The sequence below is a fragment of the Procambarus clarkii genome, chromosome 8 (genome assembly GCF_040958095.1).
Source record: "Procambarus clarkii isolate CNS0578487 chromosome 8, FALCON_Pclarkii_2.0, whole genome shotgun sequence".
NCBI lineage: Eukaryota > Metazoa > Arthropoda > Malacostraca > Decapoda > Cambaridae > Procambarus > Procambarus clarkii.
In genome coordinates, this window is record NC_091157.1 from 15,749,427 (window position 1) to 15,821,515 (window position 72,089).

General features: G+C 44.0%; 1 protein-coding gene across 1 annotated transcript; it reads left to right on the forward strand.

Annotated features, from left to right (window-relative positions):
* Window positions 1-1,269: 1,269 nt before the first annotated feature.
* LOC138359747 (uncharacterized) lies at window positions 1,270-25,306 on the forward strand. Its single transcript, XM_069319402.1, has 4 exons — window positions 1,270-1,312; window positions 1,513-1,758; window positions 19,406-19,492; window positions 24,174-25,306. Exons 1-4 carry the CDS (start codon window positions 1,270-1,272, stop codon window positions 25,304-25,306), a joined length of 1,509 nt encoding a protein of 502 aa, XP_069175503.1.
* The last annotated feature ends 46,783 nt before the right edge of the window (window positions 25,307-72,089 follow it).

Here is a 72,089-nt window from a genome sequence, read left to right on the forward strand (position 1 = left end):
ATCCTCCCTCTCTCTTTTACCTTCTGCCCTACCCCCTCCCCTTTCTCCCTTCCCCTTCCTGCCCAGCCCCAAACTCTTTTAACCTCAGCCAAGCGCCCTCCACTAAACCCTCCCCCTCCCCGTCATGTCCCCAACCCGCCACCTCCCCTCCACCGCCCTGTTCCCCCTCCCCCCTTCACAGTGTTGGCTCCCGTGAAGTAGCTCGTAAAGTGGCAAGTGTGCTTCTGGATGACGCAACATTCGTAATGAGATATGCTGGAATTGTCATGGCAACGGTCATTTCAGGAATGTCTGCACAAGTGCATAGGTTAGTGTTGAACCAGGACAGGTCAGCGTTCATGATGACAGACCTACTTTTGAGGTGTAGACTGATGGTTTGAGAATCGTGGACACCAGAAGTCAAGCCACACTAATTAAAAATTCAGCCTTCAGCAAATTGAAACATTCTCGCCTTAAGCGTTGTGAGAAAATCAACAGTAGTTAATGACATCTTAGCACATTGACATCTTGGGTCAAGACACCATTGATTTTGAAATAAGTAATGGTGAGTCACATCCTCGTACATATACGGATGTCCATAATCTTGCATTCCCCTGGTGATACCTGGTGATAATTGCATTCCAGGTGCATTCCCCTGGTGATAATTGGAACGGATTTCTTGAACCAATTTTCTTACTCTGTCTGCTCAAAAGGGTGCAAGACACTGCAGGTTGTGGTTGGGCAACGTGTTAAATTTGCTGACCATTCCCCGTTAAATTTGCTGACCATTCCCCGTTAAATTTGCTCACCATTCACCAATTGTTGCTTCAATTAAGAAGCAGAAATACAACATTAATTACCCAAGTTGTTATTTAAGTCTCTTCCAGTCACCAATAAAAAGTGATGTGCGTTGCATACCTCGCCTAAGCAGACTTGTCCATCACGGTCAGTCAGGTTCATTAAAGTGGCATCACATCCCACCAGGTACTACCCTTCAGGTAGTTGGTAGATTACTGACTGTCCTTATCCACCGGTGGTGAATAAGGACAGAGAAAATACAGCTTTCTCTGATGTGTGCACACTTACCAGTTAAAGCACATGCTTATTAGACTAAAGACTGCCCCCTTCATTTCAGAGGGCTAATTTACTTCCTCAGTCTAGTCTTGGGTAGGCACTCGTTAACGTACCTGGATGACGTAGTGGTTTACTCCAGGTCGTTTGATGAGCACGTACGGGTCTTGACCGAGACACATAATTAGATAAGGCTGGGTTTAAGTTAAATGTTCAGGAATGCAATCGGGCATCTCACAAATTCAAGTTTCTGAAGTTCCGGGTGAGCACAGACGGGATCCTTACTGACCCGGATTCATGCCAGGCCTTTGCTGATATGCCTACCCCAAGGACAGCAGAGGGCGTTTGCAGGATTCTTGGGGCAGCTGGGTACTACAGTCACCACAGTGTGGGGAGTGCTTGTATATCAGCACCTTTGACTGACCTTACAAAGAATTTTTTTTTAATTTGTTTGGAAACCAGAACATGATGTGGCATATTTAAAAATCAAAGGACAACTTATCACCACCTCAGTATTAGCCGTGCCTGACTTTGATAAAGAGTGGGAAGTACTCACTGACACCAGTGACATTGCCATAGGCAGCTGTTTAATGCAGCGAGATTCTGAGATCCATCCTCATCCGGTGGTGTATTTCATTAGGAAAGTGAAGGGCCCTGAAGTGCGATACTCTGCTACGGATAAGAAAGCGTTTGCAATCGTGGAGAGCGGTAGATACTGTGAACCGTATCTATTCCAGCATCGTTTTGTAATCTATACTGATCACAGAGCTCTCACACATATACTTATTTCAGAAAAAAAATAGGTGCCCGCAGATGTCACGCTGGTCCCATGAACTGTTGGCATACACTCATTTCAATTGCTATACAAGCCTGGTCCATCATATGTTGTGCCAGATACTTTGTGTAGGAACATCGCCTTTATTAAGGTGAAGGCTAATATCGAGTCTATTCTTATTGACAAAATAAGAGAATTCCAGATGAACGAACCTGGGTGGAAATAAATTATGGAACACTTGGAAGGAGGTAAATATCCACCAAGGAAACATAATGTCAATAAATAATTTTGAACTCAAAGAAAGTGTACTGTATTTTGTAAATGCCCAGAAAGATCTTGCAGTATTTCAGCTCGTTATTCCAGATGCATTAAGATCATCAGCGTTGAAACTTGCGCATGTGTCTAAAATTGCGGGTCATCTGAGTATTTATAAAACATATATGAAACCAAATTCGTTGCTCTATGTTCCAGGAATGTTGTCAAATGTAATTAAATATGTTAAGTCATGTCAGATTTGTCAAAAAAGGAAAGATACCCCCTAAGATACAAGCCCCACTGCAAGAATTCCCAGAAACTTCTGAACCTTTAGATTGGGTAGAAGCTGATTTGATTGATCTACATAGCAGTCACTCAGTCAATAGATACGCTTTGTTATTAATGGACCATCTGTCCAGGTACACTATATTGATTGCTATACATCAGAAGGATCCTCGTACTGTTGCAGACACTTTTTTGTGTAGGTTTGTAACTGTATTTGGTCCCCCTAAAGTATTAGATTCTGACCGAGGTCAGGAATTTGTTGGTAACTTTTTTAAAGAGGTTTGTAACATTTTAGAGACCACTACAGCCTTGACAACAGGTTACCACCCTCAGGCGAATTGAATGACGAAATGAACCAATCGTTCAGATAAGGAGCCGGGTCGATAATTTCTCAACCTTCCTCAAACACTCTCATATTGTTTGTGCATAATTTACATGGCAAATGCTCCATTTTTTCATATTGGATTAATATCATAACATGAACAGGAAAAAAATATTTTAAACCTTGAAAATCTCACAATTTCAGATTAAGCTGACGAATTTAATACTTCACCAATTTTTATTTTACTCGTTATGGGCTCAGAATGCCATACAACGTTCATTTTCTATTATAGAAAATTTAGTTTGAGAGTATAGTTTATTGTAAAAAAAAATAGTCAATGTGGCCTTCAAAATATGTGCAAAATATAGATGCAAAAACGTATAACTCCCAAAGTTATGGGTTTATGAATAAACGCACCTATGGAAACCATAGAACTAAGAATTATGTACATAATATGTAAAGATGGTGAGAAACGGTCAGAAACTGGATTATTGAAGTCGTTTCAAAGTTGAAATTCCAGTTTAAGAGATAATTGAATTTGAAATTATCGACATCGAATATGGTATTTCTAATTTGTGAATGTTCTTGAATGTGTTTAACATTCAAATGCCAAAAAGTGTTGAACAACACTCCTTGGCATTTGTACTCGAATATGTGAAAGTTGTAGGTCAATATGTGTTGAAATAAAGTAAAAGTAAAACCAAAAAAAAACTAAATATAGGGATAATTATAATGATTTAGGGGATATATTGCAATCTATATATAAATAATTAAGCCCTAATCTGGTCCCTCAATCATCAATACACCCAAACAAAGAAAATAGAGTTTTAAAATCTGTAAATAACTCGGCCCCCCCAAAAATGTCATAAGTTCTGCCACCTGTGGCAGATTTACACCTTAACCAATTCCGTTCTATCTTCGCGTCCTCAGTGACGGGTATGTATTCTCCAAGTCGTAGAATACACAACAAAATCACAACAAAGACGAAAAAAACTAAAAAAAAAAATCCCCATAAAAAATTAAATTGTTGGACATTGGTCGAAATAACAGATATTGGCATAGCGCAATGTATATATATATATATATATATATATATATATATATATATATATATATATATATATATATATATATATATATATATGTCGTACCTAGTAGCCAGAACTCACTTCTCAGCCTACTATTCAAGGCCCGATTTGCCTAATAAGCCAAGTTTTCCTGAATTAATATATTTACTATAATTTTTTTCTTATGAAATGATAAAGCTACCCTTTTCACTATGTATGAGGTCAATTTTTTTTTATTGGAGTTAAAATTAACGTAGATATATGACCGAACCTAACCAACCCTACCTAACCTAACCTAACCTATATATATAGGTAAGATTAGGTTAGGTAGCCAAAAAAGCTAGGTTAGGTTAGGTTAGGTAGGTTAGGTAGACGAAAAAACATTAATTCATGAAAACTTGGCTTATTAGGCAAATCGGGCCTTGCATAGTAGGCTGAGAAGTGAGTTCTGGCTACTAGGTACGACATATATATATATATATGTCGTACCTAGTAGCCAGAACGCACTTCTCAGCCTACTATGCAAGGCCCGATTTACCTAATAAGCCAAGTTTTCATGAATTATTATATTTTCTCAAATTTTTTTCTTATGAAATAATAAAGCTACCCATTTCATTATGTATGAGGTCAATTTTTTTTTATTGAAGTTAAAATTAACGTAGATATATGACCGAACCTAACCAACCCTACCTAACCTAACCTAACCTATCTTTATAGGTTAGGTTGGGTTAGGTAGCCGAGAAAGTTAGGTTAGGTTAGGTTAGGTAGGTTAGGTAGTCGAAAAAACATTAATTCATGAAAACTTGGCTTATTAGGCAAATTGGGCCTTGCATAGTAGGCTGAGAAGTGCGTTCTGGCTACTAGGTACGACATATATATATATATATATATATATATATATATATATATATATATATATATATATATATATATATATATATATATATATATATATATATATATATTTATATATATATGAGAGTGTTAGACCACGGAGGAAAATTGAAACAGGAATTTCCTTAAGTACTTTCGTATATTAATACATCTTCAGAAGGAGTGGTTTTACAGGTCGACTACTGGACATAAATAGGCAGGAGAGAATGGTGGAGTGAGGTGAGGAACAATAAGTGGACACAAATTTCAGCCGCACAAAAACTGCAGAGGGCCTATTGGCCCATCCGATGCAGCTCCCATACATAACCACACACAGGCCCACACATGGATAATCATAGCATAAGATAGTAAATATTTACACTGAATTAGTGAGACAAATGTATTCCAATGATCCTACTTAAATCGCTCTTTAATTGATCTATTAAAAATGGATCTAAGTTATATAAACCACTGCTAATGTTCAAATTACCTTGTAAAGACTGTAATAAGTTCTATGTTGGGGAAACATCTAAAGATTTGTAATGTAAAATTTCGCAACATAAATACTCTGTAAGACATGGCCAATTGTCTAATGCTTTGTTTGTTCATCTGTCAGAAGATGCTCACCAAATTGATTGGGAGATGGCTTCTTCAATAACGAATTGTAAAAGCACCTATAACAGAAACATAATTGAATCTGCTTTGATACAGATCACAAAAGAAAGTAATTTGAACATTAGCAGTGGTTTATATAACTTAGATCCATTTCTTAACATATTGGAATGAAACTTTTACGACGCTAATGCCAAATAATGGGAGTTTTGTATAACATTTTTATGAAATTTTCATATAATTCGAATATGTTTTTGTCTTCCAGACCCTTAAAGATATGATTGCAATTCTTGCAGAGCATGGTGCGGCTATTTGGAATGAACAACTACCTCATGTGCAGCTAGCTTTGAATACTGTTATCCATCAGTCAATTAACACCCATTCCCTTTTGTTTTTCACGGGACATTCATGTAACTTCCCATCAGGTCTGCTTAACAGACATAATGTTGTGTACAGAGAGGATTATCCTTCAGAAGGCTGCATTAAAAGTAAAAATGCTTGGAAAATCTCAGCCGAAGCTTCCAAAAACTGCACTGGATCGTTATGCTCAGTATTTTGACAGGAAAGTATTACCTCTCGGGTTGACAGAGGGCAGCCTCGTGTTGAGAGTAAATGACGTGGCACCTGCCAATTAGAGTTGGAAGCTTACACCTAGATTGCAGTAAAATAGGTACCTGGGTGTTAGTCAGCTGTCACGGGCTGCTTCCTTGGGGTGGAGGCCTGGTCGAGGACCGGGCCGCGGGGACACTAAAGCCCCGAAATCATCTCAAGATAACCTCAAGATAGATGGCGGGGCCCTTATAGAGTAATTAAGAGAACAGGCCCTGTTAATTTTGTTATTAAAGGTGTATTTGAAGACCAAGTGAAAGGACTATACATATTAACAAATGAAAGCCATATCCGGCTAGGGAGGAACTAGAACTGGCTTCAGCAATTCTGATTCCTGACCCAACTGAGCTAACTAATAGTTCAAGTATTGAGTCAGACGCAGAGGATGACCTGTCAACTCTCATCAGTAGTCAAGTTCAGTCGTGTTACTCCATTGTAACAAGATCTCGGGCTATGCAGTAGAGGTTAATTAACTTCCTTAGTTAAGTTAATAGAGTTCATAAATTCCTGAAGAAGTAATGGGTTGGATTTACTAATTGTGCATGACTCAGGTAGCAGACTTTACCTTGCTCTGGGGGGTTTTCTGCCTTTAAAAACCCAGAGCATAATCCTTGCTTCCGCCAGTTGTTTGTTGTCTGCCTTTCCCAGGTCTGATTGCACACCCGGTCCAGCCGGTCCAGTCACATGTGAAACCATGATTGAGGTCAGTGGGGATTAGCTTGGCTGTCCCTTCCGATAAGATCGGAAAGGTCCGTTACAGAAAATCCTCCTCCACCCCCGACCCAGTAACTCGTCAATTGGTTATCTGGGTGGGTGATAATTACTCCAATCACCCGGCCAACACCTCACGTCACTAACGAGGCTGTCCAGACCCGAATATGCTATCTACACAGAGCAGACATCAGATGTCAACCATTAAAATCACAGTGGGTCAGGCTACTCACCAAGCCCCCTGTCATTATCTATGGATACGTAATCTGATGCAACTGGAAGGGTAACGTACCAAAGGTATGGTCTCCCTACAGAGCGCGGTTGACTCGCCATCAGAGTGCACACGTGTACTATCACCAGGGTATGCACGAAACGTGTTTCGGCCCAGTAGTACTGTGACAAACACCGGAAAGTGACGTCACCCAGGAGCGGAATTCGGGACCCACCTATCCTGCCAATCAACTTCAACGCCGCTCGATGTCCACTCCTGTAGCGAGACACCATTGTACATCGAAGCTCTGTTCTGCTGTTGGACACACGTTTCTAACAGTCTCATTCATCATGGCTGCTTGCGAGCTACGAGATGAGTTATGAGCTACGTGTCTGTCGTGGGGTTCACCCAGAAGCGACAGGCCGTAAACAGCTGTCACCTGTCACTCAGAGCTCGGCTCTACGCGGAGGTATCTGTCGGGTGGTAGTTTCATTCCCACCAGCGGAAGCCAGAAAGATGTTCAAAGGGAAGAAGATCATCTAAAAGAATCAACAGGTAGTCACTGGATCAACGCTTCAACTACAGTTAGCCAGTTAAGAAGATCAACGTGAAGACGTTAATATAGAAAATACTTAGTAAGATTTAGATAAATAAACAAGAACAGTGAAAGTACAGAAATATATGAGAGTGTTAACAATAAGTAAAACTGATATGTACAAGGGGGTTTTATAACGATTCCTTCCATGTAAGAAAATCTAAATATTTACAAATGTGACTCTAGAAATCTGAAAATTCGGAAATCTATAAAATCAGAAATCTAGAAAATCAGAAATCTAGAAAATCAGAAATCTGGAAAATTGGAAATTTACAAAATTGGAAATCTAGAAAATTGGAAATCTAGAAAATTGGAAATCTAGAAAATTGGGGACTAGAAAATAATAATTGTCCAAATCTAGAAAATGTAAGACAATCTCTAGAAAAGCTGTTTAGAAGGAATGCAATGAAGAGTGTCTAGTAAAGTTCTCTAGAAAACGTTGACTCAGTTGTGGAACTATGTAGTAAACATTGGTTCGGACGCTGTGGGAGAAAATTACCACAGATTTTGAGTGAAACACTAGGAACTGCTTTGAGTTAAGTGTTCCTCTCCTGATTTTTGAAGACTTCAGAACTTTTGAACCTAGATGTATTAAGTGGTTCTAGAAGGAACACACATTGGTGGCGAAAGCCATCCAGTGATTCTAGATAAATTTTATTTTTGTGAAGTTAGAGATATTTTCCTTTAGCCTATCATGGTAGGATAAGATCTTTTGTTCTTTCCAGATGAGGCAGTCCATCAAGGAGAGACTTGCTGGACTGCCAACCATTGACAGTAGGGATTAATTTGTTCACTGTGGTCAGTACTTACTTTATATGTTATTATAGTACTTACTTTATTATTTTATGTAATTGACTTATGGCTTTTGATTGTAATGATTTAGCTAGGTTAGATACAGTGAGTGTTACCATAGTTGTACAATAGAAGCAGTACTGGATTGTCATAAATGTTTCAGTGGCAGCGGCAGTGTTTGTGGCAAACGTTACAATGGTGACTTGTTGCTAGTGTTACAACACAGGTTACACTTGGTGTGACACATAGGTTACACTTGGTGTGACACATAGGTTACACTTGGTGTGACACATAGGTTACACTTGGTGTGACACATAGGTTACACTTGGTGTGACACATAGGTTACACTTGGTGTGACACATAGGTTACACTTGGTGTGACACATAGGTTACACTTGGTGTGACACATAGGTTACACTTGGTGTGACACATAGGTTACACTTGGTGTGACACATAGGTTACACTTGGTGTGACACATAGGTTACACTTGGTGTGACACATAGGTTACACTTGGTGTGACACATAGGTTACACTTGGTGTGACACATAGGTTACACTTGGTGTGACACATAGGTTACACTTGGTGTGACACATAGGTTACACTTGGTGTGACACATAGGTTACACTTGGTGTGACACATAGGTTACACTTGGTGTGACACATAGGTTACACTTGGTGTGACACATAGGTTACACTTGGTGTGACACATAAGTTACACTTGGTGTGACACATAGGTTACACTTGGTGTGACACATAGGTTACACTTGGTGTGACACATAGGTTACACTTGGTGTGACACATAGGTTACACTTGGTGTGACACATAGGTTACACTTGGTGTGACACATAGGTTACACTTGGTGTGACACATAGGTTACACTTGGTGTGACACATAGGTTACACTTGGTGTGACACATAGGTTACACTTGGTGTGACACATAAGTTACACTTGGTGTGACACATAGGTTACACTTGGTGTGGCACATAGGTTACACTTGGTGATGTGACACATAGGTTACACTTGTTGGTGTGGCACATAGGTTACATTTTGTTGTATGGCACACAGGTTACAATTGGTGTGGCACATAGGTTACAATTGGTGATGTGGCACATATGTTAAACTTGGAAGTGTGTGACTCATAGGTTAAACTTGGTGGTGTGGCACATAGGTTACACTTGGTAGTGGGGCACATAGGTTACACTTGGTGGTGTGGCACATAGGTCACACTTGGTAGTGGGGCACATTGGCTACACTTGGTGTGGCACATAGGTTACACTTGGTGGTGGGGCACATTGACTACACTTGGTGGTGTGGCACATAGATTACACTTGGTGGTGTGGCACATAGATTACACTTGGTGGTGTGGCACATAGGTTACACTTGGTGGTGTGGCACATAGGTTACACTTGGTGGTGTGGCACATTGGCTTCACTTGGTGGTGTGGCACACAGGTTACACTTGGTGGTGTGGCACATTGGCTACACTTGGTGGTGTGGCACACAGGTTACACTTGGTGGTGTGGCACACAGGTTACACTTGGTGGTGTGGCACACAGGTTACACTTGGTGGTGTGGCACATTGGCTACTCTTGGTGGTGTGGCACATAGGCTACATTTGGTGGTGTGGCACATAGGTTACATTTTATGATGTGGCACATAGGTTACACTTGCTGACTGATGACCAAGGCACCACAAAACAAGGACACTGTACTTATCAGTTGCAAACAATTCTTTAGAGACTTTAATAAATGCTGCCACCATCCTGACTTTAAAACCCACTGAAAAATTACCCTAATTGACTAATTGACTGCAAAGCAGGAAGCTTCTAATTAGTATAGCGTTTCTGAAAGGACATCTATCTTTAATTGAAGGGGGGGGGATAGAGTTTACGTTAAGTGCGGTACAAATCAATAAAAGTGACTAATATGTTAAATAGATTAAGGGATGCTTGCAAAGCTCAAAGGAAAGTTACTGAATAACAGGCTCGTGTTTTCAACAATAAAGATATGTGAATGGGGAAAACCTCACTGAACAACATTAATTCAATGCAATTTATTATACACGAAGTTATAATTGAAGACTCCCTAACACTGAAATATCCCTATCTAAGGCAATGGTTATTTACTGTAGTTTACTCTAAACTGCACTTAATTCAACACATGTTACCTTATTCACAAGCCCAGACCAGATGTTAAGCCTTGCCTCTGGAGGAAGTGTTGAGCCCTGGATCTCTGTCAGCCACACTCATCTCTCTTGTCCTTGATCTCCAGCAAGCAAACTGGCCCTGGCTGGTTGCTATACCTCATTAACATCCCTAATTATCAAGGCTAACTAATAAACCCTTGTCACTTAAGGTGATTGAATCATTATTCCAAAACTGATGACAAATTACATTGGTACTTTAACTATGTTCTTTATTAATTACACTATTGAATAGCAGCCGAATTACTTCTAGTTTAATGAATTTACCAGTTGTTCGGTAGTCATTTATCACCGCGGAGGCTGGTACTGAGCCGAGACTGTGTCATTCATCTTCCAGAAACTAGTCCTCATATTCTAAATGAGTCATCTGCACTTGTCCCAGAATCCTAGTCACTTTAGAAGGAACTACTACGTAGCTCCTTTCTTTGTGAATAGCCTGGAGAAAGTCTCCGATATACAATATTCTCAAAACTAAGTAATAACCTTACACATGGCAATAATTAAGATGGAGTCTTCGAGGAGAGGGAGAGTGAAGGTAGGGGGGGGGGGGAGAGGCTGCCTCACTGGTGACCTGGCTCAGGTACGTGGTGCCGCCTCAAATGTCAAACCACTCTGTCAATGTACTAAATTCCCGGCTGATAATAATTCCTGCCTTTATACTTCTTCACTCCTTCCATCCTTCCTTCAGCATACAATTAAGGAGTACACAGAGGCTATTCTTTGAAATGACAACCTCAAGATGGAACTCTACATGCATTACACGTGACATCTTTAATCCTTTCTCTAGCACTGAGGTGGTATCTCACAGCCGTTCGTATCCTACCCTGTCACTCCATACTGTTGGTCTGCACACCTGCATCTATAATTAACCAATGTATTTGACAAGAACACACAACTATGCACAGTTAAGTTGTTACATAGGTTACACTTGGTGGCGTGGCACATAGGTTACACTTGTTGTGGCACACAGGTTACACTTGGTGGTGTGGCACACAGGTTACACTTGGCGGTGTGGCACACAGGTTACACTTGTTGTGGCACAAAGGTTACACTTGGTGTGGCACACAGGTTACACTTGGTGTGGCACACAGGTTACACTTGGTGGTGTGTCACACAGGTAACACTTGGTGGTGTGTCACACAGGTAACACTTGGTGTTGTCACACAGGTTACACTTGGTGTGGCACACAGGATACACTTGGTGATGTGTCACACAGGTCACACTTGGTGGTGTTACTGATCTTCATGGTACACAAACTGTCTGTGTTTCAGGTATAAAAGTCGTATCTATAACGGACTCATTTCAATCACCACAGTCCTGGCAGGACAGAACATGTGCAGAGCCGTTAAAAATTGTAGCCTTATTGTAATTAATTTGTAACTGTAATTACAGTTATGAGATTGAAAATGACAAAATACAGCACAAAATTACAGTGACCACACATAGATTACCTAAATGTTACATGAGGGCAAGGTAATTTGCATAGTCTGTGAATTACAGTCAGCATAAGACAATAAAATATAATTAACTGAGCAGAGTTGGAAGCAAAAGTTAGATGAGTTTGTTTGGCAGAATAATGTGGGAATAACACCGAGCTTCAGTGTGTGGATAATCCGTGTGTTTCACGGGTCTGTTGTGGTTGTGTGTGTGATCAGTAGGAAAGACAGGTTAAGTGCGGTGGTGAACAACTTCCCGTTCCTCCTCCATGTGGAACCGCGTGGTTCAGTAATACGATCAATTACATTTGTATCCAGGTTCTTGTCCCTCCTTTCTTCCTCACGGCAAATTTGATTTTTGTTACCTTATTGGACGACTTAGAAAATATTAAAATTAATTTTTGCAACAAAAATTGACTGATTAGTTAATTTTTTGGTAGGTCATGGGTTTGTAAGTATTTTAGTTGGGTATGAGTTTGTTAGTAAACATTTTGGTTGGTTATGGGCTCGAAGGATAGATCACCCACTGGAGCAGGAAGGATAGATCACCCACTGGAGAAGGAAGGATAGATCACCCACTGGAGCAAGAAGGATAGATCACCCACTGGAGCAGGAAGGACAGTTCACCCACTGGAGCAGGAAGGATAGATCACCCACTGGAGAAGGAAGGATAGATCACTCACTGGAGAAGGAAGGATAGATCACTCACTGGAGAAGGAAGGATAGATCACCCACTGGAGCAGGAAGGACAGTTCACCCACTAAAGAGAGAAGGATAGTTCACCCGCTAAAGAGAGGATAGTTCACCCACTAAAGAGAGAAGGATAGTTCACCCGCTAAAGAGAGAAGGATAGTTCACCCGCTAAAGAGAGAAGGATAGTTCACCCGCTAAAGAGAGGATAGTTCACCCACTAAAGAGAGAAGGATAGTTCACCCGCTAAAGAGAGGATAGTTCACCTGCTAAAGAGAGGATAGTTCACCCGCTAAAGAGAGGATAGTTCACCTGCTAAAGAGAGGATAGTTCACCCGCTAAAGAGAGGATAGTTCACCCGCTAAAGAGAGAAGGATAGTTCACCCGCTAAAGAGAGAAGGATAGTTCACCCGCTAAAGAGAGAAGGATAGTTCACCCGCTAAAGAAAGAAGGATAGTTCACCCGCTAAAGAGAGGATAGTTCACCCGCTAAAGAGAGAAGGATAGTTCACTCGCTAAAGAGAGAAGGATAGTTCACCCGCTAAAGAAAGAAGGATAGTTCACCCACTAAAGAGAGGATAGTTCACCCGCTAAAGAGAGAAGGATAGTTCACCCGCTGAAGAGAGAAGGATAGTTCATCCGCTAAAGAGAGAAGGATAGTTCACCCACTAAAGAGAGAAGGATAGTTCACCCGCTAAAGAGAGGATGGTTCACCCACTAAAGAGAGAAGGATAGTTCACCCGCTAAAGAGAGAAGGATAGTTCACCCGCTAAAGAGAGAAGGATAGTTCACCCACTAAAGAGAGAAGGATAGTTCACCCACTAAAGAGAGAAGGATAGTTCACCCACTAAAGAGAGAAGGATAGTTCACCCACTAAAGAGAGAAGGATAGTTCACCCGCTGAAGAGAGGATAGTTCACCCGCTGAAGAGAGGATAGTTCACCCGCTAAAGAGAGGATAGTTCACCCACTAAAGAGAGAAGGATAGTTCACCCACTGAAGAGAGGATAGTTCACCCCCTAAAGAGAGGATAGTTCACCCGCTGAAGAGAGGATAGTTCACCCACTAAAGAGAGGATAGTTCACCCACTAAAGAGAGGATAGTTCACCCACTAAAGAGAGAAGGATAGTTCACCCACTAAAGAGAGAAGGATAGTTCACCCACTGGAGATGGAAGGAAAATGTAATTAAAAGTTGAAAATTAATCACGAGTGAGCGAGGGGCTTGGCCTGTGAGGACACAGATCACAGGGAACGTTGTCCAGCCGTCCACCTGTGGGAGGCCAAAGTTCTCACTCTTTATACCTTATCAGCAACTCATAAGTGGTATTACGAGAGTTGATTAATCAAGAGAGAATTCACAGCAATTTACCAGAGAGCCACCATCCCAAATAGACTAGATGCGGACAGAAAATTCTAATAGACACCATCTGTAGTCGCCTCTGAGTGGGACAGGAAGCCGGTGGCTAATCAGAGGTCCCTCATTATTCCTTAATTCAGATGAATTTTCAACTAATGTTTTGACTTTTCCGGTTGCGATTGGAAGGCGATTTTTTGGATTTATTACCTCTATGGGTGACGAAGCATCTCCTGTTTTGTCGTACATTGTATCTTGTTGAGCTTGAAGCTGAGGCCCCTTGTGTGAGTTACACTGTGGCTTGTTGAGCTTGAAGCTGATGCCCCTTGTGTGAGTTACACTGTGGCTTGTTGAACTTGAAGCTGTTGCCCCTTGTGTGAGTTACACTGTGGCTTGTTGAGCTTGAAGCTGTTTCTTCTTTCTGTGGCTTACAAAGTTCAGAGTATTATCCCCTTCAAACAAAACGCGAGCGTGGAGCACTTATTCGTCAGACACAACACGAAGCTGAAGAAAGTTTTGATGTACGCTTACAGTCGCCAAGTGGGCATTTAAAGGCATAGACGACGTTGGTCTCCTTCAAAGCGTTCTGCTTCTGAAGGAGACCAACGTTGTTTATGCCTTTAAATGCTCACTTGGGGACTGTAAGCCCCAAAGAAATTAGTGTATAGGCAAGACAACAACGACTCTTTCTAGGCGACCAACAATGCATAAGCAACAGGGAGCCATCAAGGAACACATAATCTCTTCTCACAACCAGATCATCACCAGAGAAATCTTAACAAACACAGAAATCATCGATAGGTACGGCGAAAGCAGGCGGCTTGACATCAGCGAGGCACTACACATCAAAAAGTCAACACCAGCAATCAACAGCCAATTAATGCACAACTATATTCTACCTACTTTAAGACCCCGCACCAATATGGAAGCAGCAAGAGGAAGTATAGGCCAATAGACCTTCTGCAATTACTTCCATTCATATGTTCACTTATCCAATTTATACCCATTGTTTCAAGTTCTTTCTTGTGTTTGTCACCTCACCCAAAACATTTGTACCATATCACATCATCCAATAGAGTATAAGTACGAAGAATTTGTGTGTAAATTAAGTCTTTGAAAATGTAATACGAATTACGAAACGCGTTCAGGCGTCAGACAATTAAAAAAAATAATTTCTGGGAATTGTTATTTTTATTACCACCGACAGTGAAGAAAAACAAGAAATATTGAGAAGATTCGTGTTAGAATTATTAATCTTACCTTTTCGGTCATACTCAACAACTTATGTTTACAAGAAAGACTGCTACCAAAATATACTAAAATATATATATTGGGGGTGGTAGGAGAAGATAATATTAGTGTTCAGTGAGAAACCACAAGGTATCCTCTGAATACTTTTTATTTTCTTCTCCGAGGCTATGGGTCCCCACATTGGCACCAGAGGTGGTACCCTCACAAACTTTAATATATATATATATATATATATATATATATATATATATATATATATATATATATATATATATATATATATATAAATATATATATATATGTATATATATATATGTATATATATATGTATATATATATATATATATATATATATATATATATATATATATATATATATATATATATATATATATATATATATATATATTATTAAATATGACCGAAAAAGTAAGATTAATAATTCTAACACGAATTTTCTCAATCTTTCGTACATTACGCTTCACTGTTGGAGGTAAATCAAAAATCACTTCTCCAAAATTCATTTTTATTTCTAGTCTGACGCGACACGGGCGCGTTTCGTAAAACTTATTACATTTTCAAAGACTTCACAAATACACAACTGATTAGAACGTATCACTGATTTTATATCTACATTTGAGTGAGGTGGGAAGGGTGATGTGGCATTAACACAAGACAGAACAGGAGGGGATATTAATAGGGTATTAAAAGTATCAACACAAGACAGAACAGAAACAATGGGTATTGAATAGAAGTGTTTGTAGAAAGCCTATTGGTCCATATTTCTTGATGCTTCTATATTGGAGCGGAGTCTTGAGGTGGGTAGAATATAGTTGTGCAATAATTGGCTGTTGATTGCTGGTGTTGACTTCTTGATGTGTAGTGCCTCGCAAACGTCAAGCCGCCTGCTATCGCTGTATCTATCGATGATTTCTGTGTTGTTTACTAGGATTTCTCTGGCGATGGTTTGGTTATGGGAAGAGATTATATGTTCCTTAATGGAGCCCTGTTGCTTATGCATCGTTAAACGCCTAGAAAGAGATGTTGTTGTCTTGCCTATATACTGGGTTTTTTGGAGCTTACAGTCCCCAAGTGGGCATTTGAAGGCATAGACGACATTAGTCTCTTTTAAAGCGTTCTGTTTTGTGTCTGGAGAGTTTCTCATGAGTAGGCTGGCCGTTTTTCTGGTTTTATAGTAAATCGTCAGTTGTATCCTCTGATTTTTGTCTGTAGGGATAACGTTTCTATTAACAATATCTTTCAGGACCCTTTCCTCCGTTTTATGAGCTGTGGAAAAGAAGTTCCTGTAAAATAGTCTAATAGGGGGTATAGGTGTTGTGTTAGTTGTCTCTTCAGAGGTTGCATGGCTTTTCACTTTCCTTCTTATGATGTCTTCGATGAAACCATTGGAGAAGCCGTTATTGACTAGGACCTGCCTTACCCTACAGAGTTCTTCGTCGACGTGCTTCCATTCTGAGCTGTGGCTGAGAGCACGGTCGACGTATGCGTTAACAACACTCCTCTTGTACCTGTCAGGGCAGTCGCTGTTGGCATTTAGGCACATTCCTATGTTTGTTTCCTTAGTGTAGACTGCAGTGTGGAAACCTCCGCCCTTTTCCATGACTGTTACATCTAGAAAAGGCAGCTTCCCATCCTTTTCCGTCTCGTAAGTGAAACGCAGCACGGAACTCTGCTCAAATGCCTCCTTCAGCTTCTGCAGATGTCTGACATCAGGTACCTGTGTAAAAATGTCGTCAACATACCTGCAGTATATGGCCGGTTTCAAGTTCATGTCGACTAAGACTTTTTGCTCGATGGTACCCATGTAGAAGTTTGCAAACAGGACACCTAGGGGAGAACCCATGGCGACCCCATCTACTTGCTTATACATGTGCCCATCCGGGCTCAAGAAGGGTGCCTCTTTAGTACAAGCTTGGAGTAGTTTCCTCAGAATACTTTCTGGCATGTCAAGAGGAGTACAGGCTGGATCACGATACACTCTGTCGGCAGAGTGATAGCCGACACTCTATCATACACTCTACACTCGATACACTCTGATAGCCGACAGAGTGTATCGTGATCCAGCCTGTACTCCTCTTGACATGCCAGAAAGTATTCTGAGGAAACTACTCCAAGCTTGTACTTAATATATTTACTATAATTTTTTTCTTATGAAATGATAAAGCAACCCTTTTCTCTATGTATGAGGTCAATTTTTTTTTATTGGAGTTAAAATTAACGTAGATATATGACCGAACCTAACCAACCCTACCTAACCTAACCTAACCTATATTTATAGGTAAGGTTAGGTTAGGTAGCCAAAAAAAGCTAGGTTAGGTTAGGTTAGGTAGGTTAGGTAGACGAAAAAACATTAATTCATGAAAACTTGGCTTATTAGGCAAATCGGGCCTTGAATAGTAGGCTGAGAAGTGCGTTCTGGCTATTAGGTACGACATATATATATATATATATATATATATATATATATATATATATATATATATATATATATATATATATATATATATATATATATATATATATATATATATATATGACAATGTCAGACCACGGAGGAAAAATGAAACAGGAATTATATATATGTATATATATATATATATATATATATATATATATATATATATATATATATATATATATATATATATATATATATATGTCGTACCTAGTAGCCAGAACGTACTTCTCAGCCTACTATGCAAGGCCCGATTTGCCTAATAAGCCAAGTTTTCATGAATTAATGTTTTTTCGACTACCTAATCTACCTAACCTAACCTAACCTAACTTTTTCGGCTACCTAACCTAACCTAACCTATAAATATAGGTTAGGTTAGGTTAGGTAGGGTTGGTTAGGTTTGGTCATATATCAACGTTAATTTTAACTCCAATAAAAAAAATTGACCTCTTACATAATGAAATGGGTAGATTTATCATTTCATAAGAAAAAAAATGAGAAAAAATATTAATTCAGGAAAACTTGGCTTATTAGGCAAATCGGGCCTTGCATAGTAGGCTGAGAAGTGCGTTCTGGCTATTAGGTACGACATATATATATATATATATATATATATATATATATATATATATATATATATATATATATATATATATATATATATATATATGTATATATATATAAATATATATATATATTCGTGTCACTGTAAAATTAGGGCTTACTTATATACATTTGCAGAATTACTGTCATAAAAATATTCATAATTTGAACCTTACATCTGTCATTATTGGATTTTTTTTTATAATAACATGGAGTTGGACGATAATTCTCTGTAATACCATAATCGTGCTGATGAGTGGAACGAAACACTTCGCATTTCGTTACAGAAAACACAAATGCTGTTTTCTATTTCCTCCAGAAAAAGATGCATCGACCAGTATGCTGGTTAAAGGAGTCACTCAACTTAAGTCTCAACAGTAACTGCAGAATCATTCCGTTTATTCCGCCCACCGCGAAAAGTTACTCCCAAAGTAACAGACAGACGTTGACAAACTCATCTCTCATCTCTCAGTATAAAGTAATAAGAGCCAAAATCAGATATGGTGCTTGATTTTTAATACAAGCTGCTCGCGGGGAAATCATTAGAAGGTATGGATGAAATATAAAATGAATAGAGATGCAAAACTCAGAGAAGTGAGCAGGAAGACCACGAATGGATGTAGAGGGCCAGCAGTGGATCAGGACAACACACATTGGACTAGGAGAGCTTCGAATAAATCAGAACGGCATGGAATGGATCAAGAGTGACAATAATGGATTAGGAGAATTATGAAATTATTCGGAGGACTAGAAATTCATCAGGAGGGACACAAATGAATCAGGTGGGACAGGAATAGATCAGGAGGGACAACAATGAATCAGAAAAGAAAGAAACAGATCAGGAGGTGCAGAAATAAATTAGAAGACACAGGAATGGATTTGGAGGGTCACGAATGAATCAAGAGACACACGAGTGGATGTGTGTGAATTCAGGATGTTCCTCCTGAATTCATCAGGAGGGACAGAAATCGACCAGAAGGGATAAATTGATGAGGATTGAGAGGAATGCATTAGGAGAAACAGGAATGGATCAGAATGGACATGAATGGATTAGGTGGGACAGTAATGTACCAGGCGATGTTATGATTGCCGTCTAATAATAGTCCTTTCCGGCCTCAAGAGTCATTTTTACCACGTAGAAAGATCGCAAAAAGGCCCAAACTGTGATTTAAGTTAAGAAGGAACGAGTCTTAAACACAATCTTGCATAATATTGAGATATAAAGGAATAAATTGTGGCAGATTACGAAACAAAATGGCTTCCGGGCGGTCAGCAACTCATCCGGGACTTGGTGAGACGTCGCGACACATGCCTTAAGCTTATAACATGTAAGAGGTGACTGGCGGGGGCTCAGATGCTCAGCCAATCTGCGACGAGCTTTCTGTGATGTCAATGGCGGGCACCGAGCCCGCGCCAGGGAGCGGAGCCCGGTTCACTGTTCAGCTAGACTTCGGATGGATAGGTTGTAACCTTGGGCGATCTTAAGTGCTGAGTTGAGCCCAGAGGAGAGACAACAAGAATCTGACCATATTGAGACGCCAAAGAGACCATTCTGCAATAAGGTCGAATGAGTATCGTCGACAATGGGACCTGCTGAGGGTGGAGGAGACTCGATTACATGCCAGATTCGGTGAAGGGAGCTGCAAGTACCTTCATTTGGACCTTGGTGGGTCAGTGTGAATGGACTAACACTCTTAGCCTGGTGAAAGTCCCTCCCAGTGAGCGTTCAACGTAGTAACAATTTTGTGTGTGTGAATTCACAAGGTGTAGCCGTTGAAAAGGTTACTGAAAAGACAACTGAGGTCACAGTAAGCAAGTGCTCCTTTTGATTTTCGCCTGAAAAGAGGTAAGTGAACCTCGACTATGAACCCTAGAAAGGGAGTTCTTTATTTAACTGTGCCAACGAATAGGCTATGAACAATCGTGCTTCGATGTTAAGCAATTCTATAGTAACCAGTGAGATGAGGTGAGCAAGTGTAGCAGAAATTTAATATCTGGTTACCCTATAATGACAATAAATATAGTGAACAGAGTGTGATGACGCCCTGTATCGAAACTGACCCAACCAGTGAAGTCGACCATCGTAATATTTTCTTCCATGGCAGTGAATTAGGGCACTGGGCACCGACGTAATGCTGCAGGGAAAAGGTACATCTCGAGGAGCGACGAGGGTCAAGGTAAATATAGTGTTGACACCATCATTGGACACTCCACAGGACGTGTCCTGCTGGAGTCGAGAGGATCTGTACCACGTATGTGTTATCCAAGGAAGGAAGAAGATACGTGTGACGAAAGAGAGCAGCCAAGGATGTGATGATGGAACTTCAGTGAGCTGGCGAAACATGGGAGCTACAAATCACTGGAGATATCTTCATTTCCTTGCTTAGTAATCTGCCCTTCCCTCCCCCCCCCCCCCCCCCCCCCCGCCCTGTTGAGTAGGTGTTCCCAAGGGAACTTGTAGGAATATATTATTATATACGTATACACTCACGTGGAGGGCCATACATTGATACTATACATGAGACTAGAGTAAAGTTAATATTAATGAAGGACGATAGCGGCCGTTGATTGCAAACTTGATTGAGGCTATCCAAGAAAAATCATTGTTTATTTTATGTATTTATGTTGTCAGTAAATGTTCTTTTTAGTTTTAAACGCTGTGCTTATATGTCCCTTCATTACGGTTATGCCACGTTATTTATATGAAGCCTGACAGTAGGGTACTGACCCCCTTCAGTTTAGGCATAAAAATTTAATGAAATCTAGGAAAGTAGCCTCATGTTTCAAGAGGACCAGAGTAGAGAATTGGAGTAATTTCTTGCGCGCTTGGCGCAGGTGAGACTCCCGATGATGACAGGAGTAACTGGATAACCAGGCGTCATAGGTAGACTCCTGCCGCTCTGCCTCCCACTCTGGGGACAGGATGTAGCCTAGTGAGTTCCGAGAGGTGCTGCAGGTCTCTGTGTTTTGGGGCTGGTGTACACAGGGGATAAGCGCCGACTTCATCACGAGGGAAAGCGAGTACAGAGCCCACAGTAAAGAGAGCAGAGACGGAGTGTCCCCGGGGGAGCTCGACGAGGCTCTGCCCTTTGTCATTCCCCGTGACAATAAGAACGGTCAAGAATAAATTAGGAGGGACGGTAATAGATCAGGAGAGACACGAATGGATCCGGAGGGACAGGGATAAATCAGGAAGAACAGAAATGGTCCAGGAGGAATTGATCAGGGGAGACAGTAATAGATTAAGAGAAAAAAGTGGATCAGAAGGGACAGGAATGGATGAGAAGTACCAGGAATGGATCGGGAGGGATCGGAAGGGCTCAAGAGGACCAGGAATGCATCAGGAGGGAGAGGAAGAGATCAAAAGAGACTGGAATAGATCTGAAACGTTTTGCCCGAAACGCTATGCGTACTAGTGGCTTTAGGTATTGTATGTACTACCTCTATCTTTAAATCTAACAGAATGTTTGTACTGTAACTCTGCAACTATGTATGTATTTTCCTAAATAAATTATTATTATTATAGAAAGGACAAGAATGGATGAGAAGCGACATGAATGGATCAGGAGGGACAGTAATGGATTAGGAAGGTCATGAATGGATCAGGAGGGAAAGGACTGGATCAGGAGGGACAGTAATGGATTAGGAAGGTCATGAATGGATCAGGAGGGACAGGACTGCATCAGGAGGGACAGTAATGGATTAGGAAGGTCATGAATGGATCAGGAGGGACAGGAGTGGATCAGGCGGGACGGAAATGAATTGTAAGGCGAGTGAACTGTATTTTCAGATTTTATTCATAGGGTTACTTTGAGAGTACTGGACACGTTCATGAAAGTATACAGCTGTACCCGGCAAATATTTTACCATCGACCAACACCGTCGACCAACACCATCGACCAACACCATCGACCAGCAACATCAACCAACACCATCGACCAGCAACATCAACCAACACCGTCGACCAACACCGTCGACCAACACCGTCGACCAACACCATCGACCAACACCATCAACCAACATCGTCGACCAACACCGTCGACCAACACCGTCGACCAACACCGTCGACCAACACCGTCGACCAACACCGTCGACCAACACCATCGACCAGCAACATCAACCAACACCATCGACCAACACCGTCGACCAACACCGTCGACCAACACCGTCGACCAACACCATCGACCAGCAACATCAACCAACACCATCAACCAACATCGTCGACCAACACCGTCGACCAACACAGTCGACCAACACCATCGACCAACACCATCGACCAGCAACATCAACCAACACCATCGACCAACACCGTCGACCAACACCGTCGACCAACACCGTCGACCAACACCATCGACCAACACCATCGACCAACACCGTCGACCAACAGCGTCGACCAACACCGTCGACCAACACCGTCGACCAACACCGTCGACCAACACCATCGACCAACACCATCAACCAACACCATCGACCAACACTATCAACCAACACCATCAACCAACACCATCGACCAACACCATCGACCAACATCATCGACCGACACCATCGACCAGCAACATCAACTAACACTATCAACCAACACCATCAACCAACACCCTCGACCAACACCATCGACCAACACTGTCGACCAACACCATCGACCAACACCATCGACCAACACCATCGACCAACACTATCAACCAACACCATCAACCAACACCGTCGACCAACACCATCGACCAACATCATCGACCGACACCATCGACCAGCAACATCAACTAACACTATCAACCAACACCATCAACCAACACCCTCGACCAACACCATCGACCAACACCGTCGACCAACACCATCGACCAACACCATCGACCAACACCATCGACCAACACCATCGACCAACACCATCGACCAACACCGTCGACCAACACCATCGACCAACACTGTCGGAAAATCCGACCCCATTTAATATATCATACAGATAATAGCTGTATTGTATAAACAAGTAACCCATAGAAAACGTAACTTGTAGTGGAATTACCGTCTATAGAAAACGGGATATCATCACCACATACTATTATATTCTCCACCTATTATGGTGGGAATTATTCTTAAATACATTAGTCTTTGGACTTTACCATCATAAAAACATCTTATATAAATTAACTTAATTATCAATATTAAAGTAGAGTAAATGTGACCCTTCTATCACTTTCTGAAATCTGGACAATGTAAGCCAGGCGTCAGTGGAGGAAGGAGGGCAGCCATTGTTGTGTCACCTCCGAGACGTGTGGAGCAAATTTGGCTCCTATCATATCTGGACAATGTCGGCCAGGCGTCAGTAGTATGGAGTGTTAGACATTGCCATTGTTTATACAAGACCAGAGGCTCACACGGGAGCAAATTCGGCTCCTGTTAAATTTACTTGGACGTAGTGTTATGGAAACCAGAAGTGTACCATTATCAACACGCTGTCTACAAATCAAGTTAAGTGTTCTTTCCGAAACCCAGTATCTTCATTTTTGGCCATTAATGTCATTATATAGGGTGACCCGGTTAGAGCACGTGGAAGCCTCAAACTAAAGGTAATTAAGCCAGGTCTTTATTGTTCCATGTACAGTGTTTTCTCTGATATAGCTTGTCATATATAGAATCTGGCTTCACAGCTAGCGCCCTTTTAACAGGTCAAGACGAGGAAGCAAGATTTTGTGCACCAGTTACTGGGTGATGGAAGCTACCTCAAAGAGGATAATTTGGTGTCTACACCCTAGTTATACCTGGTGGACTAACCTGCTGTACTATAAGATAAGGAACCTTTTCAATGTATGTAGTCTAATTCTGTAGTTTGATTGGCTGCATATATATAAACTAATAAACCCCCCCTAATGTGTAGAGGATCGATTTGTGAGATTGAGATTATTGCAGAAATACAGTCCACTTATCATTATACAAATTGCTATCGAAGTATATAAATTAACGTAAATATAAATTCTATATATATTCATATAAATTAAATAAATATAAATCTCACAGGTCGGTTCCCACAAACACCATCGACCAACACCGTCGACCAACACCGTCGACCAACACCGTCGACCAACACCGTCGACCAACACCATCGACCAACACCATCGACCAACACCGTCGACCAACACCATCGACCAACACCGTCGACCAGCAACATCAACCAACACCGTCGACCAACACCATCGACCAACACCATCGACCAACACCGTCGACCAGCAACATCAACCAACACCGTCGACCAACACCATCGACCAACACCGTCGACCAACACCATCGACCAACACCATCGACCAACACCATCGACCAACACCGTCGACCAACACCATCGACCAACACCATCGACCAACACCGTCGACCAACACCATCGACCAACACCATCGACCAACACCATCGACCAACACCGTCGACCAGCAACATCAACCAACACCGTCGACCAACACCATCGACCAACACCATCGACCAACACCGTCGACCAGCAACATCAACCAACACCGTCGACCAACACCATCGACCAACACCGTCGACCAACACCATCGACCAACACCATCGACCAACACCATCGACCAACACCGTCGACCAACACCATCGACCAACACCGTCGACCAACACCGTCGACCAACACCATCGACCAACACCGTCGACTAACACCGTCGACCAACACCATCGACCAACACCATCGACCAACACCATCGACCAACACCATCGACCAACACCATCGACCAACACCGTCGACCAACACCATCGACCAACACCATCGACCAACACCGTCGACCAACACCATTGACCAACACCGTCGACCAACACCATCGACCAACACCGTCGACCAACGCCATCGACCAACACCATCGACCAACACCATCGACCAACACCATCGACCAACACTGTCGACCAACACCATCGACCAACACCATCGACCAACACCGTCGACCAACACCGTCGACCAACACCGTCGACCAACACAGTCGACCAACACCGTCGATCAACACCGTCGACCAACACCATCGACCAACACCATCGACCAACACCGTCGACCAACACCATTGACCAACACCGTCGACCAACACCATCGACCAACACCGTCGACCAACGCCATCGACCAACACCGTCGACTAACACCGTCGACCAACACCGTCGACTAACACCGTCGACCAACACCGTCGACCAACACCGTCGACCAACACCGTCGACCAACACCGTCGACTAACACCGTCGACCAACACCGTCGACTAACACCGTCGACCAACACCGTCGACCAACACCGTCGACTAACACCGTCGACCAACACCGTCGACCAACACCGTCGACCAACACCGTTCACCAACACCGTCGACCAACACCGTCGACTAACACCGTCGACCAACACCGTCGACTAACACCGTCGACCAACACCGTCGACCAACACCGTCGACTAACACCGTCGACCAACACCGTCGACTAACACCGTCGACCAACACCGTCGACCAACACCGGAATCAGGGGTGACAAACGGAACTCATTTATTCAAATCAGTATATTTATAAATATATTTATAAATCATATATTTATAAATCATAAGTGTGATTTATAAATATAAATCCGCTGTGATAGACCACGTGATCACTTAATCACTGGGATAAGCTTTATATTAATGATGATAATTAGTCATCAACGGACTGGCGAACATGGGAGGGTAGTGGGTGAGGGTGTATACGGGGAGAGGCAACATGGGAGGGTGGTGGGTGAGGGTGTATACGGGGAGAGGCAACATGGGAGGGTAGTGGGTGAGGGTGTATACGGGGAGAGGCAACATGGGAGGGTGGTGGGTGAGGGTGTATATGGGGAGAGGCAACATGGGAGGGTAGTGGGTGAGGGTGTATACGGGGAGAGGCAACATGGGAGGGTAGTGGGTGAGGGTGTATACGGGGAGAGGCAACATGGGAGGGTGGTGGGTGAGGGTGTATACGGGGAGAGGCAACATGGGAGGGTAGTGGGTGAGGGTGTATACGGGGAGAGGCAACATGGGAGGGTGGTGTGTTGGGTGTATATTGGAAGAGAGGGTGGGTGGGAGAGGGAACATGGGAGAGTGGTGGGTGAGGGTGTATATGGGGAGAGGCAACATGGGAGGGTGGTGGGTGAGGGTGTATATGGGGAGAGGCAACATGGGAGGGTGGTGGGTGAGGGTGTATACGGGGAGAGGCAACATGGGAGGGTGGTGGGTGAGGGTGTATACGGGGAGAGGCAACATGGGAGGGTGGTGGGTGAGGGTGTATACGGGGAGAGGCAACATGGGAGGGTGGTGTGTTGGGTATATATTGGAAGAGAGGGTGGGTGGGAGAGGGAACATGGGAGAGTGGTGGGTGAGGGTGTATTTTGGGAGAGAGGGTGGGTGGGAGAGGGAACATGGGAGGGTGGTGTGTGAGGGTGTATAAGGGAAGAGTGGGTGGGAGAGGGAACATGGGAGGGAAGGAGTAGTGGGAAGATGGGAGAAAGGTGTTATTCTATAGAGTAGTTTAGATGAGTTTGCATGGGAGGGAAATGATGGACAAGGCAGCATATATAGGAGGGGAGGTAATGGAAGGATGATGGAACAGGGCCGTGGTGGTGAGAGGGGAGATGGAACAGTACGAAATGGAACGGATACAATGGGAGATGAGAAAAGGAAGTCGGAAATAATTCCACACTTCTCTAATTCATCTCTCAGTATCACACTTATATGTACTTATATGTACTTATGTGTACATATTTGGATGAAAGTGATCGCATTGTTGATTGTGCTGTCTACACAGTTAATGCGTCTGACAATCATCTTCGCATCAGCGTCGGGTTGGGTGATTACGGCACCGTGATTCACGGTCAGTCTTAGGGTTTTAGGAGAATAAAAAACAAAACGAATGACTGTATGATGTGTGTTCATGTATGATGTATGATGTATGATGTATGATGTGTGTTCACAAGGTTTCGTTTCTGCCTGAAGGAACGAGACCTTCAGGTGAGATATAATGTTTATTATGTTGTTGTTGTTATAGATTTAGCTATTCAGAACGACATGTCCATGAAGCACGGTCTATAGTGAGCCCGTGAGTTTATTATGCTTTGTAGAGGGAATATATACACGGATAGATGTAAGATGGGACAGGAATGGATCAGTAGAGACAGGAATGGATCAGTCGGGACAGGAATGGATCAGTAGAGACAGGAATGGATCAGTAGAGACAGGAATGGATCAGTAGAGACAGGAATGGATCAGTCGGGACAGGAATGGATCAGTAGAGACAGGAATGGATCAGTAGAGACAGGAATGGATCAGTCGGGACAGGAATGGATCAGTAGAGACAGGAATGGATCAGTAGAGACAGGAGTGGATCAGTCGGGACAGGAATGGATCAGTAGAGACAGGAATGGATCAGTAGAGACAGGAATGGATCAGTCGGGACAGGAATGGATCAGTAGAGAAAGGAATGGATCAGTAGAGACAGGAATGGATCAGTAGAGACAGGAATGGATCAGTAGAGACAGGAATGGATCAGTAGAGACAGGAATGGATCAGTAGAGACAGGAATGGATCAGTAGAGACAGGAATGGATCAGTAGAGACAGGAATGGATCAGTCGGGACAGGAATGGATCAGTAGAGACAGGAATGGATCAGTCGGGACAGGAATGGATCAGTAGAGAAAGGAATGGATCAGTAGAGACAGGAATGGATCAGTAGAGACAGGAATGGATCAGTAGAGACAGGAATGGATCAGTAGAGACAGGAATGGATCAGTAGAGACAGGAATGGATCAGTAGAGACAGGAATGGATCAGTAGAGACAGGAATGGATCAGTAGAGACAGGAATGGATCAGTAGAGACAGGAATGGATCAGTCGGGACAGGAATGGATCAGTAGAGACAGGAATGGATCAGTCGGGACAGGAATGGATCAGTAGAGACAGGAATGGATCAGTAGAGACAGGAATGGATCAGTAGAGACAGGAATGGATCAGTAGAGACAGGAATGGATCAGTAGAGACAGGAATGGATCAGTAGAGACAGGAATGGATCAGTAGAGACAGGAATGGATCAGTAGAGACAGGAATGGATCAGTAGAGAAAGGAATGGATCAGTAGAGAAAGGAATGGATCAGTCGGGACAGGAATGGATCAGTAGAGACAGGAATGGATCAGTCGGGACAGGAATGGATCAGTAGAGACAGGAATGGATCAGTCGGGACAGGAATGGATCAGTAGAGACAGGAATGGATCAGTAGAGACAGGAATGGATCAGTAGAGACAGGAATGGATCAGTCGGGACAGGAATGAATCAGTAGAGATAGGAATGGATCAGTAGAGACAGGAATGGATCAGTCGGGACAGGAATGGATCAGTCGGGACAGGAATAGATGAGGAAGTATCAGGACAGTTAGGTGTATCAAGCCGCGGGGCCCCAGGTGATAGGGCTGGGGTTGTCTCTTCTATGACGTCATCTATTGATTGGGGTCAAGGCCTCGGTGTTGGTAATGAGGCAAAGTCGCTCGTCTGTATGTCTATATTAAGTCTCATCCTTTGATGAGGATACCTTCTAGAACTTGTGGTCTCCTGCCGCCACTTGCAGACTCGAGAATGTTTGTGTGTGCCTCATGCATCCATAGTGGGTGTCACATCCTGTTTATTATACAAGTGGTTTCTTGGAGCTCTTGCTTATAGGTGATAAGTCAACCTTCTTGAAAGCTTGCTAGAGGTTATAGCAGTATAGGCCAAAGGTCACATCCTCCATGGGGGCAAGGTATACTGGTATATCACACTGGCTTTCTGTAGAGGGGTTGCTTCTTCTGTTAAGGCTATGTTCTTCATTATTAAGTCTTACTTGGTCTGATAAGTTATTAACTGAAGTTTTTGGGTATAGTGAATTGATTTTACTCCTCTGGATATAATGTCTTTCATAATGCGTTTATAAATTTTTTATTGCGTGTTCATGATGGATTTATAATACAACTTGAAGGGTAGTCTGCTGGTGGGGTGGTTAAAGTTGGACAATTTATCTGGATACTTCGTAATGCACGTGTTAATTCTTTGTTAGTTTCATATTTATTCATTCATTTATATACACAATAGTTCTTACATTCTTGCACAGCCAGCAGCACGCATAGTGTTTCGGGCCAGTCCTTAATCCTATGTTCCCTGGAATACGACCCGCCAAATCGTTTAACAGCCAGGAATCCATTTTACGGGTAAACAGTGGCTACAGTTAAGGATTGACACCCAGTAAATCCTCTCCGGCCAGGATACGAACCCAGAACAAAGTGCTCGTGAAACGCAAGACGAGTGTCTTACCACATCACCACGGGGATTGAGTATCCTTAGTTTACTAGTGCTTGCACACTGTGGTGTATCTATGGTATAGCAAGTATAGCACATGCCCTGACCGCCACCAGTGGTGTATCTATGGTATGACAAGTATAGCACATGCCCTGACCGCCACCAGTGGTGTATCTATGGTATGACAAGTAGAGCACATGCCCTGACCGCCACCAGTGGTTTATCTATGGTATGACAAGTATAGCACATGCCCTGACCGCCACCAGTGGTGTGTCTATGGTATGGCAAGTATAGCACATGCCCTGACCGCCACCAGTGGTGTATCTATGGTATGACAAGTATAGCACATGCCCTGACCGCCACCAGTGGTGTATCTATGGTATGACAAGTATAGCACATGCCCTGACCGCCACCAGTGGTTTATCTGTGGTATGACAAGTATAGCACATGCCCTGACCGCCACCAGTGGTGTGTCTATGGTATGGCAAGTATAGCACATGCCCTGACCGCCACCAGTGGTGTATCTATGGTATGGCAAGTATAGCACATGCCCTGACTGCCACCAGTGGCGTATCTATGGTATGACAAGTATAGCACATGCCCTGACCGCCACCAGTGGTTTATCTGTGGTATGACAAGTATAGCACATGCCCTGACCGCCACCAGTGGTGTGTCTATGGTATGGCAAGTATAGCACATGCCCTGACCGCCACCAGTGGTGTATCTATGGTATGACAACTATAGCACATGCCCTGACCGCCACCAGTGGTGTATCTATGGTATGACAAGTATAGCACATGCCCTGACCGCCACCAGTGGTTTATCTATGGTATGGCAAGTATGGCACATGCCCTGACCGCCACCAGTGGTTTATCTATGGTATGGCAAGTATGGCACATGCCCTGACCGCCACCAGTGGTTTATCTATGGTATGACAAGTATAGCACATGCCCTGACTGCCACCAGTGGCGTATCTATGGTATGACAAGTATAGCACATGCCCTGACCGCCACCAGTGGTTTATCTATGGTATGGCAAGTATAGCACATGCCCTGACCGCCACCAGTGGTTTATCTATGGTATGGCAAGTATAGCACATGCCCTGACCGCCACCAGTGGTGTATCTATGGAATGACAACTATAGCACATGCCCTGACCGCCACCAGTGGTGTATCTATGGTATGACAAGTATAGCACATGCCCTGACCGCCACCAGTGGTTTATCTATGGTATGACAAGTATAGCACATGCCCTGACCGCCACCAGTGGTGTATCTATGGTATGACAACTATAGCACATGCCCTGACCGCCACCAGTGGTGTATCTATGGTATGACAAGTATAGCACATGCCCTGACCGCCACCAGTGGTGTATCTATGGTATGGCAAGTATGGCACATGCCCTGACCGCCAGCAGTGGTGTATCTATGGTATGGCAAGTATGGCACATGCCCTGACCGCCACCAGTGGTGTATCTATGGTATGGCAAGTATGGCACATGCCCTGACCGCCACCAGTGGTGTATCTATGGTATGACAAGTATAGCACATACCCTAACAGCCACCAGTGGTGTATCTATGGTATGACAAGTATGGCACATGCCCTGACCGCCACCAGTGGTGTATCTATGGTATGGCAAGTATGGCACATGCCCTGACCGCCACCAGTGGTGTATCTATGGTATGACAAGTATAGCACATGCCCTGACCGCCACCAGTGGTTTATCTATGGTATGACAAGTATAGCACATGCCCTGACCGCCACCAGTGGTGTATCTATGGTATGACAAGTATAGCACATGCCCTGACCGCCACCAGTGGTGTATCTATGGTATGACAAGTATAGCACATGCCCTGACCGCCACCAGTGGTGTATCTATGGTATGACAAGTATAGCACATGCCCTGACCGCCACCAGTGGTGTATCTATGGTATGACAAGTATGGCACATGCCCTGACCGCCACCAGTGGTGTATCTATGGTATGACAAGTATAGCACATGCCCTGACCGCCACCAGTGGTTTATCTATGGTATGACAAGTATAGCACATGCCCTGACCGCCACCAGTGGTGTATCTATGGTATGACAAGTATAGCACATGCCCTGACCGCCACCAGTGGTGTATCTATGGTATGACAAGTATAGCACATGCCCTGACCGCCACCAGTGGTGTATCTATGGTATGACAAGTATAGCACATGCCCTGACCGCCACCAGTGGTGTATCTATGGTATGACAAGTATGGCACATGCCCTGACCGCCACCAGTGGTGTATCTATGGTATGACAAGTATGGCACATGCCCTGACCGCCACCAGTGGTGTATCTATGGTATGACAAGTATGGCACATGCCCTGACCGCCACCAGTGGTGTATCTATGGTATGACAAGTATGGCACATGCCCTGACCGCCACCAGTGGTGTATCTATGGTATGACAAGTATAGCACATGCCCTGACCGCCACCAGTGGTGTATCTATGGTATGACAAGTATAGCACATGCCCTGGGCGCCACCAGTGGTGTATCTATGGTATGGCAAGTATAGCACATGCCCTGACCGCCACCAGTGGTGTATCTATGGTATGACAAGTATAGCACATGCCCTGACCGCCACCAGTGGTGTATCTATGGTATGGCAAGTATAGCACATGCCCTGACCGCCACCAGTGGTGTATCTATGGTATGGCAAGTATAGCACATGCCCTGACTGCCACCAGTGGTGTGTCTATGGTATGACAAGTATAGCACATGCCCTGACCGCCACCAGTGGTGTATCTATGGTATGACAAGTATAGCACATGCCCTGACCGCCATTTGAAGGGGGACGCCACTGAGCACTTTCTATTAATGTCAGGTAAGATATCCTTGGGAAAAAAATTCTTCATATGTATGATCTGTCTTTGATTAATCTTATATGTAGGTAAAGAATTAACTTCCTCTATGTATAATAATAATAATAATAATAATAATAATAATAATAATAATAATAATAATAATAATAATAATAATAATAATAATAATAATATTGTGTTATGGCGCCGCCGCTCACAATAACCATCTAAAGAAGAAGTTCGAAATATTGGTGTAATTTACAGTTGTAATGTTGATGGAGAGCGGCTACATGAAGACGTTTATGATCGCAAGACGTTACTACCAAGTCACACCAACATGAACACATCAAAACCTGAAGATCTTCTTGAATGTATTGTTCAGTGTGGAGACGAGAGCGTCTTCCCTAACCTTCTCATTGCTATTCAGATCATGGTAACCATTCCAGGTTCCATCACCAGTCGTGAGAGATCATTCAGAAGGTTTGCTTGCTTTAGTATCTGAGAGCCTCCCTGGGTCACGGCAGACTCTGTGGTCTTGCTCTGCTCAGTGTGGAGACACGAAACTGCAAAACACTGACTTTGACCAGTGAAAGCAACGAAGGTGCAGGTGTAATTTTCAGGTAGTGTCATAAATTTTAAATTAAAATATTAGCGAACTTGAATGGTATTTTTCAGCTGATTTTATAGGAAGGTTATCTGAGATTATCCGAGACACTGTCAGGTGTTTGGACAGGGCACAATTTCAGTGCTTCTCATAGCCGCAAATTTTCCTTGGAGTATGCTTGTCAACTTCTCTACAGTTCCTCGTGCACCGCATCACAGCTTGTGCCGTGGGTGAGAGGTGTACGTGTGTGTGAGTTCATCACACTGGTCTTGTGGCGGCACTCACGGAGCCCGTCCACACAAATGATTGTTAATGTGGTGTAGACGTCAGTGGTGACGGTGGCGTCTCTGGTCGTGACGTCTACGTCCAGGAGAGGGAGTGCACCGTCCATACCACTCTCATGTACGAACTGGACTACTGAAGACTTAGTCACCGATCACTTAATCTTTTCAAGGTCACAAAGGTCGGTGACACACATGAAAATATCAACATAACTGTAATAGATCTGAGGTTTTCTTGTAGAGAAAAGAGCCTCTCTTCCTGGGAGCACATACTGAAATTAGCGAACAAGGAACATTAGCGTATGTCTCCCCTGGGGGTGTGTGTATGTGTCTTTCCAGGGTGTGTGTGTGTATGTGTCTCCCCAGGGTGTGTATGTATGCGTCTCCCCAGGGGGTGTGTCTCCCCAGGGGGGGGGGTGTACGTGTCATCCCCTGGGGGTATGTACGTATATCCTCAGGGGTGTGTATGTGTCTCCCCAGGGGGTGTACGAATCTCCTCAGGGGTGTGTATGTGTCTCCCCAGGGGGTGTACGAATCTCCTCAGGGGTGTGTATGTGTCTCCCCAGGGGGTGTACGAATCTCCTCAGACGTGTGTATGTGTCTCCCCAGGAGGTGTGTACGTATCTCCTCAGGGGTGTGTATGTGTCTCTCCAGGGGGTGTGTACGTGTCTTCCCCAGGGGGTGTGTACGTATCTTCTCAGGGGTGTGTACACGTCTCCCCAGGGGGTGTGTATGTGTCTCCCCAGGGTGTGTGTTTCTCTCTCCCCAGGGGGTGTGTATGTGTTTCCCAGGGCGGTGTATGTGTCTCCCCAGGAAGGGGGTGTATGTATCTCCCCAGGGAGGGGGTGTATGTGTCTCCCAGGGGGTGTGTATGTGTCTCCCCAGGGAGGAGGTGTGTGTGTCTCCCCGGGGGTGTGTATGTGTCTCCCCATGGAGGGGGTGTATGTGTCTCCCGGGGGGGGGTGTATATGTCTTCCCAGGGAGGGGGTGTGTGTGTGTGTCTCCCAGGGGGTGTGTATCTTCCCAAGGAGGGGGAGTATGTGTCTCCCAGTGTGTGTGTATGTATCTCCCCACGGAGGGGGGTGTATGTGTCTCCCCAGGGAGGAGGTGTATGTGTCTCCCAGGGGGGTGTATGTGTCTCCCCAGGGAGGGGGTGTACGTCTCCCCAGGGAGGGGGTGTATGTCTCCCCAGGGGGATGTATGTATCTCCCAAGGGGGTGTATGTGTCTCCCCATGGGGTGTGTATGTGTCTCCCCAGGGAGGGTGTGTGTGTGTGTCTCCCAGGGTGTGTGTATGTATCTCACCAGGGAGGGGGTGTATGAGTCTCCCTGTGGGTGTGTATGTGGCTCCCCAGGGGTGTGTATGTGTCTCCCCAGGGGGTGTGTATGTGTCTCCCCACGGAGGGGGGTATGTGTCTCCCAGGGCGGGGTGTATGTCTCTCCCCAGGGAGGGGGTGTATGTGTTTCCCAGGGGGTGTGTATGTATCTCCCCAGGGAGGGGGTATATGTGTCTCCCAGGGGGTGTGTATGTATCTCCCCAGGGAGGGGGTGTATGTGTCTCCCCAGGCTGTGTGTGTATGTGTCTTCCAAGGGTGTGTGTGTGTATGTGTCTCCCAAGGGTGTGTGTATGTGTGTGTCTCCCCAGGGTGTGTATGTGTCTCCCCAGGGTGTGTATGTGTGTGTCTCTCCAGGGTGTGTATGTGTCTCCCCAGGGGGTGTATGTGTCTCCCCAGGGTGTGTATGTGTGTGTCTCCCCAGGGTGTGTATGTGTGTGTCTCCCCAGGGTGTGTATGTGTGTGTCTCCCCAGGGTGTGTATGTGTGTGTCTCCCCAGGGTGTGTGTATGTGTCTCCACAGGGCGGGGGGGAGGTGGTGAAAGGGAACAACTTTATGCACGTCTCCAGAAGGCTTCTAAGGGAGGAGTCTGGGATACCCAACTATGGGTTGAGTGTCGGTAAATTTTGTTCCTAATTATGTTGATTGTCGTGTACTAATATGTTCTCAAATGTACTTATATTACTAATATGTACGTATTTATTTGGGCTCATATGTACATATTTATATTCACTTATTTATATGTACTTATATGTACCTATGTACATGTACTCATATGCACCAATTTATATGTACTTATTTATAGGTACTCATATATACTTATTTATATGCAGTCATATATACTTATATGTACCAAGATGTAAGGAGTCTAGAATTCTTTGAAGCCTACCCATAAAAGTAGAACAGCTCGCCATAAAAACACCAATAAGGGAACTATTCACTCTACCCACCATGAGAGTGAGAGCAAGACGAGAACACGAGGATGCCAAATATGTACTTATATATGTACTTATGTACCTAGATTGTACTTAAATGAAGCTCTTGGAGTTGTACTTCTCCCCAAGTCCAGCCCGGGGCTAGGCTTGACTCGTGAGAGCTTGGTTCAACAGGCAGTTGATGTTTGGGGAGGGCCCGCAGGCCTACATATCAACCACAGCTCGATTGGTCAGGCACTTCTTGAAGAAACATATCCAGGTTTCTCTTTAAGATGTCCACCTTTGTTTCCGCAATATTTCTTATCCTCCCCGGGAGGACGTTGAACAACCGTGGTCCTTTGATGTTAATACAGTGTTCTCTGATTGTGCCTGTGGCATCTCTATTCCTTACTGGCTTCATTCTCCATTCCTTTCCGTATCTGTTACACCAGTATGTTGATATTTTACTGTACATATTTGTGACGTTTTCCTCTAGTACCTTCCATGTAGACATAATTTGCTACTTCTCTCTTCTTCTTCTTTCTACAGTGTATATTTTGAGTGTTTTCAGACGATCCCAAGTCTCGGTGGTTAATGGTTTATGCGTGTCATAAATGTTCTCTGTATTCCGTGTATTTCAGCAATCTCTCCTGCTTTGAAGGGTCAAGTGAGTATCGAGCAGTACTCAAGACGGGACAGTACCAGTGATTTGAACAGAATGAGAATTGTGATGGGATCCCTGGATTTGAAAGTTCTCGTAACCCATCCGATCATTTTTTCTGACTGACGCAATATTTGCTTGGGTTATGCTCCCTAAACGTTAGGTCGTCAGACATCATTATTCCCAAATCCTTTACATGTTGCTTTCCTACTATGGGCAGATTTGATTGTGTGGAGGTTATACCATCTTAACTCCCAAATTGTTATAACGTTCACCACACCTCACAAGTTAGTATAACCTCCACCACACATCACAAAAGAGTATAACCACCACCAAGCCTCCCAGTTGGAATACAGAACAGAGCCCCGCTCGTGTGCCAGGTAAGTCCACTACGGGCTCACCACAGACCGTGCTACTTGGGACTTCTTGTTACAAGTAACTGAATCTAACACAACACAACTCCCAACAGGCGGTGCTGTGGGCTGGTGTAAATATGTGAAATATACTGTGAACATAATTGTGAATATATAGATTAACTACTAGCTTAGTTTTCATCATTAACCTCTGTGTTCCCTGCCAATGATGGAGCCTCATTGTACATATATAACTGGTAATGAAATAATAGAGATACATTGACAAAGGAGTTACTACAGCATTACCTCCTCCACCGTACCGTACCTTGTGTTGATTCCGGGGGTCAAGATTTTTGCGGCCCGGTCTCTGACCGTAACTCCAACGCCGGTATTATCTTCAACTCAACTCTAAAGCGGGTATAACCTCCACCACACCTCACAAGCGGTTATAACCTCACCATCCCTAACAAGCGGGTATAACCTCCACCACCCCTAACAAGCGGGTATAACCTCCACCACACCCCACAAGCGGGTATAACCTCCACCACCCCTCACAAGCGGGTATAACCTCACCACACCTCACAAGCGGGTATAACCTCACTCACACCTCACAACATAGCTGCCACTCACACCTCACAACATGGCTGCCACTCACACCTCACAACATGGCTGCCACTCACACCTCACAACATGGCTGCCACTCACACCTCACAACATGGCTGCCACTCACACCTCACAACATGGCTGCCACTCACACCTCACAACATGGCTGCCACTCACACCTCACAACATAGCTGCCACTCACACCTCACAACATGGCTGCCACTCACACCTCACAACATAGCTGCCACTCACACCTCACAACATGGCTGCCACTCACACCTGGAGCTGTTGTCAATGGTGCTGACGATCCTGTTGCATCAACTGTCCTGTTGCGTCAGCTGTCTTGCCAGCTGTCAGTCATGTGTGGACTCAGGGCGCGTAAATTACACCTGTCAGCCTCGTCTGACTATTGACAGTCACTCCCGCCAAGTTAATACACAACATTCGAATAATTGTTTTACCAATCAGTTGTCCGGGAAACAATTTGGTTTGAGTCTCAGGTTTTCGAGAAATTTAGTCCGAGTTGTTATATCTTCGATCCTGTTACTTCCAGACACTATTTAGTGACCAAGCGCTGACGTCATTGACGTCACAACTCGACTTACCTTGAGGTTACTTTGAGGTGCTTCCGGGGCTTAGCGTCACCGCGGCCCGGTCGTCGACCAGGCCTCCTGGTTGCCGGACTGATCAACCAGGCTGTTGGACGCGGCTGCTCGCAGCCTGACGTATGAGTCACAGCCTGGTTGATCAGGTATAATCTGACTTGCCGTCAGATGTGGCGACATTGCAGTTATAGTGACGTCACTACCTGACCCACCATCAGAAGTGGCAACACTGCAGTTATGATGACGTCACAACCTGACCCACCATCACCTAATACCTCTGTTCACCTAGCAGTAAATAGGTACCCAGGAGTTAGCTTGTTGGGGTGTTGCATCCTGGGCGGGGTCAGTAATTCGACCTTGAGGGGCGGGGGGGGGGGGTGACCTCGATATAAGCCTAACGTGCGTTTAATACACTGCCTGTCCCCTGACACACTGAATTATTATTAAATTAATTATTAAATTACCAGAGATGAGGTTAAGAGGCATCAATTGGTCCAGACGGAGAGGGAAGAGTGTGCAGAAGCACTTTGCTTGCCACACTTTATGGTGTATATTAGGTCACTGGAGACGGGAGAACTGCCAGAAATATGGAAGACGGCTAATGTAGCGCCAATATACAAAAAAGGCGACAGGCAAGAGGCACTGAACTACAGGTCAGTGTCCTTAACTTGTATACCATGCAAGGTGATGGAGAAGATCGTGACGAAAAACCTAGTAACCTGACCTTCATCTTCCTTCTGAAGATGAAGGGACTTCGTGACACACCACCAACACAGGTTCAGGGATGGCAAATCTTGCATCACATGTTTAATAGAATTCTACGACCAGGTGACAAAGATAAAGCAAGAAAGAGAATGGTAGGCAGACTGCATTTTCTTGGACTTTCAGAATGACTTTAACACCGTACCCAATAAGAGGTTGGTGCATAAGTTGAAGAAACAGGCAGGAGTATCTGGTAGGATGCTCCAGTGGGTAAGAGAGTACTTAAACAATAGGAAGCAGAGAGTTACGGCGAAGGGTAAAACATCAGAATGACATGAAGTCACCAGCGGAGTCCCACTGCTGACTCCCTTTTATGGAACCAAAGGAGGCCTGATGTCCTCAGGGACGCCGCCACCCAAACACATGTGTGGAGAATCTGGTAAGTTCCACTAGAAGGTCCTTTGGGGCATCTCCAAGCTCCGGGTTCAGCATTTGTTGGATGTGCTGGGGTCTTAGGCCTGTGAATCCCCCTGCTGAACCTGTTGGGGAACACGTGGCTGCTTTGTACACCTCAGATTATTTAACAGTTAATTCAGTAAAATTCATTCTGTCGGGGGACAGGAAGCCAGAGTGTATTTGTACACGGTCGACTTATATCGAGATCCGCCACCTTCCCAGGCCGATTTACTGACCCCGCCCAGGATGTAACCCCACAACATGCTGACTAACTCCTGAGTACCTATGTCAGAGTTGACACTCTCATAGCACAATTGTATTGCTTTCATAAATGCTTTCAAGATCTAACTTCGTTAGTTGGTGTACAAAGTGTGTCAAGTTGCATGGCATTGGACTCGTCTTCTCGAGAGGAGCCAACAAAGGTCAACAGTTGTGACCTGGGTCGTCTGGATGTGTAGCAATGGAGTCGCAACAGTCACAGTGCCAGGGGTAAGGTACCCCCTACCAAGAGGGACAAATTTGCTACAAGATGGTAGTGGGGGTAGAGGCAGGTTTATCCACCCCCCCCCCCCCGAAACTATTGGTTGTGGTGGTCACAAACTACCCCCCCCCCCTTCCCCCCCCTCGGAGATGGTGTCACATCCTGGGAAGACGCGGAGGTGCCAGACATGACGTCACAAGATGCCTGAGGTGCAGCTTCCAATCCCAGGAGGTTTCAGAAAGCGTGGGAGAGGACTATGGCTCTGATTGGTCAACAGGAGATGATGTCACAGAATCCTGGAGGGGAAGTGGGGCACCCAGAACCGGGTTTCGGGATGGAACTACTCAAGGGGAAGGAGACTGTCTTGTGAGCTCCGAGACAGGTCTCTTTGTCCTGGGTCCTGGAGTAACAGGACCTACGACAAACAGCAGTAATTACACCAGACCCGGATCACTGGGTAATTACAGGTGTCAAGAGGATTTACCAACATCGGAAGGATACAGGAATTACAGCACCATAATGGTTCGAGGACTAAGCCGAGACCCCGTGTACTCACCTAGTTGTGCTTGCGGGGGTTGAGCTCTGGCTCTTTGGGCCCGCCTCTCAACTGTCAGTCAACTTTTTTCACACACACACATTCTCAGGAATTAGCCTGTCGAAGCTGTTTACCTCCCAGGTACCTATTTACTGCTAGGTGAACATGGGAATCAGGATAAAAAAATCTCATTTATTTCCGCCTCTGCCGGGATTGATCCCTAGATCCTATGACTATGAATCCCGAGCGCTGTCCACTCAGCCGTCATGCCGGACAGTGTAACTCACGGTGTTCTCGTATCCTGATTCACACTGGTAAGACTCAGTGTCATAGTGAAGTCTCAAAGGAAGTGATTGTCAGTTCAACAGTGAAGCATCTTGAGTGACTATGAACTATGAAATATCCCAAGGAAAAGTGTATTGGGACAGCTTGAGAGAGTGCATCAAGCGGCGGTTCACTATATCAGGGTCAAGAGGAAGGTGAGGAGTACTTCTCTCGCCTGTGTGTGTGTGTGTGTGTGTGTGTGTGTGTGTGTGTGTGTGTGTGTGTGTGTGTGTTTGTGTGTGTGTGTGTGTGTGTGTGTGTGTGTGTGTGTGTGTGTGTGTGTGTGTGTGTGTGTGTGTGTGTGTGCGCGCGCGTGCGTGAGTACCTATTAGTACTCACCTATTTGTGCTTGCGAGGGATAAGCTTTTGCTCTTTGGTCCCGCCTCTCAACTGTCAATCAACTGGTGTACAGACTCTGTAGATATGTAGGTTATAGGTATGCAGGTTAGGGACACTGGCCTGTAGTTCAGTGCCTCCTGTCTATCCCCTTTCTTGTATATCGGGACTACGTTAGCTGCTTTCCAAATTTCTGGCAGTTCCCCTGTTGCCAGTGATTTGTTATACACTATGGAGAGTGGCAGGCACAGTTCTTCTGCTCCTTCCTTTAGTATCCAAGGGAAGATTCCATCTGTACCTATAGTTTTTATCACATCCAACTCTAGTAAACACTTCCTTACTTCCCCGCTAGTAATCACAAACTCTTCCAGTGGTTCCTGGTTAACTATTCCCTCTCTTATCTCTGGAATTTCTCCTTGCTGTAAGGTGTAGACCTTCTAGAATTTCTTATTTAGTTCCTCACACACTTCCTTGTCATTTGTAGTGAATCCTTCTGCCCCTATCCTAAATTTCATAACCTGTTCCTTTACTGTTGTTTTTCTCCTGATGTGGCTCTGCAACAATTTAGGCTGAGTCTTTGCCTTGCTTGCGATGTCATTTTCGTATTGTCTTTCTGCCTCTCTTCTCCTCCTGACATATTAATTCCTGGCACTCTAGTATTTTCCTCTGCTCTTAAGTGACCTGTTATTCCTATAGTTTCTCCATGCCCTTTTACTTTGCTGCTTTGCTAGTATACATCTCTGATTAAACCATGGGTTTCTCATCTTCATTTCACTGTTTTCCTTTTGGACTGGGACAAACTTGTTTGCTGCGTCCTTGCACTTCTGTGTGATGTAGTCCATCATGTCTTGGGCTGTCTTTCCCCTGAGCTCTGTTTCCCATGCTATATCTATTAGGAATTTTCTTATCCCCTCATAGTTTCCCTTTCGGTATGCTAACCTTTTGTTTTCGGTATCCCTCCTCGAGTTCAATAACTTTTCTTCAATCAGGTTCTCAAACACCAGTACACTGTGGTCGCTCATTCCTACTGGGGCCTCAAAACCGATTTCTCTTATGTCGGAGTCGTTCATAGTTAAGACTAGGTTGAGTCTCGCTGGTTCGTCATTTCCTCTCATCCTTGTGGGTTCTCTGACATGCTGGGTTAAAAAGTTTCTAGTCACCACCTCCAATAGTTTGGCTCTCCGCATATCCTCGCCTCCATGCGGTTCCTTGTTCTCCCCAGTCAATCCTTCCGAGATTGAAGTCGCCTATGATGAGCAGATGGGATTCCATTCTTGCCTGTTGGATCCTTCCTGTTCTTTCATACCTACAACTACCACTGATCTTTTTCTTTCCAGCAGCTGAGTGGTGCACCTTGCTGCTTTCTGTGATGTAGCAGCTTGCATGGCTACCTCCCTCACTGTGTCCATTGCTTCTGAGCTCTTTTTCAGTCTTTCCGCAAATGTTTCAGGTACAGAGGCATTTCCTTCCACTGTAACATTCCCACCTTCCCTTCGGATGATAATCTGATGCTCGGTCTCTTTATTTTTCTCTGTGAGGGATTTGATCTCCTCCCTTGCTGATGTCAGCTCACTTTGCAGATTGTTAATTGTAATTCTCATTTCATGCATCTCCCTCCTGAATTCCTCCAGAACTTGGGTTAACATTTCCTTTGTTTGGTCACTCTGGCTGTTTCCTGTGTCCCTGTTGCGTCCTCCTGCCATTTTGCCCCTTGTCAAGAGAGAGAGAGCAAGAGAGAGAGAGAGCAAGAGAGAGAAAGAGCAAGAGAGAGAGCAAGAGAGAGAGAGCAAGGGAGAGAGCAAGACAGCAAGAGAGAGCAAGAGAGAACAAGAGAGAACAAAAGAGAGAGAGCAAGAGAGAGAGAGAGAGCAGAGAGAACGTGTGTGTGTGCATGTGTGCGCGTGGGATGGGGGTTAAAAGGAGGTGAGGTGTTGTCTGCAGATTACAGCAGGTAAGAGAGGGGGTAAGAGAAGGGGTAAGAGAGGGGGTGGATTATGAGTGAGGTTTTATCCCCTTTCCACAAAAGGTGTTAATCCCTTCTAGCCTGACTGGACGTATGTGTGTGTGCGTGCGTGTGTGCATGTGTTTGTTTTTGCATGTGCGTGCTTGCAAATGTACGTGTGCATGCTTGCGTGCGTGCGTGGGTTACGGGGGTCCCGTAAAATGTCAACCTCTACCCAAAATGAGTCACTTTGATATTGTAAATGTATCTGATATACTGAATAGAATTTGGTAATATTTTACCTCTGTACACCTGAATAATTGACCAGAGAGGTGTACCTACCTGTCAGCCTCCCGCTCACACAACCAGGTGAATAATTACGATGCTGGATAACGAAGTGCTCCGTCGTCGCCTCCCACGTGGTGATTCACTAATCCAGTAGATTGATGATGGCGGCTCTTCTCTAACACAAATCTCTGGAGTCAGTCACTGTATCGGTGTGTCTGTTGTGTTACAGTTCACCAATGCACTGTACCACTGATCACTTGACCCAATATGTAAACAAAGCCTCGTGGGCCCTCCCACGTGGCCTGTCTGCTGAATTCACTGTTTAACACAAAGTTCTAGTGGTAGCACTGTATTTTTTCTTTCCTATTCGCGGCGGTTATACGCTTTGTGATACCCCTAGATCTGTGATCTGTCACTGTAGCCTTAATTAACCCAAAAATATTGACGTTTATTGTAGCGCGTGACCCCAGCGACCCTCTCACGCGGCTGGCTGAGCTGAACTGTGTGTGTGTGTGTGTGTGTGTGTGTGTGTGTGTGTGTGTGTGTGTGTGTGTGTGTGTGTGTGTGTGTGTGTGTGTGTGTGTGTGTGTGTGTGTGTATTCACCTAGTTGTGCTTGCTGGGATGGAATTCTGCTCTTTCGTCCCGCCTCTCAACTGTCAATCAATCAACTGTTTCTAACTACTATTTTGTTTTTACCCACACACACCCCAGGAAGCAGCCCGTAACAGCTGTCTAACTCCCAGGTACCTATTTACCGCTAGGTAACAGGAGCCTCAGGGTGAAAGAAACTCTGCCTATTTGTCTCTGCCGGCGCCGGGAATCAAACCCGGGCCACAGGTTTACGAGTCCCGCGCGCTGTCCACTAAGCTACCAAACCACAAGACACAGACAATGTGTGTGTGTACAGCTACGTGGCATAGAGGACGGTAAGTGTGGGGGAGAGGACCACATCTGGTGTCATGAAGTGGGGTCAAAGTATCATCATTCTGGAGACTGTTGAGTGAGGGTAGTAATTTACGCTAGAGTTATTGATGGTCGTGTTGAGGTGAGTGATCAGCTCTTGCAGTGCAACCCAGTTATCTCCAATGATTCACTATCCGTCATCTGGAAGCTGGAGGTAGATCTTTATTCCAGCATTGTTGTGGATACAGGGCTCGGTTCCCTCGCTTAAAAATCCACAGTCTACCTGCCACTTGGATCATCATCGCAAGCATAGAATGAGTGTGAATGGTTGAATGTAAATACAAGATCCAGGTTATTTATAGTGTTCTGCACAAATTAATTTAGGTGATCAGTAATCACCCAATCTCGGAATCGATCTCGCAACGAGCTGTCTCTCTGTGGGAATTCAATGAGATTGTGCAAGTGTTAACTTGTCAGACTCACTGAGGTCCTTGACGTCTTTAACTTCTTGAGAGTCTGAGGAGTGACAAGTCTCTTGAGTGTCGCGTCGCAGGCGGAGTGACCGACGACGACGTAAGGGGTGAACAATATTATATAACACATTTGAGATAGTTTGTTACCATGTGTTACAGGAAGTGTTGGGAGTGATTAGTTACTACAGTCGGCGTAGTGACAGGTAACTTGTGTAATTATGGTAGTCCTTGTGGCACACTTGTTATTATCATTGTGGGTTGTGAAGTGTCACCTTGTTATTGTTTTGTCTCTGTCATAAGTAATAATCAGTGTTGTTAATTATGATACTTATTAAAGTGTTGATTATAATTGTTAACTGTCTGTGTGACAGTGTGGATTAAGTAAAATAATTGATTGTTAACTGTTTGAGTGTCAGAGTGATTTAACGTAATTTGATTAAGTGTTAATTAATTAATTGTGATTTAATGTCTTGGTGATATTGTTAAAGTAAAGTAATTACTTCTTGTTCTTGTGACTGTCTTGGTGACAGTGTTTGTATTCATTTACGTGTGTTAATTTTTTGAGCTATTGAGGTGTTTTGATACTGCCAGTGGTGAGTGCAGTAATTGCCAAGGGTCTTCACGAAGTGTTCAGAATAGTTCACTTTTGTTCCTGACCAATCCAGTGGGTCGAGAGTGTGGTTATCTTGAGGTTATCTTGAGATGATTTCGGGGCTTTAGTGTCCCCACGGTCCGGTCCTCGACCAGGCCTCTACCCCCAGAAAGCAGCCCGTGACAGCTGACTAATACCCAGGTACCTATTTTACTGCTAGGTAACAGGGGGCATAGGGTAAAAGAAACTCTGCCCACTGTTTCTCTCCGGCACCCGGGATCGAACCCGGGACCACAGGATCACAAGTCCAGCGTGCTGTCCGCTCGGCCGACCGGCTCCCTTTCTGTGGTGTCTCTAACACCTGTCAGAGTAGCAGGAACGGCGTCCTGCTGCGAGGTGGTGTTTTGACACTTGTTGAAGTGACACTCTTGAGTAACGTGAAGAACGTTGGTCACTGTGTATTAGTAAGTTGTTGAATAAACCTATTTTTGTTAAGACACGTGACTTTGATGTTGTTATTCATTGTGCAGTACTGTCCCTCCATCTTTCATCACTTACTTGACATTGTCATTAATTTGAGTTGGCTCATGACCAGCCCAGAGCCTCAAACACTGAATATATAATTCGGTGTGAGGACCCATCCGCTACCTGCTAGGAGGTGCGGGTAGTGCTAGCTCTCAGGGGTCATCAGGTCAGCCCAAGACATGATGTGGACTACATCAAGCAGAAGTGTAAGGAGGCAGCAAACAAGTTTGTCCCGGTCCAAAAGAAAAAAAATTGCTTGCAAGCAGTTGCAGAGAGAACGACCTAAGTGTGCAAGGTCCGGTATTGCAGGTGCAGTAAACGACCATCCTGGCCGACATCTCCACCCTAGACTACCTGGACCTTGGCTCACGCCTCCGGTGTTTATTCATAAGTTTGTCGATGGCAAACATTCGAATCCACATCCCAATAACCATTATAATCTTACGTCTGGCGCTCAGCGTGGTGCTCGACTTGTGTGGGAAAATTAGTCACTTCACAACCTACTTTTTGCTAGGTGAACTGAAGTGAACTGAAAGGAAATATGCCCAACCATTTCTGTCCCGTCAAGGACTCGAACCCGGAATTCTCGATTGTGCGTCGAGAACGAACCCTACTGTACTACTAGGATCCTGTTAAGGGTTCTATGCCAGAAATATTTTTCTGGGGATTCCTGCTACTGTTTGAAGTTCTAATTGAGTGTTTGTCTTGTAGAGCCTGAGCTGTCGTGGCGTTCCTCGGGCCAATGGTGTCATCGCTGGTTATGATTCTGATGGCACCTGTGGTATTGCCCTCTTCTATTTCCCTGGTGATCTGTGCTCTCATTTTCTGGTTCTCAGGTGAGTTATTGTTGGTCGCCCTGCGGCTGGTGATCTTGGCACGAGGGGGGAAAGCGGACCAGGTTGTCTGCTCTGGGAAAGTCATTAATAGCCCTAATTACTGAGGTTGCTAATGAATTGTCTCTCCATGGTGATATGACCAGTCACGCATTCGTAAATAGTAAAAGATTGTGCTATGCTCCAATGGTTCTAGGAGCATTGTTTACGATTGTCAAAAGACTAGTAAGTTCGGTAGCTGTGGTGACGAGCAGCCTTAATTATATTCCCCTCTTACAAACACACACGTCCAAGTTTACAAAACATGTACAAAATTACACAAACACATACAATTATATTTTTAAACCTACACAAACGAACGCAGACTTGCACATGCACGCAAATGCTCAGTTCACTAACTAACACACTTTCTAAAACTTTCACAGTCTCTCTTGTTCATACAAATTCTCTCAAACTTATGCAAGTCACACGAACTTGTATAAACACGTACACAAAAATCCCAGTCACAATCTTACTTCCACATACTTAAACAAACTTTCACAAACACAAACACAAACACTAATACAAACAAGAACACGTCCAATTACATTAACTAGGACAAAACTTGCATGCATCCACCTCAGTCATGTTAACCTACGCACACACACACACACACACACACACACACACACACACACACACACACACACACACACACACACACACACACACAGCTGGGGGGGGGGGCTGGTAGCCTGGTGGATAGCGCGCAGGGCTCGTAATTTTGTGGCGCGGGTTCGATTCCCGCACCAGGCAGAAACAAATGGGCAAAGTTTCTTTCACCCTGAATGCCAGTGTTACCTAGCAGTAAATAGGTACCTGGGAGTTAGTCAGCTGTCACGGGCTGCTTCCTGGGGTGTGTGTGTGTGATGGAAAAAAAGTAGTTAGTAAACAGTTGAGAGGCGGGCCGAAAGAGCAAAGCTCAACCCCCGCAAACACAACTAGGTCAACTAGGTGAATACACACACACTACGGGCGCCGGTGGCTGTGTGGATAGCACGCTGGACACGTGATCGTGTGGCCCGGGTTCGATTCCCGGCGCCGGCGAGAAACGATGGGCAGAGTTTCTTTCACCCTGATGCCCCTGTTACCTAGCAGTAAATAGGTACCTGGAAGTTAGTCATCTGTTACGGGGTGCTTCCCGGAGTGTGTGTGTGTGTGTGTGTGTGTGTGTGTGTGTGTGTGTGTGTGTGTGTGTGTGGTGTGGGAAAAAAAGAAAAAAATAGTAGTTAGCAACCGTTGATTGATAGTTGAGAGGCGAGCCGAAAGAGCAGAGCTCAACCCCCGCAAGCACAACTAGGTGAATACAACTAACTGAATACACACACACATAAGGAAGGAATGGAGTTTCAAGGAGTTATCCCGGGCAGCGAAGGGTTCAGAGACTACATAACAGGCAACATGACAATGGGAGGACCAAAAGTAGTAGCAGCAGTGGTATATGACCTTACACCAAACGACAGAAGACCCAGGCAAGAGTATGACAACAACAACATGGCAGTTAACATTATAATTGAGAGGGCAGCCTCTGCTGTCTGTAGAAATCGATCCCATCTGCTCATCATGTGGGACTTCAATCACGGTAGGATAGACTGGGAGAACAAGGAACCGCATGGTGGTGAGGAAACATGGAGAGCTAAACTACTGGAAGTGGCGACAAAAAACTTTTTACGCCAGCATGTCAGGGAACCCACAAGAATGAGGGGAAACGATGAACCAGTGAGACTCGACCTAGTCTTCATTCTGAACAACTCCGACATAAGGGAAATCGGTTTCAAGGGTCCAGTAGGAATGAGCAATCACAGTGTACTGACGTTTGAATATTTGGTCGAAGAAGGGTTAATGTACTCAAGGAAGGGACCTGAAAACAAAAGGTTGGCATTCCAAAAGGAAAACTATGAGGAGTTAAAAAAATTCCTAACAGATATAACATGGGAAACAGAGCTCAGGAGAAATACGGCCCAAGACATGATTTACTACATCATGCAGAAGTGTAAGGGGGGCAGCAGACAAATTTGTCCCGGTCCAAAAGGAAAAAAACGAATTGCATGGTTTAATCAGAGATGTAAGCTTGCAAAGCAACAAAGTACAAGAGCGTGGAGAAATTATAGAAATAATAGGACACGTAAGAGCGGAGAAAGATACCAAAGCGCCAGGAATAAATATGTCAGGGTGAGAAGAGAGACAGAAGGCAATACAAAAATGACTTAGCAACCATAGCAAAGACTCAACCTAAACTGCTGTACAACCACATCAAGAGAAAAACAACATTGAAGGAACAGGTAATGAAACTAAGGGGGGGGGGGCAGACAGTTTCACTACAAACGACAAGGAAGTGTGCTAGGAACTGAATAAGAAATTCTAGGAGGTCTTCACATTAGAGCAAGAATCAAACCTGTTTATTCAGAGATAAGAGAGGGAATAGTTAACCAGGCACCACAAGAAGAGTTTGGGATTACCGGTGGGGAGGTAAGTAAGCTTCTGCTATAGTTGGATGTGTCAAAGAATATAGGCCCGGATGGAATCTCACGATGGATACTAAAGGAAGGAACAGATGCACTGCGCCTGCCACTCTCCATAGTATATAACAAATCACTGGTAACAAGTGAACTGCCATAAATTTGGAAGACGGCTTATGTAGTCCTGATATGCAAGAAGTGGGATAGACAAGAGGCACTGAACTACAGGCCAGTGTCCCTAACTTGCATAAAATGCAAGTTGGAGAAAATTGTGCGAAAAAAGCTAGTGGAACATCTGGAGCAAAAGAATTTTTGTAACACAACATCAACATGGGATCAGGAATTGCAAGTTCCGCTTCACAGGATTAATTGAATTCTACGAACAGGCAACAAAAATCAGGAAAGAAAGAGAGGGGTGGGCAGACTGCATATTTTTGGACTGTCAGAAAGTCTTTAACACAGTACCACACAAGGGACTAGTGCATAAGCTGGAGATGCAGGCAGGAGTGAAAGGTAAGATACTCCATTAGATAAGGGAGTACCTAAGCAACAGAAGACAGTAAGTCACTGTGAGGGGTAGGGTCTCAGATTGGCGAGGCGTCACCAGTGGAGTCCCGCAGGGTTCAGTCCTTGGATCTACACTGTTTCTGACATATGTAAATGATCTCCCAGAGGGATTAGACTCGTTCCTTTCATTGCTTACTGATGATGCAAAAATTATGAGGAGGATTAAGACAGAGGAAAATAGTATGAGGCTACAAGATGCCCTAGACAAACTGAATGAATGGTCTAACAAATGGCTACTAAAGTTCAACCCGAGTAAATGTAAGGTAATGAAGCTAGGCAGTGGAAACAGGCAACCGATTCTCGCACTTTCGCATAGTCAATATTGACTTACTAAATACGTGCATATGTGACATACTAATTTATTGTGAATATTTTAGTTTACCTTGAAAAGCTTCATAGAAAACACCGACCTCACCTAACCTTCTTAGTATGTTAAGATAAGCATCTTATTGCTTCGTAATTACAATTATTACTTAACCTATTATAGGTATAGGTTATTCAATTATTACTTAACCTATCAGAGGTATAGGTTAAGTAATAATTGTAATTACGAAGCAATAAGATGCTTATCTTAACATACTAAGAAGGTTAGGTAAGGTCGGTGTTTTCTATGAAGCTTTTCAAGGTAAACTAAAATATTCAAAATAAATTAGTATGTCACATATGCACTTATTTAAGAAGTCAATATTGACTGTAAGAAAGTGCGAGAACGGGTTGAAACAGGAGGCCGGACACAGGATACCGATTGAGAGATAAAGTCCTCCATAAAACGGACAGAAAAATCTAGGAGTGGATGTCACACCAAACCTGTCTCCTGAAGCCCACATAAAAAGAATAACATCTGCGGTGTATGCAAGGCTGGCTAACATCAGAACTGTCTTCAGGAGCCTGTATAAGGAACCTGTATTAATTCAGAACCTTGTATACCACTTATGTAAGACCAATCCAGGAGTATGTGGCCCCAGCATGGAGCCGGTACCTTGTAAAGCATAAGATGAAGCTGGAAAAAATTCAGAGGTATGCCACTAGGCTAGTCCCTGAATTAAGAAGCATGAATTACGAGGAAAGGCTGCGTGAAATTTACATCACAACGCTGGAAAACAGAAGAGTAAGGGGAGACATGATCACTACCTCCAAAACTCTCAGAAGAATTGACAGGGTAAACAAGGGTAAACTGTTTAACATGGGTGGTATTCGAACAAGGGGACACAGATGGAAACTGAATACCCAAATGAGCCACAATGACGATAGAAAGAACTTTTTCAGTGTCAGAGCAGTTAACAGATGGAATGCATTAGGCAGTGATGTGGTGGAGGCTGACTCCATATACAGTTTCAAATGTACATATGATAGAGCCCAGTAGGCTCACGAATCTGTACACCAGTTGATTCCTAGTTGAGAGGCGGAACCAAAGAGCCAGAGTTCAACCCCTGCAAGCACAATTAGGTGAGTACAACCAGATGAGTACACACACACATAAAATTACATTCATAAACTTACACACTTTTTACTAAAAAAATTCAAACTTATACTTTCACATTCAATTATATTCGCAAACTTACACAAACACATACAATTACATTCGCAAACTAGCACAAATTCATACAACTCACACAAAAACACATACACTCTTACACAAACTTACATTAACACATATAAAACACTTATTTAAAAACATATACAAACTTACACAAACACTTCCTTATCACAAAACATGTGCAAACACATACAATTATATATTTTTAAGCTTACACAAACAAACTATCCCGTCAGAATCTTACTTGCACATAATTAAACATACACAAACACTAATACAAACGCGAAGAAACACATAAAATTATATTCACTAACACAAAACACTCATGCAACCACCTCAATCATTGTAATCTAATTACATAAATACTAATTTATCAGTCGTACACAAAATAAATAAAAAATTACACACTTTCACATAAACACCATTAAATACTCCTTTCACAATCACTTTTGTATATATACACATTTGTGTATGTACAAGTTTGTCATTTTAACATACATGCAATTACATTGACGAACTAACAGAACTCTCACAAACACTTACGTTTTATATGTATATGTTTTTAAGAAGCATATACACAAAAACTCATTTCACTATCGTACATGAGGAAACTTACAAACACACACTTTTCATAATCTCACTCAATTGATTCACATACTAAGACAAAACACACAAATATGTGCAAACTCACATTCAACTATCTCATTTAACATAGCTTTATCTTCTGCATACATACCTGTTTCACACATACTAAAAAAAATTCAAACAGACACAAGTATGAAAATAAGAATCACATGTAAAACCTATACGCAACCAATATGACCCTCAAAAACTTACCTAACATATCCTACCAACTCAATCTATATAAATAAAAATGTAAATGTTCGATTGTTCAAAATCGCTAATCTTCGAAAGTTCTTCACTGATTGCTTTGAAATATTGACACAACATTCCATTTGCATACGAGCATGTTTTTATAAACCTATTATATAGATGTCACATCTGTGACAAGTAAAAACATACTCTATATAAAAAAACAGTGTTCTTCATGTGAGGGAAATCTCCGAAACCTCTTTACCGATTGCTTTGAATTTTTGACACAACGTTGCATTCGTATATGCACGTGTTTTTATACACCTACTATATACATGTAACACCTGTGACACGTAAAGAAATGTTTCTATGAAAAACAACGCCGCAAACAACATTGGACGTAAGAGCAACACACGCTGTAATCTCTGAAAGTTCGTCACCGATTGCTTTGAAATTTTGACACAACATTCCATTCAAATACGCTCATGTTTTTATATACCTACTATATAGATGCCACACCTGTGACAGATAAAACATGTTTTTTCTTTAATCAGCACCATCCGTTGCACGGAAAAGCAACACACGCTATATTAAATATGTTACGATTCCATTTCAATGTTTCTGATTGCATTGATAAATTTAATTTTTATAGATTTTGATATATTTTCATTTTGATTTAATGATTTTGTGTGACACTGCATTGGAATTGAGCTGTGTTGTTTACCATACTGTTCATTTTGTGAGAAAAGTTTATTTAGTAATTTTTCACTGTTTTTCATTTCGTTTTTTTAACTGTTCTTCTTATTTTTCAGTGATGGGAACATCATATCATTTGATGTTTCCCTTTTTCTGATGGGAACATCAGATCATTTGATGTTTCCCTTTTTCTGATGGGAACATCAGATCATTTGGGAACGCATCAGACGAGGGAGTGGGAAATGGTGGGGATGACAAAAGGATGGAAGTGGGGGATGGTGGGGAGGACAAGGGGACGGGGAAGGGGGGATGATTGGGAGGACGAAGGGGTGGAGAAGTGGGGAGTCCGAGGGAGTGAGTGATGGTGGGGAGGACGAGGGGACGGTGAAGGGGGAGAATAGTTGGGAGGACAGGGGAATGGGGAATGGGAGGACGAGGGGACAGGAAAGGGGGGAATGGTGGGGAGGATTGGGGGGACAGGAAAGGTGGGAATGGTGGGGAGGACAGGGGAGGGTTGCTGAGGCTCAGCAACCTGTCCCCCAAGTACATGTCTACCTAGAACATCATAAGACTTGCTTCATTTATTAGTAACACTATATAGTACATTATAGTAACAGTGTATTAACATTGACAGTATACTCTATATGCTACCATAGCGCCCACAGTTTACTGAGAAAGGTGGAGCATACATTGTCTTTAATATCTACATTTTATTAAGTCGTCCATCTTAATATGTCAAGATCTCATTCATATTAATAAATTATTTACCCTTAAATTGTAGAAATTGTCTTATTTTCTTGTAATATATAGAAAAAGGTTTATCTGTTCGTATCTTCAAATATTGTATCCTGCAATATATGCTATCTTCCCTACCTCATTTTCCCCTATCACGCCTTCACCTAACGTTTCAGGGTGAGTTCGTATGTGTAAGTTCATGTTCATGAATGTAACTGTATGTGTTTGCGCTAGTTTGTGCCTTTTGTTGAAGTTTGTGTATGTAATTGTATGTGCAGATGAGATTAGGATATGTATTTGTGTAAGTATTTGTGCAATTTGTGTTTGTATACAAATGTTTGCAAGTGACATAGGAATTTTATGTATGTCTGTATATGTTTGCAAATGTAATATGAATATTGAAAAACAGATATGTAAGTTTGTTGTAAAAAGTTGAACTAGTTGTAGTGTTTCTGTGAGAGAGTTAACATAAACTTCTGACATCGTAAATGTTATCAACTCACTTTGTCTTGTAAATATCTTAGTGAAGTTGTTACTACGGAAAAAAATTGTTGTTTTACCAGCTGCATGAAGCATAGAACATAAAGTTATGAATCGTTAGAGACGTAACGAAAAGTTGTACACGTCTAGTGTTGATTTAATACTTGAAGTAGATTGTTAATACATAAAGACATGTCTTAGTAAGTTTAACAGAACATAGAGAACAGTGTCAACTTTGTTGCATAAACAGTAAGGTTTGTTAAAATGTCATAAATAATTTACTTGATATGTGCTGTCGTAGTTAAAATGACTTATTAAGATTCTGAGGGTTTTAAAGGTGGAATGTGATTAATATTTGTGAACTGTATGGATTTATAAGCCCTTTGAGGGGCCTTGAATTGACGAGGGTAGAAACAGTCTAAGCTACTCAATGCTTTAAAGATGAATTTTATTATCTCAATAAACTTTCTTGAACTTGTTTTTTTAGTAAATTGCAGAAAAATGGCAAAGATACAATTGTGGGGGGGGGGGGTTAGACTCCTCATTATTCAAGGATAATGTCTTTTAACTTTCAATGTAGATTATAATACGTTTATACTCTTAGATAAAATATTGAGAACATAAGAACAAAGGTAACTGCAGAAGGCCTATTGGCCCATACGAGGCAGCTCCTATTTATAACCACCCAATCCCACTCGTATACATGCCCAACCATGTTGAGGCAGTATGAATGGGAGAATTCTTGAAAGGAACAGAAATTTTCCCCTTCCTCTCCCCTCCCCCTCCTCCTCCTCTCCTCCTCCGAGAATGTAATACTAAGATTCTCGTAATATATATTTTGTTACATGTACTATATGCACATTTATTTATGAAGACGTAAGCCCGCCTGTCTCTCGGTCCTCATCTGTCTGTTTCGCCTTCTGTCTGTCTGTCTGTCTGTCCGCCTGTTTGCCTCCTTTCCCGTCTGTGTATTTCTCTATCTGAATGTTCTCTCAGGGTTTTTTCTTCAGTTAAAAACCGAAATGACTCTCTCGCTATGTTAGGCAGCCCCCATCTTGCTTTCTGCTGCACGAATTATTGTTCCACAAGTTTTACCTAAATAAGGTTGGAGAAGTCCCATGTTTAACTGAAAGCTGACAGGGAGAGACTTAAGCTGTTTAATTAAATACATTGGAAACAAAAACTTTGTTGAAGGTGTTGGGTGTGTGGGTGGGCGGTGGGTGTGTGGGTGGGCGGTGGGTGTGTGGGTTGGCGGTTGGTGTGTGGGTGGGCAGTGGGTGTGTGGCCGGGCGGTGGGTGTGTGGGTTGGCGGTGGGTATGTGGGTTGGCGGTTGGTGTGTGGGTGGGCAGTGGGTGTGTGGCCGGGCGGTGGGTGTGTGGGTTGGCGGTGGGTATGTTGGTGGGCAGTGGGTGTGTGGGCGGGCGGTGGGTGTGTGGGTTGGCGGTGGGTGTGTGGGTTGGCGGTGGGTGTGTGGCCGGGTGGTTGGTGTGTGGCCGGGCAGTGGGTGTGTGGGTTGGCGGTGGGTGTGTGGGTGGGCAGTGGGTGTGTGGCCGGGTGGTGGGTGTGTGGGTTGGCAGTGGGTATGTTGGTGGGCAGTGGGTGTGTGGGCGGGCGGTGGGTGTGTGGGCTGGCGGTGGGTGTGTGGGTTGGCGGTGGGTATGTTGGTGAGCAGTGGGTGTGTGGGCGGGCGGTGGGTGTGTGAGTTGGCGGTGGGTATGTTGGTGGGCAGTGGGTATGTTGGTGGACAGTGGGTGTGTGGGCGGGCGGTGGGTGTGTGGTTTGACGGTGGGTATGTGGGCGGGCAGTGGGTGTGTGGGTTGGCGGTGGGTGTGTTGGTGGGCAGTGGGTGTGTGGGCGGGCGGTGGGTGTGTGGGCGGACGGTGGGTGTGCGGGCGGGCGGTGGGTGTGTGTGGGTGAGTGGTGAGTGTGTGGGCGGACGGTGGGTGTGCGGGAGGGCGGTGGGTGTGTGTGGGTGAGTGGTGGGTGTGTGGGTTGGCAGTGGGTGTGCGGGCGGGTGGTGGGTGTGTGGAGGGTGGTGGGTGTGCGGGCGGGCGGTAGGTGTATGGGCGGACGGTGGGTGTACGGGCAGGGGGTGGGTGGGTGAGTGGGTGTGTGGGTGGGTGGTGGGTGTGCGGGCAGGCGGTGGATTTTTGGGAGGGAGATAGGTGTGTGGGTGGGCTGTGGGTGTTGGCGGTGGGTGTGTGGGCGGGCGGTGGGTGTGTGTGATGGCGGGCGGTGGGTGTGAGTAGTGTGTAGTAGTGGAAAGAGAGACTGGTACCGTGTGTTTTGTTTTTTCCGACTTACGGGTCTAGCATCGGGAGAGGGGTGGTGTCATTTTTTCCAACGCACTGGTATAGCGTCTGGAGAGGAAGGTGTTTAAAAATTTCCCCGGGCGCACGAGTGCATCAAGGGTGTTTTTCAATTTTTTCATATCATTTCTCAACTGCTTTTTTCCATCATACATAATTTTGTACAATGGGAATATAAAGGTTCCCCTCTTAGTCCCTGCCATTTCGTTTAAGGGGGATTAAAAGGTCGCCTTCCATCTGGAGTGTTTTCTGTTACCCCAGCGACCAGCACAGGTGCATTCATCTTCTCTAATTAAGCCCGTTTTCCTTAATGACGTATTTCCATACTGGTTCCCATTTTCAAAGATCATTTTCTAGCTAAGATTATATATTGAACATAAGAAAGGATATTGCAGAAAGCCTTTTGCAGGATCTCCTATTTACTTCCTATCTATGTTAACCAAAACATCATCTGCTGCTATTAGATGAACTGCAGAAGGTCTATTTCCCTATTAAGTTAATATCCCCCTTTTATTTCCATTTATACACTTCAATAATGTTTTTCCATTAATATTCAGAATGGAGTGAATATTTTTCATTAATATTCGCATCTATTTGTCTCCCTTACTTATCTGGAAGCTTTATATTTATAGTGTCCAACCAAGGATCGTTTATTGAGCATAGGAATGGATGAAATTCACTATCTTCCATTCATATGAAACAAAGGGAGCAACACAGAGCATGAACTAACATGTATCTTACTTGCGTCAGCGTTGAACCCTGTTGCCGAACCAGTTTTTACCCAGGTCTTTTTCCTAAATATAAACTTACCCAATTTATACACATTGTTTCGTGTTCTGTCTCGTGTTGATACTTTTAATATGCTATTAATATCCCTCTTGTTATGTCCATTCATCCACTTTCACATCTCTATCATGTCATCTCCATAATTTATCTCCTGTCTAGAGAATGTAATTTAAGCTTTGTCAATCTTTCTTCAAGGATCGTTTATCGAACATAGGAAATAACATGAAATCCACTATCCCCCCATCCGAATGAAACAGACCCAGACATGGGAATACTACTGAACCCCCAGTTGAAGTATCCAACAACATGCAAATATTTGTTTTTATTATATAATTTTCAAAAACAAGCGATGTCATCATTCAGACATTAACATTTATTCCTCCCACACTGCTAATCCCGTGTATGTCTCATTAATGCTCAAAAACACCTCACTGTAACGTATCCAATAAAAACACTCATTCAGTGTGTGCGGGCGAGCGTTGGGTGTGTGAGCGGGCGTTGGATGTGTGGGCGGGCGGTGGGTGTGTGGGCGGGCGTTGGGTGTGTGGGCGGGCGGTGGGTGTGTGGGCGGGCGTTGGGTGTGTGGGCGGGCGGTGGGTGTGTGGGCGGGCGGTGGGTGTGTGGGCGAGCGTTGGGTGTGTGGGCGGGCTGTGGGTGTGTGGGCGGGCGGTGGGTGTGTGGGCGCGCGGGCGTGAGAGCTATTCTTATAGACAAGCTGCGACGGTGGTTATTCTCCTAAGGGAGTTACCATCTCGTGGATGTGAAACAGCATCTTTGACATCAGGTCAGGTGAGAGACAGAAAGCAACAGTAAAGTGTCTTAACGACGGAAACAGCGACTAATTCCCCCCCCCCCTTCTAGGGACTGACTAATCCCCCAGCGAAAGATCACGATTAATATTTTTTGTATTTCATTTTCTCAATAAACATACCTGAACCTGGTGGTGTCTTTTGGGCGATAGATCACGGAGACAGGTGGGCCCGATTGGGTCCTCATTACGCCAGCATAGGTTTTGGCTGCTAATTACCTTTAGGGTCAATCGAGGTCGTTGGAGAGGAGACACAATCCTAGTGTAAGGATTAAGGAGGCAGGGAGGAGGGCTACCTGGTAATAATATTATTAACAACAAAGTTACCACCTAATTAAATATTAGTGTTAAAAATATTAGTAATAATAATAATAATAATAATAATAATAATAATATTAATTAATAATCCTCAGAAGTGGGGTGCTGGTTGTATTTAACGCTAGTGAACTCTCGTGGCTATTTGCAATACTCAACACTTTTATTCAGAATGTTGCAAATTAATATTTTGCCGGGAAATTAAAACAAGATTCCAAGATGTTTGTCTGTCTTCCCTAGTATATTATTGCAAAACAATACTGTTATGCAATATGCAGGATGTCAATATGGGCTCTTAATTTTTTTTTTGTGGGGAGTGGGGCTTTTTAATGTCAGTATAATATTGTACTATTTTATAAAAGTAATATTATACAGTATAAGCACTTGTCTTTAGTTTGAGAGACAAGGATACGGTAGTCTCCACCAAATATAATATGTTTTATCAGAAAATAAAGGGCTCTTGGAAGATGCGACATTAGAGAAATATAGAGAGGGAGGAGATTGCCGCACCATTTACTATACTGGACACTCAAGTGATCAGGATAGGATTTAGAATGACGGAGGAAAACGAAATGTGACCAATAGCTTAGAAGTTGAGAACTGAACACAGACCTGCATGACTCGCTCTGTCGTCCAGCCCAAGCGATTGGGTCAGAAAGAGTCAATTTCTTTCTTTATTATGCACCCCATACCTATCCCGTGGATGGTGGTGAAAAGGGTAACAAAGGCACATAATCGGTTCACGAAGTGAACCCCAGAGTTCATTTAGCTATACAAGTGAGAATCTTTTGAATCTAGTTACACAATTGTTACTGTTACATACATACACATGTACATTATATATATATATATATATATATATATATATATATATATATATATATATATATATATATATATATATAAAGAATGTACACAAATACATATCAATAATCTTTTATATCACAAGTGATTCAGCAAGAGGCTCAAAACAGTCACTATACAAGGCATCTATGATGAGTCACACAGTTACTAGTGTTGCTCCACACCCACACAACTGGATGGCAGCGTTACAGTCCTGTATGCATTACCAAAAGCAAGCAAATTTTGGATACTTCGTTAAGATTCCTAGATTCAGACAATCCCCCAAAACACGACCAAAGGACAATTTATACGCACGAACCAACATGTCACATAATTGTTGCACCTTTAGGCGCCTGGTGTTGAGCCGGAGTGACACCTGTAATATCACTCTCAAAATCAATTCGCAATTTGTCTCTTATTACCCAACTAACATGCAACACCCAGGGAGCTGTGTTGGGCTCTCACCTGCCCTCACATTGTTTTCTCCTACCATACCCTTTTATATTTGTAATTATATTACTTGATTACAAACTCTGTTAAACAAAATAGGTTACAATACTGGTTATAGACCAACCTGCCTTCCTACAAAGAACGTCGCATTTCGATCGCATGCTTTACATAAGGCCAAAAATTGTCGTACTAGAAAATGGAAGCATCTCGCGGAAGTGACGTACTGTCCCGTTTTCTGTTTTGGGTTCTCTGGTAGGTTACGAGAGGACACTATAAATTGACCGTTTTCTTGACGTTGGGAAACCTTAGGAAGACGGGCTGTACATACAAGGTATAAAGTTAGTTTTCCAATGCTATCAAGTTCCTCAGGTCCTCAGATGGTACGTAGGAACCATCTTATCTTGAGGTTATCTTGAGGCGATTTCGGGGCTTAGCGTCCCCGCGGCCCGGTCCTCGATCAAGCCTCCATTTTGTTACACATCCCTAGGAAGTAGCCCGTAGCAGCTGTCTAACTTCCGGGTACCTATTTACTGCTAGATAAACGGGGGCATTAAGGTGATAAAAACTCGGCCCATTTGTTTCCACATCCGCCGGAGATCAAACCCGGAACCTTAAGACTACGAATCCCGAGCGCTGTCCACTCACCCGTCAGGCTTCTACGGATTGCGGAGATCATGACTGCGGATTGCGTTAACCTTCTGTATTGCCACATTGAGGCGTTGAAAAAAGAAGCTGATGCTTCTGAGGTCTCTTGTTGCTTCGAATAGCTTAAAACCCAGATCCTTCAATACAAAACTAGTGTCTCTTATCCTATCCCATCAAGTGTTTCAACCGTTTAAGTATTTACATGACGATGTGTGTAGAATTCCTGACGTGGTTCAAGGTGAAACACCCCACAACACGACTAAACCAAAGTCGCAGGTCGTTGTTAGAACTCGAACACGCACACACGCACGCGCGCACACATTCACACACGCACGCGCACACACACACACACACACACACACACACACACACACACACACACACACGCACACACACACACACACACACACACACACACACACACACATACACACACACACACACACACACACACACACAGGTGTTGTAACACCTCGAGAGTCATCATAGTGGCCAGAAAGCTTGTTCATGATGATCACAGTGCTGGATTTATCAGCCTTGATAATATGTAGTGAATTACCTTTCTTAAGGCTGTTGAAATCTTAAATATATCTATTGGATGTTAGGTGGCTGCTGACAATTGATTGGGTCGTTTTGTTGTCGAGTACCTCATCGATGTCTACCCTTCTGTTGTCGAGTACCTCATCGATGTCTACCCTTCTGTTGTCGAGTACCTCATCGATGTCTACCCTCCTGTTGTCGAGTACCTCACCGATGTCTACCCTTCTGTTGTCGAGTACCTCATCGATGTCTACCCTCTTGTTGTCGAGTACCTCATCGATGTCTACCCTTCTGTTGTCGAGTACCTCATCGATGTCTACCCTCGTGTTGTCGAGTACCTCATCGATGTCTACCCTTGTGTTGTCGAGTACCTCATCGATGTCTACCCTTGTGTTGTCGAGTACCTCATCGATGTCTACCCTTCTGTTGTCGAGTACCTCATCGATGTCTACCCTTCTGTTGTCCATTGATCTGTCGATTATTTTTTGTTGTTGTCTGGTAGGATATCTTTGGTGATGATCTGGTCGTGTGTAGAGACCACAGGTCCTGGATGAGGCACATGTGATCCCTGCTCTCACACAGGTCCCGTCACGATCAGGGACTGCACGGTAAAGTAAGGCAGGTCCTAGTCAATAATGGATTCTCTAATGTATATGTTGAAGATATCACTGAAAGGAAGATGATGAACCACCATTCTATCTCATGAAAGTAATAACACTTTACAGTTCCCTTCTAATAAAATACTTTTTTCCACGGCCCATAAAATATAAGTCCTGGAATTGATTATAAGAAGAAACGTACCCCCCCCCCACCCCGCCATACCGACATCAAAAGGTGAATAAATTATTAACATATTATAGCAATAAGAAGACGCCCAAATTGCTAATGAAAAATTCCTGATATCAAACGAAACGTCTTGTAAAGGACGAGTGTCGTCTGTGCCTTCCTGTGCCCACTTGGGGACTATCAGTCACAAAGATCTCAGTATACAGGCAAGACAACAACATCTCTCCCCAGGCGCCTGACACTGCACAAACAGCAAGGAACATGTGGACTCCTCACACAAGCAGGTCATCACCAGAGGTATCCTGACAAAAACAAACCCGCCTACTATCAACAGCCAGCTATCACCAACTTTCACACTGTCATCTTCGAGAACATGACGAAGCATCCAATATACTGCCTCAGCCATTACTGAAACATAGGAGACTGGTAAGCTACAGTGAGCCTTTTGATCCATAGTGAGTTGCTTAATCTTACTTTCCATCATATATTCCGCTGTTCCAACCAAATTGTGTTCAATTATGCTCAGCCTTTGAAAATGTTGACAGGGGACAACAAGACGAATCTTTTGGCTTCAAGCCATAATAAAAGTGGAAAATGAACTTTAGAGAGTTCATTTTTCAACTTCCTTCTCGGCTAAAGAAAAAATAAGAAAATAGAGAAGATTCATGCTAGAATCATTGATTTTGTCCTTACTGTTATATCCAAGTACATATGTAGCAGCCCTCACTCCCCCAGCCCTCTCTCACCCTTGTGTCAACCCCCACTCCCCCAACCCTCTCTCATTCTTGTGTCAACCCCCACTCCCCCAGCCCTCTCTCACCCTTGTGTCAACCCCCACTCCCCCAGCCCTCTCTCACTCTTGTGTCAACCCCCACTCCCCCAGCCCTCTCTCACCCTTGTGTCAATCCCCACTCCCCCAGCCCTCTCTCATCCTTGTGTCAATCCCCACTCCCCCAGCCCTCTCTCACCCTTGTATCAACCCCCACTCCCCCAGCCCTCTCTCACCCTTGTGTCAACCCCCACTCCCCCAACCCTCTCTCACCCTTGTGTCAACCCCCACTCCCCCAGCCCTCTCTCACTCTTGTGTCAACCCCCACTCCCCAAGCCCTCTCTTACCCTTGTGTCAACCCCCACTCCCCCAGCCCTCTCTCATCCTTGTGTCAACCCCCACTCCCCCAGCCCTCTCTCACCCTTGTATCAACCCCCACTCCCCCAGCCCTCTCTCACCCTTGTGTCAACCCTCACTCCCCCAGCCCTCTCTCACCCATGTGTCAACCCCCACTCCCCCAGCCCTGTCTCACCCTTGTGTCAGCCCTCACTCAGCCCTCTCTCACCCTTGTCTCAACCCCCCCTTTCCCAGCCCTCTCTCACCCTTATGTCAACCTTGTGTCAGCCCTCTCTCAGGTTTGCATCAGCCCTCACTCAGCCTTGGGTCAGACACCCCTCAGCCTTGCCTTCAAGCGGCACGCGTGGTTACCTCTCCCCTCTCCCTTCCTCCAGTGTTGCACGCGATGCGTGGATAGCTGTTCGATCTTCCCTTCCCACTCCCCCATCCCTTCCCACTCCCCCTCCCACCTCCCTTCCCCCTCCCCCTCCCTTCCGCCCCGTTCTTGCATCACGCCACCTGGGGTGATGAGTTCCATGATCCTTTTCCCCTCTTGGTGCATGAAGACGCGGTGAGTGACCTCGCACTTCTCTTCTTCACTTCTCTATTGGTGCAATAGGATATTTGTTTTTCTACCACAGACGTGGCCAGACATTTACATTGCTAACGAGGATATATACATTTTCTTCAGTCCTCCATGGATAGGATGAGAGATCTGTTAAATATATAATCCAGAGATTTATTGAACAATCAACCACAGAAGGTGACTGTGGTGTTTTTAAAATTCTAATCTAACCAATAGATATATATACATTGATACACAGATTTATGTCTGCCCTACATAAAGTGTTCGATATGTCTTTTACATAGTGTCATTAATGTGTATTTACAAAGGTGAAATGCAATTGTGACCAGCTTCCACATATCCTTTACACACACACAATATATATTATATATGTCGTACCTAGTAGCCAGAATGCACTTCTCGGTCTACTACAGCCAGTAATTGTGGCTGTCGACCAGTAATTGTGGCTGTCGACCAGTAATTGTGGCTGTCGACCAGTAATTGTGGCTGTCGACCTGTAATTGTGGCTGTCGACCAGTAATTGTGGTGGTCGAACAATTGGCTAGTAATTTAAGTGAGATAAGGTTCTCTGGAGATAGGAACAAGTTATTAGGGGATTAGGAAGCGACGAGCAGATTCTCGTTGGGGGGATTACGGGTTCCAGACACTGGGCGGTGTTGAGGGATTTTACATATATGAAATTTATTGTACATATACAGTGAATATCATTACATATACCATTTGGTGTTTCTTTATATTATTTTGTGTCCCAGCGAATTCAAAAGCCTCAGTTGATGAGCACTGGTGCATTTAATGACATAAAATACTTGATGAATCTATATAATATATATAATATATATATATGTACTGACTTGCTTTAAACCACAAGTTTTGAAGTATGGAACTTTAGACACTCACACCCACCAGGAGACTCGAACCCTGGTCATCAAGATGGCAGGTACGCACTTGTATCCACTCACCATACTCAAAGCCCTAAAAAGAGGTGGGAATTCCGGTGGGAAATCCCACGTCTTTTTAGGACTCTGAGTATGGTGTACTGGATACAAGTGCATATCTGACATCTTGTTGGCCAGGGTTCGAGTCTCCTGGTGGGTGTGAGTGTCTAAAGTTATATATATATATATATATATATATATATATATATATATATATATATATATATATATATATATATATATATATATATATATATATAAATATATATATATATATATATATATATATATGTCGTACCTAATAGCCAGAACGCACTTCTCAGCCTACTATTCAAGGCCCGATTTGCCTAATAAGCCAAGTTTTCATGAATTAATGTTTTTTCGTCTACCTAACCTACCTAACCTAACCTAACCTAGCTTTTTTTGGCTACCTAACCTAACCTTACCTATAAATATAGGTTAGGTTAGGTTAGGTAGGGTTGGTTAGGTTCGGTCATATATCTACGTTAATTTTAACTCCAATAAAAAAAAATTGACCTCATACATAGAGAAAAGGGTTGCTTTATCATTTCATAAGAAAAAAATTATAGTAAATATATTAATTCAGGAAAACTTGGCTTATTAGGCAAATCGGGCCTTGAATAGTAGGCTGAGAAGTGAGTTCTGGCAACTAGGTACGACATATATATATATATATATATATATATATATATATATATATATATATATATATAATGAGACCATTTATAGTGCTATAGTGTGTATTAGTGAAATACTGAGTATAAATATTTAGTAAGGTGTACTCGGGCACCACACAATGAGTAAGTTAATGAAGTGAAGGACACAGACACAACTGAACACTTGGGGGTTCATGACTGTTGTCTACACAACTTTACTTGGGTGTTTTCCTATCTTGAGACATGTTTAAGCAAGTGTTTAAGCAAGTGTTTAAGCAAGTGTTTAAGCAAGTGTTTAAGCAAGTGTTTAAGCAAGTGTTTAAGCAAGTGTTTATGCAAGTTTAAGCAATGGTCTCGCTTTAGGGACGTCTCTATGTAGGTAAGGTACATATTCTCAATAATTTAAATTAATAGTCTAGATTCTCTGCCATCTGATAAAATATTTCAATTAATATTTCAATTGGGTTATTTAAAACGCCCATGATTGAATAATTGTTAATAATATAATTAATGTTATCGTTTAATATTGCATAATGCTAACCTCAGCATGCTCTATAATTACAGTGACTGTCGACATGTAAAGTGTTGTAAGCATCACCACCCATTCCAGAAGCATGGTAAGCATCACCACCCAGGCCAGCAGCATGGTAAGCATCACCACCCAGGCCAGCAGCATGGTAAGCATCACCACCCAGGCCAGGAGCATGGTAAGCATCGCCACCCAGGCCAGGAGCATGGTAAGCATCACCACCCAGGCCAGGAGCATGGTAAGCATCACCACCCAGGCCAGCAGCATGGTAAGCATCACCACCCAGGCCAGGAGCATGGTAAGCATCACCACCCAGGCCAGGAGCATGGTAAGCATCACCACCCAGGCCAGCAGCATGGTAAGCATCACCACCCAGGCCAGGAGCATGGTAAGCATCACCACCCAGGCCGGAAGCATGGTAAGCATCACCACCCAGGCCAGGAGCATGGTTAGCATCACCACCCTGGCCGGGAGCATGGTAAGCATCACCACCCAGGCCAGGAGCATGGTAAGCATCACCACCCAGGCCAGGAGCATGGTAAGCATCACCACCCAGGCCGGGAGCATAGTAAGCATCACCACCCTGGCCGGGAGCATGGTAAGCATCACCACCCAGGCCAGGAGCATGGTAAGCATCACCACCCAGGCCGGGAGCATGGTAAGCATCACCACCCAGGCCAGGAGCATGGTAAGCATCACCACCCAGGCCGGGAGCATGGTAAGCATCACCACCCAGGCCAGGAGCATGGTAAGCATCACCACCCAGGCCAGGAGCATTTTAAGCATCACCACCCAGGCCGGGAGCATAGTGAGCATCACCACCCAGGCCAGGAGCATGGTAAGCATCACCACCCAGGCCGGGAGCATGGTAAGCATCACCACCCAGGCCAGGAGCATGGTAAGCATCACCACCCAGGCCGGGAGCATTTTAAGCATCACCACCCAGGCCGGGAGCATAGTAAGCATCACCACCCAGGCTAGGAGCATGGTAAGCATCACCACCCAGGCCGGGAGCATGGTAAGCATCACCACCCAGGCCGGGAGCATTTTAAGCATCACCACCCAGGCCGGGAGCATAGTAAGCATCACCACCCAGGCCGGGAGCATGGTAAGCATCACCACCCAGGCCAGGAGCATGGTAAGCATCACCACCCAGGCCAGGAGCATGGTAAGCATCACCACCCAGGCCAGGAGCATTTTAAGCATCACCACCCAGGCCGGGAGCATAGTGAGCATCACCACCCAGGCCGGGAGCATGGTAAGCATCACCACCCAGGCCAGCAGCATGGTAAGCATCACCACCCAGGCCAGGAGCATGGTAAGCATCACCACCCAGGCCAGGAGCATGGTAAGCATCACCACCCAGGCCAGCAGCATGGTAAGCATCACCACCCAGGCCAGGAGCATGGTAAGCATCACCACCCAGGCCGGGAGCATGGTAAGCATCACCACCCAGGCCAGGAGCATGGTTAGCATCACCACCCTGGCCGGGAGCATGGTAAGCATCACCACCCAGGCCAGGAGCATGGTAAGCATCACCACCCAGGCCAGGAGCATGGTAAGCATCACCACCCAGGCCGGGAGCATAGTAAGCATCACCACCCTGGCCGGGAGCATGGTAAGCATCACCACCCAGGCCAGGAGCATGGTAAGCATCACCACCCAGGCCGGGAGCATGGTAAGCATCACCACCCAGGCCAGGAGCATGGTAAGCATCACCACCCAGGCCGGGAGCATGGTAAGCATCACCACCCAGGCCAGGAGCATGGTAAGCATCACCACCCAGGCCAGGAGCATTTTAAGCATCACCACCCAGGCCGGGAGCATAGTGAGCATCACCACCCAGGCCAGGAGCATGGTAAGCATCACCACCCAGGCCGGGAGCATGGTAAGCATCACCACCCAGGCCAGGAGCATGGTAAGCATCACCACCCAGGCCGGGAGCATTTTAAGCATCACCACCCAGGCCGGGAGCATAGTAAGCATCACCACCCAGGCTAGGAGCATGGTAAGCATCACCACCCAGGCCGGGAGCATGGTAAGCATCACCACCCAGGCCGGGAGCATGGTAAGCATCACCACCCAGGCCGGGAGCATGGTAAGCATCACCACCCAGGCCAGGAGCATGGTAAGCATCACCACCCAGGCCGGGAGCATGGTAAGCATCACCACCCAGGCCAGGAGCATGGTAAGCATCACCACCCAGGCCGGGAGCATGGTAAGCATCACCACCCAGGCCGGGAGCATGGTAAGCATCACCACCCAGGCCAGGAGCATGGTAAGCATCACCACCCAGGCCGGGAGCATGGTAAGCATCACCACCCAGGCCAGGAGCATGGTAAGCATCACCACCCAGGCCGGGAGCATGGTAAGCATCACCACCCAGGCCAGGAGCATAGTAAGCATCACCACCCAGGCCGGGAGCATAGTAAGCATCACCACCCAGGCCGGGAGCATGGTAAGCATCACCACCCAGGCCGGGAGCATGGTAAGCATCACCACCAAAGTAGGGGAGTAGGGGAATATGTGACGTAGAGCATCCCGTACATCGGCTGAGATGGATGACTGATGGATGACTGACGGATGAGCGTGATCAATCATGAGTTAATTGTGGAAGTGCGCGCTTGTGCGCACGCGACCCAAGTGGGGGTGTCTGGTTGCCCCCTCTCGTTGGGAGGAGCATATGCGTGAGGGTTAACTAATTTTTTTAGAGACTCTAGCTCTTGGACCTGAGTCTTACTAGTTTAATGCGTCGTGTTTTGTACGCAGTAAACTCTTATTCATTCCAGTGTATGAATTCGTAGTTAAATGTTATGGCTAACCTTAGATGGCATATTTACCTCAGTGTCACAGGGACACGAGTTCCACAAACAGGGATCAATGACCACTGTGACCCAGTCTCTGGAGTGAATGAAATCCACATAGATATATTAGGCTACTTGTATTGGTCTACTTAGTTTTAGTGAACTACTTCTATTTTTGGTTTGTAGTTAAGTGTTGTGTTATTTCAATTTAAATTTTAATCATCATATTATAGACGTAGTAAAAGGATATATAGCATTTACAAATTATTCCATTGTCTAATTGATTCTTACTAATTTCATTTCAGAGTGTGGTGAAAGTATGATGAAAGTGATGAGTGAACAAGTGTGAGGACAGCATGTGTGTGATGAATGTGATGATTGTGAGCGAGTGTGAGAGAGATCACACTGAGAGCGGGAGTGGGTGTGCGGATGAGTGCGGCTGAGCTTAACCTCACCACTCAGTCTAATGATGCATTCCATTCAAGTTCCTGACATTCTCCTCACCTTTCATTCATTTCCCGGGTCTAGGATGCTACGTTTTAAAAGTATAGTGTTACTCTCTCGCTCTTCCCATGTTAACTTCGGTTGTGCATCGTAGTCCAATAAAAATAATAAGGTGTACAATAGAATCTTCTTATTAAAATTTTTTACTAAGCCATCTTACTGCGAAATAAATGAATGAACTTTTTTAATTACTTTGTAACAGAATCTTCCATCCACAACTATATGACATATAAAGCTTGCTAAGTCTTTCTTACCATATCTCGTCATTACTATTTATGTACTAAGAAAACTTTAAGCCAACCGAAAACCATGTTGGTAGTTTTAACTATGTATAAAACCGCAACTTATATTTGTGTTTTATGAGATATGAATCTTACCAACTCAATCTTTCAGAATGTTTATCGTTTATATAGTATAATCAATTTAATTTATCTTTTCCCCATTTCTACTTCATCATACAGTCAGTTACCTGTTTCGTATCATATCACCGACCACTACTCTTTACACATCAAGCAAACACTAAATAGCTCTATGCAACTTTGTGTGTATGACTTATAAATGGTACAAAGTATACTGATCTGTATACTAAGTATACTTAGTATACTGATATACTAAGTATACTCTCTCACAGAGAGAGAGAGAGAGAGAGTAAACTACACTCCGTGAAATATTAGCGTGTAGTATTGTTTCATTATTTTTCTTTTGTTCTGTGTCTTCCATAGTTCGACTAGTTCAAATATTCATGTATGTGTACTTACCTAACAGTACTTTCCAAACTACGTTCTTCTTTTATTCATCAAAAAGTCTTTCAAACTCAACATTATTTAGATAAACATTTTACCAAGTCAAACATATCCATATCATAGCATTACTGTTTTAAGCAGTATTTAAACGATTAACTCAACTTTAACCAGTTCAAGTCACTAAACTGTTGTTCTGTTTCGTATAACATCGTCCATGAAAGCTATTTTCATCTAAAGCTATTTTGTCTCATATCTTATCAATTATACTAAATCAAGTCGATCTGTACCTTACAACTCAGCTATTTAAACTACATGTTTTATGTTTTATCTTTTTTTGTTTTTAATTCTTTTTTTTCTTTATTAAATAATATATTATATCATATTTTCATCAATTTACAAGGGAAAATAATACATTTATATATATTTTACATAATTACCCCAAACCCCAAATGTTATACTTGATCCTGTCTCGCAAGAACTTCAATATTCTGTCTACTGGGTAACCCTCCTGCCTTCCTATCCACAATCAAAAACTGTAATCAGAAAGTAGTATAATTATTGTATTTTTCATTTTCTTGCATGTTATGTCAATATGTAATATTAAAAACCTCATTATCTCCACTCTAATGCTTGGTCCACATAAAGCTTTTAGAGTGTCTGTAATCCAGTTTACAAGAACAACTTTCTGCTTACAGAAATAAAATATATGCATATTATTCTCAATATCAGTACATTGGTCACATCTATTGTTGTCCTTAATGCCCAACATTAACAACTTATAATTAGTATGGAGGGTCTCATGAATAGAGCGATATAATAATGCAAGTTGTTTCGGGACAATAAATTTAACATGAAGGTTTGCCCATATTACTTGCCATTTAAAGAGTGGATACGCCTCCTCTACTCTAGGGTTGAGTGAGAGTACTTACATATCGGTACTTACCTATCACTGCAGATGACGCAAACACATTACGTACTTTCCTATCAGTCCATACCTACACCATTCAATTCTCTAGATGTATCATTCTTCCCTTATAATATACTTTGTTCAATATTTCATCACTGATATAATGTAGTTCTGTGCTATGTCTTCGTTCCCATACTCTATGCTCCGGATCAAACATGAAACGTCACTCACATCAGCTCGGTAAGAAATTCAATCATAACTTTATTAATATCATATCTCGTTTTTATCTTTATCATTTTATTTCATCTTTCTTTCATATACTAACATCTTATGTAGTAACCAACCAAGAAAATGGTAGAAGAATAACTTTAGAATTATATCTTTATTCAACATCAATTTATAACATAACTTTGCAGTTTTTAAAAACATGTTAACTGATCTTTCATGCAGTATCTAGCAAATCTCAGTCATTGTTTCTCAACCAAACTCTTAAGGAATCAAAGTTTATGACTAGCAATACTTGGAGTATAATTTTCCAAACTAAACATAACGTGTGTACTCAACCCTCGACTGGTCTTTCGCAAATTCCCCGAGTATTAAAGGGCGAGTGAGACGTGTGCCAGTGAATGTGTGTAAGTATGCATTAGTGTGCATGAACATGCATCTCAGTGTGAGACCTGTTTCCAGTATTTTTTTTTTTTTTTGCACATTTGCATTGAATTTTGTTCCTTGTTAGGATTGTTCTGTCACCACTTATTGGCAAGGTATACATCCATTTTTTATTATACTCAGCATTGTAGTATAACACCTAGGTTCAGTTCTGAGTTACCAATCATGGTTAAGGGTAACTTTGTAACAAAATCATGATGACATATTTATGCAATCTGACTCTCATTAGTATTTGGCCATATTGATCTTGCAAGAGATCATATTTGGCCATATCGATCTTGTTATATTGTATCATATATTCATGGTTTATGCAAAAAGATTTAGTTTTTGCAGAGAAAAATTAAGTCTGCATTTTGCAGACTTAATTTTTCTGGGGAGTGTGGGGGATCCCCTTCGGCTCCCTGGAGCTATCCAGGCTGATATGGATATATTTGACATCTGGCATCAGACAATGTGCATGGAGTTCTAGGTCTACCACGGACCATGAGCCAGAACCTGGCCCCCCCCCCTCAGAGAGGCACGAGGAGCAATGGCCAAGAAACCCCGATGTAATTGGGGCATTCAACGTCTGCCATCGACCAGGTCAGGCACCCAGAAAGGTAAGCGCCCCAAAACGAACCCCTATTCTGGTTAAATTATTCCTACCGAAAACCGAACTAGTGACAGAATTGCCCCAAATGAAAACGAGCATGACGTCACCATCTCGCCGCCGTCTGCGCTGCCCCCCCCCCCTTCCTCCCTGGGAGGGGGTAAAGGAGAGCCCCAGACCCCCATGCCAGCTCTCTCCCCTTCAGTTCTTGAATGATGTGGCACTGGCATGTCGTATGTCTCTGGCTCCAGATTTGTTTACAGTCCTTTGGGGTGACGTGCTGTCTCTGCAGTTAGTGTGCGAGCTAGGAGTATTATTCTTCTAGTACTCGGGCTGCATGTGCCAAGGGTTCCCTTCCCTAGGTGCCCTATAAGTACTGACCTTGGGGCTTGGGGCCACTTTCCACAAGTCACTTTGAAGTCTACCTCTGTTATGTCTTTTACTGCTCGGTAATTGGGCACATGCTTGATACCTGCTTGATACCTGCTTGATGGGGTTCTGGGAGTTCTTCTACTCCGCAAGCCCGGCCCGAGGCCAGGCTCAATTTGTGAGAGTTTGGTCCACCAGGCTGTTGCTTGGAGCGGCCCGCAGGGCCACATACCCACCACAGCCTAGCTGATCCGGGACTTCTCTTAGAAAATAGTCCAGTTTTCTCTTGAAGATGTCCACGGTTGTTCCGGCAATATTTCTTATAGTCGCTGGGAGGACGGGAGCACTCTTGGAGCCAGCTGTGGTTTCTGTGTTTCCCTATTTGTCTTTGGGTAGGAGGGTAATTTTCTTCACTAGTTGAGGCACAGGGTGCTGTGCAGCTAGTTTTCACCTTTCAAAGTGGCCGGCTTTGTTCCACCTGAGCACTTTGTCCTCTTGAGAGGTTTTCTTTTTCTTTTTGTTTTCCCTACCTGGTGGAGGGGGGGTCTGCCCCTTGGTTGGTCATATCCTCTTGTTCTTTGGTGGTCCTCCGCTAGGTCTCCATGAGTGGCACACCGGTTAAAGCCGGTGCCTGGGCTTTCCTTGGCAAGATAACGTGGCTAAGGGCCCATGGTAAACTCCGAAGGGGCTCTGTGGTTCGATGGATGTGACTCCTGAGTGTCTTCTCGCTTCGAGGAAGTCGGAAGGTTGCTCTGTCCCCCAGTCTCAGGGTAACACTTACCGGTTGTGCCTCCATCATGCTGCCTGTTGGGTCAGTGATGCCTTCGATCCAGAGTCTTGTAAG

What these genes read in the sequence shown, in the direction of transcription:
- LOC138359747 (XM_069319402.1), top strand. Translation starts at nt 1,270, where the DNA reads ATGCAATCGGGCATCTCACAAATTCAAGTTTCTGAAGTTCCGG. An exon ending in TCAAGTTTCTGAAGTTCCGG is followed by an intron (nt 1,313 to 1,512) that starts GTGAGCACAGAC and finishes TTTGGAAACCAG; the next exon opens with AACATGATGTGGCATATTTA. An exon ending in GTTTGCAATCGTGGAGAGCG is followed by an intron (nt 1,759 to 19,405) that starts GTAGATACTGTG and finishes AAATTGTGGCAG; the next exon opens with ATTACGAAACAAAATGGCTT.